This window comes from Theropithecus gelada, chromosome 7b (genome assembly GCF_003255815.1).
Source record: "Theropithecus gelada isolate Dixy chromosome 7b, Tgel_1.0, whole genome shotgun sequence".
Lineage (NCBI taxonomy): Eukaryota > Metazoa > Chordata > Mammalia > Primates > Cercopithecidae > Theropithecus > Theropithecus gelada.
The window spans coordinates 49,645,568-49,717,656 of NC_037675.1; the positions used below are offsets into that span (position 1 = coordinate 49,645,568).

Sequence of the window (72,089 nt, forward strand, 5' to 3'; positions counted from 1 at the left end):
TTTGCAAAGCTGGTCCCCTGTCCAATGAGAGCCATGATGGGACTACTAAGTGGGGGCGCTCCATCGGCTGGCATCAGGGGATCTGTTAGGGTTAGCAAAGAAACCTTTCTGCTGTAGTTGTTCTGATAATGCTTATCAGGAACTGGTCTCTGCTTAATTACAGCAAAGACAACCTTGTGGCAGTTAGTAATACAGGGGTACATAACCAACCCCTCACCCTGCTGGCCATTCAATTATATTTGTGGTGCATCTCATTTCAGCCACAGGGAATCCATTTTGTCCTCCTGTTGCCTTACATTTTAACACACGAGTAAGAAAACTTGTAATGAAGAATAAAAACAATGGATTTAGAAAAGTCGTCATTTAGTCTAAATGAACATCATTCTTCAGAAATGCTATGAGTTCATGTTATAGAATCCCTTTTCTACAAAAGAGAAAAATCTTTCTTACTTTGTTGGAAAGCACAGTAGTGATTTCTGATGGAAAGAAGGGAGTCAAGACTGGAAGAGATAAAAGGGGGAGATTTGATATTTTCTTGAATTGAGTAATCTTTATGTGGTTGTGTTCAGTTTGTGAAAATTCATTATAGACATGATTTTCACACTTTTGAACAGGTGTATTATCCTAAAATAACAATTCATTTTAAAAGTCATGTATCTTAAAAAGATAAACGTAACTTCTAGAGCCGCACATGTCGAAAGGTCATCTACAGGCACAATCTGCTTAAATTGAATATTAACTTTGGAAACTAATTCTGATGCAGATATTTTCTCAAAAAGTAGTGGGTAATAATATTCATGAAATCAGTTTATCAGTATGCCATCCTTAAATGTCATCAAAAGTTTGCACAGTTACAGATTAATCAACTTAAGAAATGCAATTCTGTACTTAACTATTCAATATATGTGAACTTTTAGTGGAGTTTAATGCTATTGGAAAAGTTTATTGCAACATAAAATATTGTAACTAAACAAACCAAACACAAAGTAAATAAATAGTCATAGATTTACCTCATACAATAAATGATAAGCAACTCTGGCAAAAATATTCGGAGTATTCTCCATGGAAGTATTCTTTTGTTTCTATTTCCCCCACATACTACATAGTCACCTAACCTAAAATTTCCTACATTTCCAATAGCCAGAATTATGGCCCGAATGGTTTGTATACCAGGTTCTCAGAAAGAGAAGTGAGGAGAATATTTTTCCTACTTCTACTCAAGACCTAAAGGAGTTGGCTGCCCTGACTTGCTCATGCCTGAGAACTCTTTGTTTTATGCATAGTGTCTGTCCTTGAAAAGTGAGGGTAATTTCACTTTGCATCTGGGAAGATTGGCCATAGAAGGAGAGTTATTACTAGCAATCTTTCAGGTTTAATCATGTGTAAAACTAAAAACCCTATTCACTCCATATGCATTTATACATTTATAGAAGAGTCCATGGCAGAAGCTGGAAGCACAAAGTAGAGGTCTACTAAAACAATTTTTAAAAATCAAATTAATATATGTAAAATAATAGGAAAATTGCTGAATTGTATGAGATGCCTATAAAGTAGACATAAATCATTACTTTTTCAAGCAAAACCAAAATACATGCTTTTCTACCTATGACCCATAAATTCCACTGGTATGTTCTTTTCCTATATGCTTTCCACGTTTACCAGAAATTATGTATTAGAGTGTTTATAGAAAAAATTATTGTAAAATAAAACATAATTGTAAAAAACTCATATTTTCAACAAAAGTAAAATGCATAAATTAATAACAACTTCACCAGTACAATATTTCATAATGCTAAAAAGGAATTAATTGTTACTACTTGCAAAAATATGAATATTTATAATACTAAATTATAGGACAAAAGACCAGATCTGCTTAAACTCCACATTAAGCACCCTATTAATGTCCACCTATTTAATGAGTCCACTCTATTAATGAGTCATTAAAATGTACCAAGTTGCAATCACTATAAAAACCATAACTTGGTAGCTTCTAGCTATGGCTCGTTTGTAATCTATATCCATCTTGAATTTGTAGTCTATGTTATACTTTCCCTTTGCCATGACTCTTTCGAAATTTCACTCATGTTTAGTGAGCCCTTCAGGTTACCTCAATTGCCGCCTGATGTCAACACATGCCTTCGTATCTGGAGTGAGGCATCAATTCCAACAAAGAACACTGCTGCCCAAGTCAGGGGCAATATAATCACCCTTGGAGAGGCAGAGATTTGATTTCCTTGGCCTTGTTCAGCTGTGGTAGCTACATTTTGTCTTTCACTGCTATTACAGTTACAGAAACACCAAAAGACCCCTCAGTGAATTCTCCATGTTTCAGATGTACTTTTCCCTGCTTCTTCTAAGAAGCAGTAACCCTACCTCCTCTTAATCATGAGAATCCTGTACTTTCTCCAGTATAGTAACTCCTTTCTGGCCTGTTCATCTGAAAGAGATATTCAAAACACACCAAGCCTCAGGCTTTGATGTACTGTGCTCTCCGATGACAGTGTTGCTCTGCTGGGAACTAGGACCTTCAACCAGCAAAGCTTCAGCTTGTAGAGAAGCAGAGCAAAATTTCTAACAGTGGGTCACTAAGAGTTAAAGAAACCAATCTCAATTCTATTATTTGGTTCCCAGACCATTCCTTCTACATATAAAGGACACAGCAGCATATATTGGCTGTTGTTTTCATAAATATATAGTTGTGTCTCAACTTACGATAGGGTGTGTTTTAAGATATGTTCCATTTACAATGGGTTTATCTAGACATAATCCCATCATAGAGAATCATACAGAATGCATATTACTTTCACACCATCATAAAGCTGAAAAATCATTAAGTTGAAACATCCTAAGTCGGTGATTCTGGCTAGCCAGTCATGTAATAACAACCTGGAGGACAGCATTCACAGTGTCGCCCACCAAGGTGGTGCCTTACTTAAATGGCAGTCCTTGGCTAGATATTTCCAGGTAATTCGGCATTTGGTAGAAACAGTGGCTTATTTAGACATGTGTCCATTATTGCATATACTTTACTATAAAATGATTCTTTTTGTCTGAGGCAATAATATGTGAAATTTCATGTCAATATATCAGTTATTCTCTAAGCTCTTAGTGGTAACTGCAGAAACATTTGGGGCTGGGAAAGAAATTTGTATCTGGAGTGAGGCATCAATTCCAACAAAGAACACTGCTGCCCAAGTCAGGGTGAAAGAGGTCCAATATAATCAATTTGTCCCTAATGGTAACTTATTCTCCTTCGGGGCCCAGTGCTAATGAAACATTATACATAGCAGTCACTAGATCAGCCTCAGTGAGGGGAAGCACATACTCTTGACTTCATCTTTACCAACATTGCCACTTCCTTCATGAGTCCATTGTACAATGCTATAGCTAGGCACAGGGGCTGGCTAGTATACACTATAAAAGCCATTTGTTCTCCAGGTTGTGGAATTGTCCTTCTGCATTGGATTCTCTCTGCTGGTCCATCTACATGTCTCTACTTCTACGCCAGAACCCATTTTCTATGATCTTTTAGTTTTGTTCTGTATCCTCTAGATTCTGACTAGCCAGTCATTTGCCACTACATAGTAGCTCACATATATCCTTATATCAAGCTATGTCTACTTTATGTAAAATAGGCTTCAGTTTTTCCCTTGAGGCTGTAAGTTTGAGTTATGAAAGGAAAGATCATTGAAACATAGGTAATGGGGCTCTGAACCACTTGCCAATGTAATTTTCTGGACACTCTAAGACTGGGCATCTAATTTTTAAAGTATCATTTTTTGTCATAGAATGTATTGTTGATGCTTCTGCCCAAAATTATGACTTAGTGGATCTGGCAAAGCTCAATTGGTGATGAGTAGTTCTGTTCACGTGGTCACTTAATGTTTAATTGCCAAACTTTCTATCTCAATTAGTAATCAGTAATATGTCAGGAAGTGATTTTCAAATAGCATGCAGTTTCTCCTTGAACAATTCTTCACCTTTTTTCTAGAACCCAAGAGCTCTGAGTTGTTACTCTACAATTAAGTTTGCCAGAGACTGAACATGAAATTCTTATCAAACATGGGCATATTTTTTATTTTTGTAGAATCAAATGCGATCTTGCACCACAACTTAGACCTATTGGAGAAACTTCAATTTATTTGGGTCTTACTCAAAATTCTCAAATTCCTAATTTACCTGACGTATTCATGGGAAAAACACTCCCGATTGTAGTATATGTCCTTCAAAATCTACAGAAATCTGCCAACTTCTCTGCCTGTTAGTTGTCAGTGGTACAAAATGCAATAATTTGATCTTAACCTTAGTAAGACTAGTTTTGAAGACCCTCTCATAGTTTTCATATGATAGCCACTATTGTAGACAGGGTCAACCGGAAGTCCCTAAACTACTCTGTTCAGTCAAGATAGAAAATAAAATGCTAGATACATATTGCAAAAAATATTTTCAAAGAGCTCATATTCTGTTCAGCCAAGATAGAAAATAAAATGCCAGATACATATTGCAAAAAATATTTTCAAAGAGCTAATATTGTATCAAAGTTTTAAAGGGCCATACCAATAATATTAGCATCAGTCCTGGGTTTCTTGCTGGGACATTTAAAATTCTTAAACCTTAAGTAAAGTATCGGGTTAATATTAGTCATAATTCTACTTCTGGTCCTATATTAAAACGTATACAAACTAAAATGCAAACAAGAAAAAATTTGACAAAAAGGGACATAAACAAATATTTATTCTGCAAATACATTCATTAATTTATCTCAGTATTTTATATAACACAAAAAGTTTTCAAATTGGGATTAAAGTTTTAAAATGGCATATGTGTTTTAGTTTATATAAAATATTGTACAGGGAAACTTAAAAAGCAGAATACATAGTTGCATATACAGTCTACTATAAAATACTGAAAATTCATAAATAGAGAGTAATGTCTGGAAGGACAAGTGTCAAATGGGAATAGGGCTATTTTTAAGTAGTTTATGTTATGATGCATTCTGTCTTCTTTAAGGTATTAGCTTTTTTTTCTATCCTGGTCATAAAATCTTTCTAGAAAAAAATTAAAGACATACTAATAAAATATAAACTAACTCTTGCAGTAATGTAATAAATTTATTTTACTTTATTTTATTTTATTTTTTGAGATGGGGTCTCGCTTTGTTGCCCAGGCTGGAGTGCAGTGGCGCAATCTCGGCTCACTGCAAACTCTGCCTCCCGGGTTCCCACCATTCTCCTGCCTCAGCCTCCAGAGTAGCTGGGACTACAGGCGCCCACCACCACACCCAGCTAATTTTTTTGTATTTTCAGTAGAGACGGGGTTTCACTGTGCTAACCAGGATAGTCTCGATCTCCTGACATCATGATCTGCCCGTCTTGGCCTCCCAAAGTGTTGGGATTATAGGCGTGAGTCACCGCGCCCGGCCCATATAATAAATTTTAAGGAGTCAAGCCTAGAATATTTTTGTTACAATATATCATACACAAAAAATGTTTAAAGTGTGTCTTTAATTAAATTTTATTTATTAAGCATATGTTAAGTCTTAAGTGTATATTAAGAAACAAAGTAAAATATTATATATAGAAATATACACATATTAATATAGGCAATGTTACATACTTTATATATACATCAGGTATATATTAATTCAAGAATATTTTAAGACATGGGGGAAAACAGATCTAACATCCCTTTAAATATAGCAAAAGAATTATTTCCTTCTGCTGATTAACAAAAGAGTCTAACATTTGATTTTATTAAAACCCGATTTCTATGCAGTGACTATCTATTAATTTTGTTATTCTTATACACCTTAATCTAGGGAACATTTTCTCTTTTTATCCTATTTGATAGAAAAGTTCAGCAATTATTTGATGACCTCTGGTAGTGAGCCCGAAGGGATATAAGTCTGTCAGAAGAATGTATAGATAATGTAGTACTATTTACTTGTTTATTTTAAAAACTTTCAGTGAAAATTCAATAGAGCATCAAGTTTATCAGTGATTGAATTAAATGCTAAGAACTTTCAGATAGCACACTCATTATCTTTAGAAAAGTCCAGTATGAAATATCATTAGATTATCCACCATATAAAGCTGAAAACCCAATACCCAGCCTTCCCCTAGTAATGCAGAGAAGCAATTATTCCCAAGTGCTAATGAGGGTTAGAATTTAGTGCTTTTAATTTGCTTATACAAGGAGTTTACTCTTTTGACTGTCCTCTCAGTAGTATTAGGTACGTGACAGTAATTTTAAAAGATAAAGTGAATATCTTATTAAAGTTAACATAGTGTTATAACTGTTAAATCAACTTTGAAAAGTGGCCAGATGGCAGGATTTTCTTAAAGTGATAAATAACTGAAGAATATGCACCATTATAAAAATGAATAGAAGTGAAGTCATGTATGACAAGAGAAATCAGGTTGGTTATGAAGATTCAAGGTCACGTGTGCTTGTATTTAACAAAGCTGTGGCTACTTTCAACGAAGTCAGTAGCCAGATGCATAAAAGTTCAAGTAAAACAACTTTAAAGACAGTAGGTTTAAATAGGCTCAGACTGAGATGTAGCAATGGTTCCCAGCAAGGTTGCTGGAAAATTGCAGATTTTCTCAGGTCATGCTTAATACTAAAGGAACTATAAAAATAATAGAAAGGAGGTAGAGTCCTGGATAAGGGAGGTTATCTCCCTTTATCTGGAAAAATTCCCCTAAGTATTAGGATTTGTCAAAAATTGTTCACTTCCACAAAATGCTAAAGGCTGTTTGAACCTGGTGTGAGACTCAGATGATTTTCTCTCCTGAGCTATGGAGAAGGCCAAGGCAAAACTTAGTATTGTGATAGTAATAAAGAAGTAGGAAAGAGATCAAAATATATAAATTAAACTAACCAAGGTCAATAATTCAGTTGCTCTTGCTCTTTCCTTACTTTTCTGCAGGAAACCCTTTGAAAATAGATAGATCACGATGCAGGGAAAACATCTTATTTATATTATTTTCCCTATCAACTTAACATCATTTAGAGTTTCAACCAGGGGTCAGCAATTGTTTTCTATAAGTGTGATATATATTTTAGATTTAGTAGGCCAAATAGTCTCTGCTAAATCTGTACTCAAGCCTGCACATGCATCACAAAAGCTGCTGTAACATATATAAAGGAATGAGCATGGCTTCGTTCTAACAAAGCTTGCTGTACAAAAATAGGTGAAAGGCTAGATTTAACCTAGGGGCCATAATTTGCAAATGCTTGGCTTAGACTGTGGAGACTGTATTAGTTAAGCATAGACAATACAATAAAGAGATTCCAAAATACAGTAACTTATGCAAGATATAAATCCACTTATCTTCAACATAACTGTCCAGAATTAAAACAGTTCAGGGCTGGTCGGGAGGCCTTGCCATCCTCAAATCTGAGTCATTCCTAGCCCCTCTCTTCATCAGATCAGGATTTGGTTCCTCTTGGTACAGTGATGGATAAACTAATAGATTCAGTGACTTTGTACATGACATATAATAGGGGAGAAGAAATAGGGTAACTATAGAAACAAATGGAGAAGCAAAATAAAAACAAACAAAACACAGTCTAAAAAGCTCTCCCTTTTAGAAAAATGATGGCTTTGAAACAGTTTTCATTGGTGGATAACATGCAGAGCAGATCCATGGGGTGCTTTAGCCATGGACATGAAGTTGAATTCCTTGTTGAGACATTGGTTCTGCTCTCTGGGGAGGAACTTTCTTGCTCATTGTCTTCTATAATCCTGGACTTTTTATTAGTCTGTTCTCATGCTGTTATAAATAATTGACCTAGATTGGGTAATTTATAATGGAAAGAGGTTTGACTGACTCACAGTTTCAAAGGGCTCGGGAGGCCTCAGAAAACTTACAATCATGGCAGAAGGGGAAGCAAACACGTTCTTCTTCAGATGGTGGCTGGAAGGAGAAGTGCTCGCCAAGGGGGAAAAGCCCCATATAAAACCACCAGATCTCCAGAGATCTCACTCACCATCACAAGAACAGCATGGGATAACTGCCCTGATGGTTAAATTACCTCCCACTGGGTCACCCCCAGGACATGTGGGGGTTATAGGAACTACAATTCAAGATGAGATTTGAGTGGGGACACAGCCAAACCATATCAATTTTCAATCCTTCTAAATAAATCTTCCTTTTCCATTAGTTTAAATAGTCCCATGTGAGTTGTACATGATAAGTATGATCTCTTTGGCCACACTGCACACATTTCACAATTTATTTTTGTAGGTTTTGGGTCTGAGATTACTTTAGGGGTGGGACCATGTGTTGTTGCTGTTGTTGCTGCTGTTTTTAAATATACAAAGCTACTGGTATCATCACGAATGCAGTTCTTTTGAAAACTCAGAAACTTTTTAGTCTATTTGATTTCAATCACTTCCATGGGAATGTAACTACAGCTCAAGATTTATATTGGACATAGGTTTAAGTCCGTTTTGTAAAAACCACTGAATTGCTAGGTCTATTTTTACAGCCCATAGCCTCTACCTTAAAAACAGTGTTATGATGCTGTTAGAGATTGCTATTGCTGTTTTATGATCTCTCAAGCAACCAGCTGGTTTATACTATGTTCTCTTAATATAAATAAAACTGAAAACTGTATTAGTAGTCATCCAGGGATATAGGTACTATAGATAATGTTGAAAATACAGAGAAAAGAACTAGCTTTCTCTATATTTGCTTGTGATGTTTGTAGCAGGAACAATAATGTTATTCTGTTCCAAATGGCATCTTAAGATAACATTCTAATTTTTCAACAAAATCCTCTGAAAGCACTTTAATGAGTTAGGAATTGGTGCAAAGTTTAAATAATTCAACCTTTTCTTTAAACTCAGAGAAAGACCTGTATTTACCTACCTGTAATATACCCCCAAAATTGATTGAAATCATAAACCACATACATAAATGTAGCATGAAATAAACCTATGCTCAAGTTGTGTACATGTGAATATTGATATCTATCAAAATCATACCAATATTTATAACTAATTTTGTTAAGCATTTTCTACATGCCAAATTCTACAGTAAGTAATTAGAAGGCAATTCAAAGGCAATTTGGAAGTTCAAACTCACACAACTAAAAAGAGACAGAGCTGAGACTTAAATTTGTAACATTTGAGAAAAAAATATTCAGTTAACTAGGTCAAGGTACAAACAATCTCAATGCATAGAAGGCTTTTATTCTTAAAATAGTTTACCAAGGTTAGTTATTTCTTTATGCAGATCTGATGATGACAGATTTATTAATACAGCTGACACAGTTGGAATGATTTTTTAAATAACATTGATGTAGTTTGAAGGTCTGATATTTCAAGGTAGGCTCCAGACTAAGTTCATTCATCTAGTTGCCAGGAAAATTGAAAATGAAAGTAAATATCTGGGCCGGGCGCGGTGGCTCAAGCCTGTAATCCCAGCACTTTGGGAGGCCGAGACGGGCGGATCACGAGGTGAGGAGATCGAGACCATCCTGGCTGACACGGTGAAACCCCGTCTCTACTAAAAAATACAAAAAACTAGCCGGCCGAGGTGGCGGGCGCCTGTAGTCCCCGCTACTCGGGAGGCTGAGGCAGGAGAATGGCGTAAACCCGGGAGGCGGAGCTTGCAGTGAGCCGAGATCCGGCCACTGCACTCCAGCCTGGGCGGCAGAGCGAGACTCCGTCTCAAAAAAAAAAAAAAAAAAAAAAAAAGTAAATATCTGGAAGACTGAGAGAAAGAATAATCCACCCCTGGATTTAAGATTTGTTAAAATGATTTTTTACCCTGCTTCAATAAATAATCTGTTTCTCTTTCACATTCTTCTTTCTCTGAATCTTTTAACTTAGAGAGAGGATCTTGGTATAGCTGTGAAAAATGGGGATATTGAAAAAATATTCTGTGGCTTAAAGGTAAAATGGTGAGATCCATTTCAACTGTAACCTCAGCTGTATAAAGGGAAAAGCTGGATTTTTTCTCAAATTTTGGAGGAGCCTTGACAATATAAATTTTATTTTTTCAAATAAAACAACTATATTCTAATGAATACTTCCTTGATACTGAGCAGGCTTCAAATATCTTGTCTCCATTCCAGATTTATCACTTTGTGTTATTAGAATAACCTCATTTCAGTTATTCAGATTTGGTTGTTTTCACATTTAAAACTTTATTCTCAATTCAATTCAAAGTATGATTTCCCCTCCCTATCTTGAGGCAGGCTACCGCCCTGGCCATGGCTTTCTGAAATGGGGACAAATCTGGCTTGACACTAGGACACTTTCCCCTGTCTCTTTTTTATGCATGGGATCCAAGGTAGGGTAAAAGTTTCAGGGAGAGAGGCTAGGGAAAACCAAGGTCTCCTGGTAAGCCGGTAAAGGCTTAACTCTGGTTTAGTCTCTTCTGATTGATCTTTACCCCTTTTCTTAGGTGGTGGTCTTCACATGGGTATACGTTTGGTGTATACCACCAAGTTGGGCATGCCTCTGTTTATGTCAGTAGCTTCACAAAGCCCCTTCTTCCCTAACCACTGCTCTTAGATGTGGAGCTATGGGAAGAGCTGAATTTTTATTCACTCCTACTTTGGACCCCATATTACAAGGTGAATGGCTCACCGTTTTCATCCCTGGAACACCAAACCACTTCCCTTTCTAGTACTACTACACAGACTGCTTCAGCAATCTTTTCTTGTGCAGACCTCCTTACATCAGAGTGGATATCACTCTTAAGTTCAAACATATACTATCCTTTTGCCCACAGCATGGGTGAATTAATCAGGGTATAAAATCCCATAATATCAAGCTCCCTGAAAAGCCACAGGAACAATTTTTATCACCCTCTTCTCTTATCTGTACCTCAGAGGAATAAGCAGTTTCCGAGGCTCAGCAAGGATCAAGCTGGAGAACAAGATACCAGTCACTTTCTACAAGTACCCTTAGTGTTTGCAAGTGATATTTGGGGTTGTGGACGGGGGTGGGGGGAACTTGGTTTTAGGCCCCTTGTCCATGGACCCTACACTCTCTAAGAAAGTATAACTTTCTCAGCCATCTTCTTACATGAGCTTGAGTCAGGAGGCAGGAGCAAAGATGGCTGAGTTGTTAAGCCTGTCAATTAACCCCAAGGAAATCTGGCTGGTCCGACTTGCTGTGGAGTTTTCACCTTATACTTTTGGGTACTTTGTAATTTTGTGCTGAACTTTGGGCCATGGTATCAATTGTAGGACAACAGGAAAAAATCCCACTTGATATTCTAGAAGACCTTGTTAGTCACTTTGACAGAGAATCCTGATATGATTCACTCACTCTACTAGCTATCACAGCTGACCAGTGGAAATAAATATTTATTCTCTCATACTAATACCAAGAAAGCCAAATCCTCTTGTCTCCCTCACAGAACATGCAGAACTCCTTTTGATAGGAGAGAGTACAGACGTCTGCTCTTATCTGCTCTTCAAATGCAACTAGTGGAAGGCGGGGGTGGCAGTGCAAGTCATTTTAATGAGGACAAAAGGAAAGTGCAATTCCATGGACAGCTGAGAGAGACTGAGTTCTTAAAATCAAGCCATTAAATGTCAAAACTGGAAGGACCTTTAGAAACTATGCAAATCGAGTCTTATTTTGCATTGGAGAAAAACACAATCCAGAGTGGAAGAAGGAAATGTTTAAGGCCTCTCAGTTCTTTGGGAAAGATGGGAACAAGAAACCAGACTGCCTGACAACAAGTGATTTACACAGAAGTTCTAAAGTTTTATTCAAGCTGTTCTTTGCAACCACTGTCACCTGTGATCTTGGAGCTACTCCTGTACCATTTGAAAAATGAGATCCTGTTTTGAAATGATTTCCACACAGAAAACAATAGTAGTCAAACAAATATAAAAGTACAAAGAGGTAGGAACATGCACACTTCACTGGAATAACATACTCATGGTTATAAGAAAAATATTAAATTTTTGGCATTAATATTAGATACCACTCAGTTATGATAATTCCATTCAGTATCTCTACCAGGATGAAAGAAGAGTCTGGGTCCATCACCTGCCTTTACTGGTTTCCTGAGGGGTCATCATAGAATCATTCATGCATATGCCAGATGGAAAACAGTGTGAGACTTTTTTTTTTCTTGGATTTAAGTCTCCAGTACTACTCATTCTCATTAAGCATCCATAGTAAAGATATTAAAAGGATTGTAATGGAAGAAAACAGCTGCCTAATTGAAATACTACCCAACTCCAGAAAAGCTTCAAATTATTTAGATGAGTAAAGGGGAACTTATGATCTTTGTAAAATGAAGTCATATAGTAATTTTCTTAAAGTATAAATTTGAAATTATCCTATTAAATGTTAGATCTGCTTTTCCTTCCTATCCTTCACATTGTTCCCGTAAGCAATAAACCTCACCCAGAATTAGTATCAACATATATTTAAGGACTTGGAAATAATAATAATTTAGTCATATGTCCTGTCATGACAAATGCCTAGCTTTAAGATGGCCCCTTTTATATGGGTCGTACTCTGCTTAAAATAATAAAAAAAAAAACTGCGTTCTAATGAGCTGACATTTCTATCGCCCTGAAGAGGTTCTGTAATTAGGCATCTAAAAACAGTGGTGCAGTTATGCAGCTGTAGTTATTTTTAATTGCTCTTTCCCTAATGAGGAAGCACTATGGATTAACTTGCTACATTTGTAGCATAAGAGAGAAATATCTTGATAAAAATAATGCCCTTGAATATTTGCCTCTCTCTCCAAATAAGTAAATTTTTCCCCTTTTCATTTTGTTAAGCAAAAGTAGTCTGTAGCCTTCACTTGGCTACTAAATAAAATTTAACTTTCCACTCAAGATAAAAACTGCTTATCTTTCACAAATTAAGAAAATATCACCAAAACTGCACAGACTGAAGTACTCTTTTAGTGACTTCCAATTAATATTGAGAATCCCCAAAAGTTGTATTTCAACTTCTAACATTTTTCTAACCAGGTCTCCTCTTCAAGCTATCAGGTCTCTGAGGCTCCCTCCAATGTCTTCTTTGAGAATGCCTAACTGAATTCCAAGAAAGAAGGCTCTCAATTCCCCTAAGACCACTGCAAGCATAACTGCTGTGGTGGTGGTAGATTTTGTGCAAATATAGGAGAATGGGTCTTTTTCAGATTTTGTCACCTGAAGTCTGGAAGTATTATTCCTGTGCAAACATTCATTTTCAAGATATGTTTCATCTCCCTCCTTGTAGATGCTGATACCCATGGGATGCATATGAGCCAGACATGTTCTGTGCACACCTCTTTGTATTGATAGACATACACACACACACACACACACACACATAACTCTATCTCTGTATCATTCTCTGTCTCTATATATGCATATAAGTATTTGATATATATGTATACACACATATGCATATGTCTATATAATGGCTGAGATGTTATCCTCTCAGATATATGTGTGTATGTTTGTTTGTATATATATACACATACATATATACACACAGCTATACACATATATATCTATACATATATATCTCAAATACACACACACACACACACACACACACACACACGTACATATACTATTTTTTTTTAACACAGATTAGTCTTTATTGGCCTCTAGGGCCCTGGTCCAGCCCTGTTGTGGGCCACAAGGAAATCCAGGCTGGGGAGCAGCCTATAGTTTCACAAAAGTCCATGTTCTCTGGGGAAATAAAAGTCCTCAGTGGTGGGGGTGGGGGATGCCCATCTCTGCTAGAACTTCTTGTTCTTGCTCAGGTGATGATGGCGCCCCATGTTTTGTTTTCACAGCAGCTGCCAGTACTACCCACCCTTGGGGTCCAACTCCTCCAGCATTTTGGGGGCCCAGGTTCACCTGGAACAGCCATTTGGGGTACTCGACATCCGATTTCAGAGGCACATCCTGCCCCTCCCTGTAGATGCAGATGCCCATGGCCAGACAGGGTCTATGTACACGTCGGGCTCCTTGAGGACCTGGATGGCCGCACCACCTTTTCCCACTTTGACTCCCTTCACTTCTGGTTTCTTGGCATAATCCCAGACAAAGAGTCTTCCAGGAGTGGGGAAATATAGGAGCTCCCGGGCTTCTCTCTCTCTCTATATATAAATAAATAAATATAAAGTATATATATATATAGTGTGTATATATATTATATATACTTATATATAATGTTACTTATATGTGTGTGTGCATGTGTGTATATATCTACACAAATATACATATATGTAGATATCTCTCTGAAATATTTATATATGCATATATATATGTGTATGTGTATATATAAGTACATACATACATATATAAGTGTGTGTGTGTGTGTATGTATATACTTATACTGCAAATCTTGGGACTTCTCAACTTCCATAATCACATGATCCAATTATTCATTTTTAAAAACACTCTTTTCCTCTCTCTCTCTACATACATATATATATATATATGTATTTGAGAGATAGATATACATATATGTGTATATTAAGTATATGTATCTATATACTTATATATTTAGAGATAAAGAGATAGACTGATAGAGTGCATTTTGAAAAATAAATAATTGGCTCATGTGATTATGGAGGCTCAGGAGTCCCAAGATCTGTAGTCCAAAGGCCGGAGAACAAGGAGAACTGATGGTATAAGTTCCAGTCTGAGTCTGAAGACAACAGAAAATGTCCCAGCTTGAGATTATCAGGCAGAGAAAGGGCATTCTGTCTTGCTCATTTATTTGTTCTATTCAGGCCTTCAACAAATTGGATAAGGCCCACCCACACTGGAGAGGGCAACCTGCTTTACTTACTCCACCAATTAAAATGTTAATCTTACCAAGAAAAATTCTCACAGACATACACAGAATAATGTGTAAACAAATATCTAGGCACCCTGAAGTCTAGTCAAGTTGACATAAAATTAATCATCACATTTTCCTTTAATTTAGGGCCCTTTGCTTCTTATATAATGGTAGCAGCTTTTTGGACCTCAACTTTTTACAACTGTATAAGAATAAGAAATTGTTTATTTTATTCTAGGCACAGAGAAAATCTTCATGATTTTCTTAAGAGGGGAAATCATTTTCTTTTCTTAAAATGCACACACTAGAAGGACACAGTTCTGCTTATAAATTACAACTGTTTAATCATGTCCCACAGAAGTATCTTGCCTCTAGAATACCAGACTTCCCAAGCTTAAATATTCATCTCCAAAAGATCAAAACATGGTTTTTCCAAAAGAAAAGGGACACATGCATAAAGGTCTAATCATGCCCCACCTATCTGAAGTAGATTTGAAATGTCAGTCTTTACCCCTTGGAGACTTCATATTATTGGACCCAGAATTCAGGTACCTGCTATAAGAGTTTCACTTTACCTGCAGTTCCTTCAAGAAGAAAGATCCCTCATGGTATGTTCTGCATGTGAAAACTTAGCCCTGAGACATAAACAGGGAAAAATTTATTTCACTCCTAAAACATTAATGCAGAGGTTCATGATATTATTCTCCTAAAATATCTTCTAATTATGATTAACATGTAAGTTACATTTTAATTTTGAAATCCATGGTATCCTGAAATACATACATAAATATTAAAAATTGAATGAAATACAGTAGAACTTGCTTTCCATTGGCCATATTTGCATCGTTTCCTAATAAATTCCAGAGACATAACTAGAAAACACTCTTTATTTCTATGCAGTCCGTTTCTTAGGCTATTCATTAATGTTTTATTGTCTTCTCTCTGTATTTTAATTTTAAATTAAGGAATGTTTCCTTAGCTAACTTTTCTTGCAAAATTTTTCTTACATGAACACAGGTAGTCATAAAACCAGGTCAATGCTGATTAAACCATAAAAACTTGTTTAAAATTCCACACAAAATATATTACACTTACCAAATTACTTTCCTAAACTTTGGAAAAATTTACACCAGAAAGTGATCCAACAAATCAATTACTTTAGGTTCTTTATTTTTGCAAACTAGAAAATTGTAGTATGGAGAGGCTAAGGAATATGCCCACTCTGCACAGAGATTGAAAACATGTAATTAAATCACAAAAGTTCTGATTTCCAGTATCATAGTCTTTCTCATGAAATACCCAATGTGAGTATCTAGATATAAATTTTCATAAGGTAAAAGTAGTATACTCAAATAAATGTGATGCAGACAGAACTGCAAGAGATAAAATCATCCTTTTGTTTATTTAGAGACAATTTAAATTCAAATATGGCTTAAGCATAACTAAAGTATTTTTAAAATATAATTTATATCAATATAGCAGTCATAATTAGAAAGTAAACTTTAATAATTACATATGTCATTATAAATTCATTCTTATAAAATAATTAAAAATTTGAAAAAAGTAAAATGGATTATTCAATGATAGATGTCCTTTATATAATTTTACACTTCAATTAAAAACTTTAATGCTTCAAATTGATATCAGTTTGATTTGCTACAATGAACTGTAAATTCACACATAGAGAAGGATGTGCTTTAGGGCATAAGAAATGAAGTCTTAGCTTGTTCTCAATAGCCACACATTTACAAATGAGATTGCTTCCCATCTATCTCAGGATTCCTGTGGAACAAAGTGAAGAAACCAAAGACAAATCAGTTGAAAGAAGAAAAATGAAAGGATGCTGCACTAATAGAATACATTTTTCAAAAAAATTATGGAAAACAGAAAGTTGATGGCAACCACTTAACAGACAAAGTGAAAGAAGAGGTATCCTAGTCTAGATTATGGTAGAAAGAGGCTGCAGAGGAAGTCAAGACTGGTTTGCCAAAAGAACGCCATGTATGAGGCACATCTACATGCTCACTCCCATACCCTCATACGACCACACACCCCTACACACCACACTTTAAAGAACACCTGTACTTGTAACTCTATTTATTCTTATTTCTGAGCATGTAATCCTATTCATTCTTATTTCTATCTTTAAAAACTTCATTATTTGTGTCTAGTCTTTCGTAGCCATTACTTTCCAATTTTAAGTTTCCTATTTTGATTCATCTTTCAGAATTCTAATAACATACATGAAACATTTGATTCAGAAAACAACTTTTGTTTTCTGAATACTTGTCTATCTGAAAATATCTTTTTATTCGTTGCCTTCACACATGAACTATATCACGGCTTCCACACCAACTGAAGCTTTGTAAGTATTAGAGTTTACTCCATTTTCTTCGTGCATTTAAATCATAAAGCAGCCTTCAACAATCTTCACTTTTATTCTTTCACAGGAAACTTATTTTGTTTGCTGCCTTTGCTTATTTGTTCACTTTGTGTGCTTGAGAGATTATTAATTATATCAAATAATAATATTATATAATTAATAATATCTCTATATCTCTATATATTCTATTATCAGAACTATTCGGACAAAATTTACTTATAACATTGTATGCTGGTTTTAGACATGGCTCTTGGTTTTCTTGGAAAAGGAAATATTTGCTCTATCATGTCTTTACTTACTTCTTCTGTTTTGTTCTCTGTTCCACAGACACTGAATATTTTACATTTTAAAATACAACGCATGTCCTGATACAAAATTTAACTTCTTCATAAATTCCACGTTTCTAAACTTTTTTTTACTTTTCTGGATATGTTTATCAAATCAATCCTTTGCTCAACTTTTATTTTCTGCTATGTAAACCAGTAAATTTATTTTACCATAATGTAAGATATATTAATCTTGATATTTCATATATTCATATTATGTTTTCCTTTTGGTAAAAACACTGTTCTCTTATATCTTATTCAGATCTAGAGGTTATATTTTTTGCTACTATTGTTTCTTACACTTTCCTGATATCAGTAGACTAGGAAAAAACAAGGAAAGTTTGTTCTTGAAAAGAATCATTGAAAATTATCTAATAAAAAGAAATCTTCTTTTCCAAATAGAGACATCATTTAAAGGCCCTAATAGAGAGCCAACAAGTTGGGTGTAAGAGGGGAAAGAGTGTACAGTAGGGTAAGGAAAAGTGATCGATGGAAAGTTCTAGTATTTTGCTTACTGTAGCAATCGTCATGAGAGTCAACTTCCATATGCAGAAATAGAAGAATATATGTAATGGGATTTTGGATGGGTTCAAAGTCTTCCTTCTTCATTCCCTCCCGATAACACACTTACCTTGTAGTTCAGAGAACTTTATCATACCTGATGTAGAAGGCTTCATTGATAGCTTAAGATTCCTTTAAATTCATTCCTTTTTCCTATAATTTTCTTTCCCAACCTAGGGAATTCATGTAAGTCATAGTAGAAAATTGAGAAAAGAGATAATAAGTACTTTTCTCATGTTATAATTTTATCTAGAATGTACTTCTTTTAAGATAAATAGTAAGTTAGTATATTTGTGGGGGAGGGGGACACACAAAATCTGTGCTAGCGATTCAAGTATAGGTATCTCAAAATATTGTAGGGCAATTTACATGACAATAGCAAAGTTTGTGTTAACCTTTCTTTATACATGGGCTATTTATTATCATCACTGTGTGAGCCCAATGAGCAATCAGCTTCTGTGATGGCAGGGTGCCTATGAGATGACTCGTTTGTAAATATTGCAAACAATTGTTAGAACACTGTCAAAGTCACATAGGCCCTTCTTGCCAGTCAAGTTTATAAATATCCCTGACATTCTGGAGAATGAGCCTCGTGAACATATTATCATGGAATGTTGACAGAAAATCCAGATTGCTATCCAAACTGTGTGGAATACAAATGAAAGCTTTGATATCTAGTTGTGCCGGAAAGGAAAAGAGCATGTTGTCTAATGCATATCAATGAATCAAAAGACTGAAAACATAAAACAATTTGAACCGGTTTAGTGCAGAATCAGATTGTAGCAACACAAAATGCATGAGACAACCATGTTTAATTAGAAAATTAATGTCATGAATTTGAGGCTGGAGGCAATAAACATTTTACTTGAGAATTCTTGGATCCCATTGCTGATATGTGGCTGGCCTGGCAATTCATATTCATTTGGGCATATGAATTTATATTCTCAATATTTACTACTGTCACTGATTATTTTCTATTTATATTAAAATATACATTTGGCTAAACTTAGTGGTATTCCATTTGTAAAGATGTACTGCAAATATACTAATTCTAATACATAATGTGTTTATATATCAAAATACAATGGTGTACTTGTGACTTTGTGAAGGCATTACTCACTTAGAGAAGTTAAGAAAGTGTATCATTTGATCATTAATCATCCCCATTGTTTCTTCTTTATCCTTATCATGTTAAAGTTTCTACCTCTTTCTCATCTAGCAGTGCAGGTATAAGGAGGAAGAAGAAAAGTGATGTTTTTAAAACTAGCATTGATAATATCTTACCTCAGTTGGTCATCTAAGTGCCAGACCATAGACCAAAAGCTATATAGTGACCACCATCTTTAATCTTCAAAAAATTCTATAAATTTTGAAAACAAGTTAACTTTAGAAAAACATCAAGTAATTAGCCCCAAATGCAGACTTTACACTTTTAGCCACTTTGCTATCCTAATGGATAGACTTTCCACATTGAGGGAGTCACTTGAACTGTATAATCACAACTGCGTATTGCCTAAGGTTAAATCAGTTTGTCCATTTATTTAACATGTATTTATTAAACTCTATCCATGTGCCAGACCTCTGCTAGATCCAGTAGATCCAGTGAACTAGACAGAAGAGTAGCTACCTTCTTGGAGCTTAAAGGCCAATATATTGAATTCAAAATTATTCATTTTTTAAATCTTTTGGCCAATTTATTCAAAAATATATTAATGAGAAATCTATCATGTTTCAAGTACTATGCTAGGGAAGTAACATATAAGTAAAAAATCGCTTTTAGGTTGGGCACAGTGGCTCATGCCTGTAATCCCAGCACCCTGGGAACCAAGGTGGGCAGATCACCCGGGGTCAGGAGTTTGTGACCAGTCTGGTGAAACCCTGTCGCTACTGAAAATACAAAAATTAGATGAGTATGGTGGCGTGCACCTGTAATCCCAGCTACGCAGGAGGCTGAGGCAGGAGGACTGCTTGAACCCGGGAGGCTGAGGTTGATGTGAGCTGAGATTGCTGTAAGCTGAGATCGTGACACCACACTCCAGAGCCTGGATGACAGAGCCAGAATCCATCTTAAAAAAAAGAAAAGAAAAGAAAAGAAAAAGAAAAAGAAAAAAAGAAAAAGAAAAGGAAGGAAGGAAAGAAGGAAGGAAGGAAGGAAGTCTCTTTTGCTCAAGAATTTCAAAATCCTATGATGCAGATAGGAGAGCAAACTGACCATTATTAAACAGTGCAATGGAGCTTAGTTAGAAAGATGTAAAGGCTATTAGAGAGAGTCCTTACAGGGCTCAGAGAAGGATGCACACACACACACACACACACACACAAAGATAACAGAGCTAAGGCTTGAACGTTGACTAGGAATTAGTCACACAAATCTGGGAGACATGAGAATTGGTAGAACATGCTAAGACAGAATAAATACTATTTCCAGATACATAGAGACTAAGGGCATGAAGGATGGTCAGAATGTTACGATTTGAAGTAGGACATGTGAGGGAGAAAGGTTCAAGTCTTGAATAGATTTTGTACTACAATAAGGCATTTGTCATAAAAATGACAAGGAGAATGAATTTATATTATTAACGGGACAGATATGATCAGTTCTGTATCATTGAAATCATTGAGGAGATTGGATTACATGCAAAGGATGAGGTGTGTTTTGCAGGCAGACTGGAGTTCTAGAGACAGGGATGGGATCTATTACAATCAGATCAAGTTAAAGAGAACTAAGATTTAAAGACACTTGCATTGTTATGTCTGTTATGCTATTTAGACCTAGAACAGACATAGATGAACACAGTCTGACATGGAAATAAATCAAGCAAATGTTAAAATTGCATCTGGCAATGCTGATTACATTTATCCAGTTGAATATATGTTGCCCTATTGTTCTTTGTTTTAAAAAAGAAAACTATGAGATCAATTATTTATTTTATTACATGGCTTGAATGTAATAAATAGTATTTACCAATCTCTTCTGGCACTGAAAAAAAGTATTTTGAATCATTCTACAAGATGTGTATGTACCTTTATAATCCTTAAAGCTTTGTGTTGAGTTAAAATAGGAGGGGATGATTTGTAGGTTACTTTGAAATATCACATCTTATTTGAAAAGATTTATGAAATATCACATATTTACCATAGTTTTATGAAATCATCCCATTATTCTGCTGCATTTAGCAATGCTCTTTCTATGACTTCTTTATTCAAAACTAAGAACTCCTGATTAGGAACTAATTGTTCTTGCAAATATCAGATATGTATGTGATCAAATCTCTGGTTCATCATTATTTGAGGGTTCACCCTATGAGAACCCTGGAGTAAAAAAGATAGGCAAAGTCTTTCCTTCATGGAGCTCAAATGTGGAGTTGAACGTGCAGGAAATCAGAAAATAAAATGAGTAAATAAGAAAAGAAGCTCTTGGAGGACAAGTGCCATCTAGAAGAGAAAGTTTCTGTTAGAGAGTGGCTAGGTTTGGGGACATTTTAGATAGGTTGTGCAGGAAGCCTCCCTGGAGTAAGTGCTGTTGAAGGTGAGAAGTGACTGACAGGCAGCTGGCCATACGTGGATCTGAAGAACATTCCAGACAGAGGAGAGAATGGCCTTGGCCCTTTTGATGGGCAAAATGTCAATGTGACTGGATCAGAGAAAGCAAGAAAACATAGACGGGAAGTGGAGGGAGGAAAGAGGTGCTCCGGGAGAAGAGACACAGAAAAAGTTCACAACTGACCTTCTGGGCTGGTTTCATTCTAATTAAAATGGAAAACCATTAGTAAGGGAAAAGATGATTAAATCTGTTCATATCTATTTTGCTGGATGTACATATTAGTCTTACAAGGACAGACTTCCGATTTTGACTAGTATGGAATAGTGGACAAACTCCAAAAGAGCTAAATCACTGTCATGACCAAAGTGTATTTACTGTCGTCTGCAGTTTGGGCAGCTCAGAAATTAGATAGATAGGAAGTAAGATCTGCCAAACTTATTATTACCCCCAGTTTCAATTAAATGTATTGATTGTGAATGTGCACACACTCATGTGTGTGTACACATATGTATATCTCAAGTCATTTTAAAGATAGCAATATTTTTATTCTTAATTATCTTATCCCTGAAACAAATCAAAATCTATTACTCATATCTATCTTAACTCAGTTCATAAGTTCAAGACAGTACAAAAGATCTCCATCTATGGAAAAGGAAAGAAAATTATTTTTACTTCCAGTTCATTTTCTTGCCTGCAGCTAGGCTTGTCACCTGTCGAAGAACAATATCCTGTTACTTTTAAAAGCCAGAGGAACTCAAATGAGAAGCAGGCTTCACAAATTCCAGTCAGGTCATTTCCATGCTGAGGGTGGCTCTCGTTCCTTCTCCCAGGACACCCTCCTACACATATGATTTTAGGTTTGACACATATCATACAACTGCAGCTATGCTTTAGGCAGCAAACCCTCAGAAAAAAATGGAAGGACATCAAAAACATTATCTTTTCTACCATGAAGGGTGCAGCTGGCCAATTATGTTACTCTTTATAACATCTACTATGGATAGGAGAAGACAGAACTCTCAGGGCTCAGGTAGAATAGCTTTCCTTCCATATTCTTACCTGCAGCTTTGCCTTAGAGTTGCTCTTTTTCTCAGTTTTTTCATGGACAAAAGAGCAGAGAGTATGCTGGCCTGAATATATATGGGTCTTCTTGTTAAAAAAGATTAAAGGGTGTTGATACCTTTCTGACTGAAAAAGGTTGTTGATATCCTTCCACTGTATGCTCAATCAGGAAATGACAATAATCATCAAATTAAACATGTCCTAATTATCTCTGCAATTATAAGGTGACAATTTAACATTTATCCTTGTGACTCTAAGCTGCGTAGTAATTGATCCATTTTCTGTAGTCCTAATTCAGCAACTCTAAAAATGCTAAGCATACTGTCATAAAAAATGAGCTCTGCAAACATAGTTTATCTATTATTTTCCCCCATATTTGAAAACAATACAAAATACAAGCAGTTTACTGTGATTATTACTATTGTTATTATTAATGTGTTAATTTTTATTTCCTTTAAATAAAATTTGAAGTATGAAACATTTTTTAATTTATTTATCTAGCAAGTCCTACTAGTCAATTTCAATAGGATAAACCAAATGGAAAATGTATGAAAAGACCTGCTGATTTGACATTATACTTTTTCAATAAACAGAGAATTATTTCCAGAATAATTCTTATAACTATATGTATTGATATTTTCTTATTTATATTATTGGTGAGTTTGGTAAATATAATTATGTTTTTTCTTATAAATTACAAGACAGTGCAAATTCCCCAATATGAACCTCTTAAGCAGAGCTAGGGCAAGGAACCCATAAGAGGTTATTTTGAAGACTCCACTTAGAATCCTAAATTTCTAAGAGCAAGTCTTAGCACAATGAGTTTGAGGATGTGCTTAGTATTAATATTACTCTACATCAAATAAGTAATAATTTATTATTTCCCTGGAAACTAAGTAATGGGACCTATGGAATAAAAATGTTTTTTTTTTTCTTTTTGTATTGTATTTCATTGTTTAACATAAGAATAATACTTTTGGGAAAATGAAACTATAATTTTGATGTATAAGAATTAGAATAATTATTGCATTTGGTCAAAGTTCTTTTTAAGTTTAATGAGATTGAGATTATTTTTACTTTTCTATTGAAATAATGAAAATAAAATTTACTAGTCTGGAAAGTTAGGGTCAATATGGCCTGGTGAAAAATTAAGCCATGGTTGTCAGGTCTACTCAGTGAAGTTGCCTTGGTCAAGGAGGAGATGTTCCTAAATAAAGAGACACGAAATGCTACTAAAATGCTTCTGAAATGCACAAGGATAAGGGGGATGAGCAAAGAACAGAAGGTCTCACTAATGGAAGCAGTGGTGTTCGGGTAATCACTATGCTTGACATAGCCACTCCTCATTGTCTGGATAGTAGGATTCCCTTCATGTCAATAATATTATAAGACAAAAATCCTAATATAAGTGAAATAAAGAATAACGAGTGGTGACACAATAACAATTATTGTGGTGGTTTCATCCAAGAAAAAGATCTGATTTTATAGGAATGTGTGCAGCAAACAGAAGTTGAGATTGTAAAAATATGTTAGGTTATAGACAAAATTGGTAATTGATAGAAACTTTTTAAAAAAAAAATTTACTGGTTTAGTTCTTCTTCTTGCCAATTAATCAATTTTTCCAAATCTGTATTGCTTCACCTCCTTTAGTGTCAGGATGTCTGTTGGAGGGATCTTCAACTGGCAAAAGAGAAGACTAGTAGCCTGTAAGTGGGCTGGGAATTCTAGTAATTATAGTGGCTTGGATCTTAGATTAATTCTCTGCTTTTTTCTATGGTCAGAGAAGGTCAAGCCCATCTCTTTGTAGTAGATCTATGAATCACTAAGTTGAAACTCAGAGTTCTTATGAAAAGAAACCTAAGAATATATTCACATACTTTATTAAAAGTTGTTGAACACAGTGCCTCATGCCTGTAATCCCAGCAATTTGGGGGTCTGAGGCAGGCGGATCACGAGGCCAGTAGATCATAGACCACCTTGGCTAACACGGTGAAACCCCATCTCTTTTTGTATTTTGTAAAAAATACAAAAAAGTAGCTGGGCGTGGTGGTGGGCACCTGTAGACCCAGCTACTCGGGAGGCTGAGGCAGGAGAATGGTGTAAACTCAGGAGGGGGAGCCGAGATCTCACCACTGCACTCCAGCCTGGGCGACAAAGTGAGACTCTGTCTCAAAATAAATAAATAAATAAATAAATAAATAAATAAATAAATAGTTGTTGAACAATAAAGAATACTTACAAAAAAATGGGAATTTGAGAGCTATTTCATGTATTACTACATTTTTATGTTCATGGAATACTTAGAAATATCTATTTTTCATTTAAGAATACAACGATGTTTTGCCACAGGTCTTAGAAAGAAAATGCTTCACTAAGCCTTGTAATCAAGGTAAGATATTTTATTGAGGATTACACACATTATTTTAAATAATCTTCATTTACCTTGCTTCTGATAGGATATTCAAGAAACAGCCAAGAAAATTATTTGCCTGAGGTCACACACATCAATAGAAATTATGGAGTAAATCCCATGTTTTCATACTCAAAAGTCAATCAGAACCACGGAATCATATTCTTTCCCAAATCATTTCTTTTTACTATGAAGTAATAAATGTATTCCTTACTTCATACATGAGTTCAATTCTTGATGAGGTTAATTTTCTTCACTGTGTTAAATCTCTGTAAATGATCCAAAGTCACTGCTCTCTGACAACACTTTAGTAGTTTATATCAGTGATCACAGTCCAGTTCCTAGTATTAATGCGACTACATTATAAAAGCTGTCAGGAAAATTGATATTAATAAGAGCCTTTGCTGGACAACTCAGGACAAAAGCCAAGTGTAAAATTCTGTGGACAATGAACTCCGTCCCAACTTCCAAGGGCCATGCCTTCCTAACATAATTAAAATGTACCAGCAGAAAGGTTTCATCATGACCACATATTGTACCTTTGGAAAACCAAAAAATTCAAATCTATAGTGTCAGGGCTTTTCATTGCTCATGATACTGCTGCATTCAGTACAAGTATTCTTTAGCATACATTTGGTCAAGCTATTTGAACTTAATCAGCTGCAGGAACAAAGAATAATTAAGACTACTTTGAAATATAGGTAGTTTGTTATGCAAACATGTGCAAACATGACCTCTTATACCCACCTCATAGGCATGCGCAGTATAAAACCCCAAGAAGTAAGTCCAAGCTTGCTTCCCCTTACACAAATATTAAGGAAACAAATTTCTAGGCACAGAAATATAAATCCTGTACAGCCTACTGTTTTCACAGCTATCAAAATAGATTATTAGTCATTCTCCTGCAGGGGCTGAAGTGTATTTCTGGACTCCCAAATGGAATTTGAGAAATAAATTGTCTTGGAGGTATGTAAGAAAAATTGCCTCTGTGACAACCTAACCACCATTGTTTCCCAAGAAGATGATTTTCACGTTCTAGAATCATTTTAAAATAAAATTGAAGAGAATAATTTCCTCATAACGCATGGGCTACCTACATTTGTTCTGCCTCCCAATATTTTAACATGTTAACAACCTGTTGTTTCATTAGTTATTTATTTCTCATTTATTTATAACCATACTGTATATTCATAACATTATTTCTATTTGGACGCTGAGCCATAAACTTATGGGTGGACAGACAAGTGGGTATTTGGGGTGGGAATATTAAGAGACCTTGGCCATTGTAAAGTTGTTAGCGCTCTCAAATTTTTATTTTCATCAGAGTTTGTCATTGAAAAAAATGAAGACAGTTCACACGAAATTTTCTTACTATTTTCCAGTATAACTTGGGTTAATTCAATACAAACTCATATAAAAATATTGATGTTTTCAGTAATGCTTTAACTGTAACTGGATTGGCCATTAATGAAATTATTTTTAGGTGAGATCTGCAAAAATTTTTCGTTATCTGTGTTTTAACACATTTTGTGAAAAACTGTTCTATGAGATTCCAAATTTTGCCTTTTAAATCCTTTTAAATGATACTCTAGTTTCTCTAATCTGGTATTCTGGATGAAATAAACAATCTATATTAGACTAATTTCATTAGATAAACATTCCCTCAAAATTATTATCTAGTTTTGTGGTTATTCTTGTATATCCTGATGTTCCTTTATTCTGAATTTGAAGAGTTATATTAATTTAGGTTAAGAATTAATTATTTCAACTCCTCTTTTAAAAATTGTTTACTCTCAGGAATAGTCATATAAGAATTTCCATCAGTGTGTTCAACAGATTTCTTTCTTCCTAGACCTAATAGGTAGAATATAAAAGCAAGAGAGACCCTAAAATGAAGGGAAACAATGAAGAAAGTAGAGATAGGATTTCTGAAGTGCTGATAATACATCTACATCTATATAAATACATATTTAACCTGTACAAATAAAGTTTAGAGAAATTCAGTGAATCTTCACTCTTTAAAATTACAGAAAAAAAAAAAATGGTTTCATTACAACTTTCTTAGAGGCTTTTAAAGTTGACTAAAATGTCTGTCTCTGATTCTCCCAACCTTTCTCTAATTCTTTGACCATGAGATTGAATATGCACCTTCCCTAATCTTACTTTCTAATCTAAACATAACAACAAGTAAACATTGCATTTAAAAACATCCCAGCCATTCAGTATGAATAAGTTTGGTTACTAGAAACATTACAGGATGATGAATACAAAGACACATTCCTGGAGTGATGAATTGCCTCCTGTAAGGACAAGTACAAATGATGAGTGTCTTTAAATTTGGAAGTAAGTCAGCTTTCTTTCTTTTATTTGCTAGATTCAATCTGTGTCAAAGTGACTCAAGTTTAGTTTCCACTTAAATAACATTTCAGAAAACAAATCACATTAACTTGATGAGATTTCTTGTTATAACATACTACTGTTTTTCAAAATTACAAATTGTCTGTCTTGACACTAAGGTATCCACAATGATTAACTCGGCTGTTTACTCAATTATTTCCTTCTAAAATTAGAAACTTCAAAGTGTTTTTATATTTAAATGACTAGCACTCCAGTAATACTGCTGATCAATCATTTCATGTTAATGATTAAAAGCCATAAATGTTCCTCTATTCGCCTTAGCTACTCTAAATAGGGTGTCAAACACAGCAAGCTCTATTTATTGTCACAGCATTTTAACATGAGCCACCAAGTGTGAGACAGCATAGATTAAATACTGGTCAAGGAGTTTATATTCTTCACTCAATAACTGATTTCAATGGTTGTGGGAAAAGACTTTTCCATAATTAAAATGTATTAGTTAATAAGCCATGCTACTTGGGCATTTGTTTTCTTCTAGAAATAAGTTTTGTATTTTAAAAAGCTGTGTCTTCAGGAATTTCTGTACAGCAGTGAGAAGATGATAATTTCCTAAATGTTTCCAACAGGCACTTAATTATTCACAGAGAATAATGTTGTGGAGAGTTAGTATGCCTCATTGTAGGAGCCATAATTTAGGTATTATACAAGTTAATTTAGTTTAATTACGTTTCAAAATCATTAATTCGACTCAGAAATGATCATGGTTGTTTGTTTAAATGATACAAAATAACAATTTATGCTTGAAGAATACATTTCTCAGTAAGTTACTTTGTTATAATAACAGTGTCTCAGGTCTTCATTTTATAGAATTCACTTCTGAGCCATTTCCTGGTGTTAAGATGGAAAAAAAAAAGTAAGATGTATTTAAATTTTTCATCAAATGGCTATTCTTTCTCAATTATATTTCCTTCTTTCTCTTCTACCATATTTATGCTTGAATACACACACTTCAGTCATCTTAGGCCTTCTATATGCATATTATCTCCCTAGGTGATTTCATTTCATAGTTTAAATGATATTTAATAGTTTCATATAGTTTAAATATTGATATTTAAGCCACTGCTCACTTTAGAATACCTATATTCAACTGACAACTCAATATGAGATTTTTGACTTCGTCCATCAACTTTTTTCAACTTTTAAGTTGAGGGGTGCATGTGCAGGTTTGTTATATAGGTAAACTTGTGTCATGGGGGCTTATTGTACAGATTATTTCATCACCCAGACATTAAGTCTAGTACCTATTAGTTATTTTTTCTGATCCTCTTTCTCCTCCCACCCTGAAACCTCTGATAGGCCCCAGTGTGTGTTGTTCCTCTCTATGTGTCCATGTGTTCTCATCATTTAGCTCCCACTTATGAGGGAAAACATATAGTATTGGTTTTTTATTTCTGTATTATTTTGCTAAGGATAATGGCCTCCAGCTTCATGCATGTCCCTGCAAAGGACATGATCTCATTCATTTTTATGGCTGCATAGTATTTTATTGTGTATATGTGTGACAGTAGATGGCTAGTTGGGCATGAGCAGGGGAGGAGAGGGCTCCCCACATCCCCACCAGGAATGTCAGGCAACCATCAGGTGACCGTCAGGTGGTTGCTAATTGTCTCTCTAAAATAATAACTGTTCACAGCCTGCACCAGGAAAAGGCTATCTCCCAATAGATAGAAAAAACCTAAAACTGGTGATCAGCATCTTCTCAACAAGGTCTTGGGAGTTGGGCAAGTGGGCTCAAGCATGCTCAAGCATGCACACTAAAAGGCAGAATGGCAGAGTTTAACTGGTATTTGACCTTCCTCTAGGAATGCTGGACTGGTAAGGGAAGAACGCCTCAAGTGAGCATGCGTACAACTCCACTAATCACACGTGCATGCGGCCCCTCCCAAGTGCTAACAGGCCACTGTATATGTGGACAGCCCAACTCAAGGGAATAATCAGGAGAGAAGGGATTCAAGACCGTGGAAATATGCCAATGTATAAAACCTCAAGTCAAAGGTCAAACACAGTACAGTTGATCTCTCAGGTTGCCTACTTGGCCCTCTTCCAAGTTTATTTCCTTTCATTCTTGCCCTAAATCTTTTCAATAACTTTCACTCCTGCTCTAAAACTTGCCTTGGTCTCTCCTTTATCCTTCTGCCCCTCAGTCAAATTCTTTCTTCTGAGGAGGCAAGAACTGAGGCTGCTGCAGACCCATACGCATTAACTGCTGGTAACATATTTTGGTGCCCCATGGCTCGGATATATTCCACTGCTAACAAACTTACCACATTTTCTTTATACAATCTGTCATTGATGAGCATTTAGGTTGATTCCATGTCTTTGAAATTGTGAATAGTGCTGCAATGAACATACAAATGCATGTGTCTTTATAACAGAACAACTTATATTTTCGGGCATACATACCCAGTAATGGGATTGCTGGGTCAAACGGTATTTCTGACTTTAGGTCTCTGAGGAATCACCACATTGTCTTTTACAATCATTGAATTAATTTACACTCTTACCAACATTGCATAAGCATTCCTCTTTCTCCACAATCTCTCCAGCACCTATCATTTTTTGACCTTTTTATAATAGCCATTCTAACTGATGTGAGATGGTATCTCACTGTTTTCGATTTGCATTTCTCTAATGATCAGTGATGTTGAGCTTTTTTGCATATAATCATTGGCTGCAATATGTCTTCTTTTGAAAAGTGTCTGTTCATGTCCTTTGCCCAATTTTTAATGGGGTTGATTTTTTTCTTGCAAAACTTGGTTCAGTTCCTGATAGATGCTGGATATAAGAGCTTTGTTAGGTTCACAGTTAGCAAAAATTCTCTCCCATTCTGTAGGTTGTCTGTTTACTCTGTTAGTTTCTTTTGCTGTGTCAAACCTCTTTAGTTTAATTACATCTCGTTTGTCAATTTTTGCTCTTGTTGCAATTGCTTTCGGCATCTTTGTCATGAAACCTTTGACTGTGCCTATGTCCTGAATGGTATTATCTATGCTGTCTTCCAGGGTTTTTGTAGTTTTGGGTTTTACATTTAAGTCTTTACTCCATCTTGAGTTAATTTTTATATATGGTGTAAGGAAGGTGTCCGATTTCAATATTCTTCATATGGCTAGTCAGTTCCCCCAGCACCATTTATTAAATAGGAAATCCTTCCCCCATTGCTTGTTTTTATCAGGTCTGTTGAAGATCAAATAGTTGTAGGTGTGTGGTCTTATTGTTGGGTTCTCTATTCTGTTCCATTGATACACGTGTCTGTTTTTATACCAGTACCATGAGGTTTTGGTTACTGTAGACCCATCATATAGTTTGAAGACAGGTAGCATGATGCTTTCAGCTTTATTATTTTTGCTTAGGATTGCCTTCATTGTTCTGGCTCTTTTTTGTTTCCATATGGATTTTTAAATAGTTTTTCTAGTTCTGTGAAGAACTTCAGTGGTAGTTTAACAGGAATAATATTGAATCTTTACATTGTTGAGGGTAGTATAGCCATTTTAACGATACTGATTCTTACTATCCATGAGCATGGAATGCTTTTCCATTTGTTTGTGTCATCTCTGATGTCTTTGAGCAGTGGTTCATAGTTATCCTTGTGGAGATCCTTCATCTCCCTGGTTAGCTGTATTCCTGTATTTTATTCTTTCTGTGGCAATTGTGAATGGAAGTCTATTTCTGATTTGGCTCTCAGCTTGACTGTTGTTGATGTACAGGAATGCTAGTAATTTTTGCATATTAATTTTGTGTCCTACAAATTTGCTGAAGTATAAGGATATTTTGGAATGAGACTATCAAGTTTTCTAAATATAGTATCATGTCATCTGCAAACAGGGGTAGTTTGACTTCCTCTCTTCCTATTTGGATGCCTTTATTTCTTTCTGTTGCCTGATTGCCCTGGACATGACTTCCAATACTCTGATGTATAGGAGCGGTAAGAGAGAGAATTCTTGTCTTGTGGCAGTTTTCAAGCGGAATGCTTCCAACTTTTGTCCATTCAATACAATGTTGGCTGTGAGTTTATCATACATAGCTCTTATTATTTTTAGATATGTTCCTTCAATTTCTAATTTATTAAGAGTTTTTAACACGAATGGATATTGAATTTTATTGAAATCTTTTTCTTCATCTATGGAGATAATCATATAGGTTTTGTCTTTAGTTCTGTTTATGTGGTGGATCACATTTATTGATTTGTGTATGTTGAACCAGGCTTGCATCACAGGGATAAAGCCTATTTGATTGTCATGAATAAGCTTTTTGATTTGTTGCTGTATTTGATTTGCTAGTATTTTGGTGAGAATTTTTGCATTGATGTTCATCAAGTATATTGGCCTGAAGTTTTCTTTTTTTTTTGTCCCATCTCTGCCAGTTTTTGGTATCAGGATATTGCTGGCCTTGTAAAATGAGTTAGGGAGGAATCCCTTCTCCTCAATTTTTTGGAATAGTTTCAGTAGGGATGGTACCTGCTCTCTTTGTACTTCTGACAAAATTTAGCTGTGAATTCATCTGGTCCTGGGCCTTTATTTGGTTGGTAGGCTATTTATTCTGCCTCAATTTCAGAGCTCATTATTGGTCTGTTCAGGGATTCATTTTCTTTCTGATTCAGTCTTGGGAGGGTGTATGTGTCCAGGAATTTAACCATTCCTGTAGATTTTCCTATGTATGTGCATAGAAGTGTTCATAATCTTCTCTGATGATTGTTTATATTTTTGTGGGGTCAGTGTTAATATCCACCTTGTTTCTGTGTTTATTTGAATCTTCTTTCCTTCTGTATTAGTCTGGCCAGCAGTCTATCCATTTTATTAATTTTTTCAAAAACAACAAGCTCCTGGATTTACCGATCTTTTGAATGAGTTTTTTTGTGTGTTTCAATCTCCTTCAGTTCACCTCTGATTTTTGTTATTTTCTGTCTTCTGCTAGGTTTGGGATTTGTTTGCTCTTGCTTCTCTAGTTTTATTAGTTGTAATATTAGGTTATTTACTTGACATCTTTCTGACTTTTTGATGTGGGCATTTATGCTATAAACTTTCCTCTTAACATTGCCTTAACTGTGTCTCGAAGATTCTGGTATGTTGTAATTTTGTTCCTATTAGTTTAAAAAAACTTCTTGATTTATGCCTTAATTTTATTATTGACCTAAATAATAGGTATTTACGAGCAGATTATTCAATTTCCATTCAATTGTATAGTTTTGGGTGAATTTCTTAGTCTTAATCAGTAATTTGATTGTGCTATGGTCTGAAAGACTGTTATGATTTCAGTTCTTTTGCATTTGCTGAGGAGTGTTTTACTCCCAATTACATGATTGTTGTTAGAATATGTGCCATGTAGCAACGAGAAGGTATATTTTGTTGTTTTTGGGTGGAGAGTTATTTTAATATTTATCAGGTCCTTTTGATCCAGTGTTGAGTTCAGGTCCTGAATATCTTTATCAATTTTCTGCCTCAAAGATATGTCTAATATTGTCAGTGAGGTGTTAAAGTCTCCTACCATTATTGTGTGGGAGTCTAAGTATCTTTGAAGATCTCTAAGAACTTGCTTTATGAATCTGAATGTTCCTGTGTTGGGTGCATATATATTTAGGATAGTTAGATCTTCTTGTTGAATTGAACCTTTAACCATTATGTAATGGCCTTCTTTGTCTTTTTTGACATTTGTTGGTTTAAATCTGTTTTGTCAGAAACTAGGATTGCAACCCTGTTTTCTGTTTTCCATTCTCCTGGTAGATTTTTCTCTGTCCCTTTATCTTGAGCCTATGTGTGTCACTGCATGTGAGATGGGTCTCTTGAAGATAGCATACCAAAGGATTTTAGGACTTTATCCCACTTGCCAGTCTGTGTCTTTTAATTGGGGCATTTAGCACATTTATATTTAAGGTTAGTATTGTTGTGTGAAGATTTGATCCTGTCATCAGAATGCTAACTGGCTATTTTGCAGACTTACGTATTTACTTTATAATGTCACTGGTCTGTGCACTTCAATGTGTTTTGTAATGACTAGTAATGGTGTCGGTGTTTCCTTTTTATATTTAGTGCTTCCTTCAGGAGCCCTTGTAAGGCAGGTCTGTGGTAACAAATTTCTCAACACTTGTTTGTCTAAAAAGCATCCAATTTCTCCTCAGCTTATGAACTTCTGGGTTGGAATTTCTTTTCTTAAAAATGTTGAATATTGACCCCCAGTCTCTTCTAGCTTGTAGGGTGTCAGCTGAGAGGTCCACTCTTAGCCTGATGAGCTTCCCTTTGTGTGTGACCTGGTCTTTCTCTCTAGCTGTCTTTAACATTTTTTTTTCTTTCATTTTGACCTTGGGGAATCTGATAATTACATGTCTTTGGGATGATCTTCTTGTGAAGCATCCACAGGGATTCTCTGCATTTCCTGAATTGAATGTTGGCCTCTGCAGCTAGGTTGGGGAAATTCTCTTGGATGACATCCTGAAATATGTTTTCTGAGTTGGTTACATTCTCCCTATCTCTTTGAAGTGCAGCAATCAGTTGTAGATTCAGTCTGTTTGCATAATCCCATGCTTCTAAGAGGTTTTGCTCATTCATTCTCATTTGTTTTTCTCTATTCTTGTCTGCCTATCTTATGTCAGAAAGTCATTCTTCAAGCTCAGACATTCTTTCCTCTGCTTGGGCTATTCTGCTATTAATATTTGTAATTGCATTATGAAATTCTTGTGTGTTTCAGCTCTGTCAGTTCAGTTACTTTTCTCGATACTATTTTGTCTGTCAGCTTGTTCAATTCTTATCTTGATTTTTAGCTTCCTTGCATTGGGTTAGAATGTATTTCTGTAGTTCAATTAACTTTGTACCTATCCATTCTGAATTCTACTTCAGAGCCAGAAAAATATGGAATACTTCACAAATACTTCAGCATTGCATAGGCGCCATGATAATCTTTTCTGTGTCATTCCAATTTTTGTATATGTCCTACCAAAGTAAGCACTGTCCTTCAATTTTTAGGAGTTCTTTAAATAGTAAGGATATCAACCCTGTGTCTGTGGTATAGCCTATGAATATTATCTCCTAGTTGTCAACAGTATTTTGCCTTGTTTATGATTCACTTTGCAATGTGTTTGTTCAGGGAATCAGATTTATAGCTCTTTCTTTCATTTCCTTTGGATTTGACTCAGAGTTCTACATCATTGTTAAAGAGTAATTTGCCTAAGTTTCTTCTAGTATTTGCAAGGTTTTCTTTTTACTTTTAGATACCTAAGTTATTTGGAGTTTACTCTTTTATATGGTATGAGGTATGGGCCAAATTTTATTTATATGGCTACGGTTTTTCAGCATCATTTATTTAAAAATCCATCTTGCCCCAGTGGTTTAAGATGCCGTTTTATCATATACTGAATTACTCTGTGTGCTGGGGTTAATTTCTGTACTTTCTCTTGCCATCTTTGCCTGTACATCACTACTTTAATTTTACGGGTAGTGTATCACATGTTTTAGTGTTAGAGCAGAGCTACTTTCCTATCATAAACATATTTTCCAAAATTTCCTGGCTATTCTTGCATGTTTATTTTTTCATATGAACTTTAGTGTCGCAATTTGATTCACTCCCTACAATAGTCTGTTGGCATTTGTATTCTTATCACATTCACTTTATATATTAATATATGGATAATTGTTACCTTTTAAATATTGTGTTGTTGTTTTGTTTAATTCTATTTCTGTACCCTTTAGTGTTGTCCTAACATTTTTTCTGTATAAGATTTGCACATTTCTCATTAATTTTTTCTAAATATTTAATATTTATTATTGCCATTATAACTAAAGTTTTCCTACCAATATGTCATCGGTTTATTATTTCTGAGTAAAAAACAATTGATTTTTGAGAATTAATTTTATATTCTGCTACTTGACTGAATTATTTTATGATTTGACTTAGATTTAACATTGATTGCTGCTATCATTGTTTTATGGTGCCACTCCTATGCAAAATAGAGACTAGCTGACTTTTTATTTACTCCTTCTTGGACCACTAATTAATTTATCCTGCCTATTTGCATTGGATAATAGTACCAATACAATAATAGTTGGCATAGTGGGCATCTTTTTCTTGTCCCTGATCTAAGTTATAATACCTGGAGTGTTTATTAAAGAGAACACTGGAGGTACTAAGTAAGATAAAGTAATTAATTTCATCCCATCTTTCCCATTGAAAGAAACTACAAAACCTGGACAGAATGAAAAAAGAAGCTATTTGGTGATAATTATATGCAAACAAACAAGCAAACACATAACCAAACCTAAATCTAAACCCTATACCTTATATACAAATTAACTCAAAATGTAACACAAGTCTAAATGTAAACACAGAAAAATTATCTGTGACCTAGGATTAATCAAAGTGTTATTCATGAAACCAAAAGCATGATCCATAAGCACCTCCTCCCCTCAGTCATTATTGCAAAATATAGGGGGTTTTATTTGTTTTGTTGTTTGGGGAAGGATTATGAGTCCTCTCTTGTCCCATAGAATCCAAATAAGGTCTTCTTTTTCTTCTTTTCTCCTTCATCATCCTATTGCCAAAAGGTGTTTCTGCCTTCTTGTTTGTCTCTTTTTCTTCCCCAGAAGCTATGTCTTTTTAAATTTCCGTTTAAATGTATTCTATCCCTTTATATGGCATGATCCATTGTAAGTTATAATTGCCCCTTTAAATACTGCCTCCCCTTTAAATCATATATGTATATTTTAAACTCCTTCCCTTGTAGTTAACGTCACAATCTGCTTGGATGACATTTATGCAGTATTTTAGATTTAGAATGGATTGAATATTTTTAGTGTCCATTGCAAATCATCTTTAGGCTCCTTTGGCTAATCTCTCTGTTATAGCTTTCCCACAGTTTTTCTTATCCCATCTTTGCTTGCCACAAAGCCTTGTGTCTGTGCAAGAGCATTGTGGCAGCCTGAGAGATCTGCACTGGGATTTGGTGGGATATTTTTCTCTTTTTACTTACAGGTATTTACAATTTCAGCATTGTATTCAAATTATGCTTTAGGCATACATTTGCAAAATTTAACTTTCACTTTTGATCTTTTAAGAATAAAAAGAGAACTTTCCTATTTTTTTGATTTGGAAAGGAAAATTTTGGATATTATATGGCAACCATTGTCCTTAGTTATCCAGAAGGATTGCTGAATTCAATTTCCTCATATTGGGTTAAGTATTTGCATTTATATTCCTAGCAGATATTATCCTCTAATTTTATTTTCTAATAATGTGTTCATTAGATTATGATGTCAAATTTTTCCTGATTTTATAAAATGTCTCCATTACAAAGTTAGTGTAAGATAGGCACATCATCATTTTGAAAACTTTGCTATTACAGAAAGTAAGAAAATGCTGCTAAAATAATAATAATAAGAAAACACATGGGGGCATATTACGAGGTCATAGGAGGCAGTTGTAAGTGACACTTAACAGGCAAATCCTGGAAAACTTAAACATCAAAGTAGGAATCCAAGAGTATGTAACAATCATAAATAAGTAAGCAGGTAAATGAATGGGGGAAGAGTGCTTCTTAAAGTACAATATCCATTGCCAGTTGGTAAATGGTAAGTAATTGCAGAAGATGGAAAAATACAATTTTGTAACAATTATAGTGAAGACTGGTTAGGCAAAGAAGTGATGAATGGTTGCTATAGCTAGGAAGATTTTCTTTAATGAGATACAGGATATTTGCATGGTGTCCAAGTGCCTTCCTACAGATTCCTTATTAGTTGCAATGAAAAATAGTAATACTAAGAAAAGTAACACAACAACTTGACTGAGTGTAAAAACTAACATCAGCAGTGTGAGGCAGATTGACATCCTATGCCTTTCCATGTGAGACCCTTGACCCTTTGAAGGACACAGCATTATTTAGGTAATTTTTAAAACCTGGAATGAAACACCTGAATCTAATCCTGAGAAACATCAGACAAACTCAAAGTGAGGGTAGATCCATTTACAAAACGAAAAGCAGATCATGCCAGGCCCGAAGCAGCATATTTATAATATGTTTCTAAAACATCCTGTCATAAAAAGAGCAAGGAAGCTACACAAGACCACTGGCTCTTTTCAAAAGTTTTCAGGAGTCAACATATCTCATTCCAGCAAAGACAGAACAATTTCATCATCATTAAGGAAAATAATTGTAACAGGTTGAAACAGACCAAATATGATTAAATATATATGTGCTCGTAACAGTTTGAAAGTAATTGCCCATCACTAGTGAATACTAATAAAGCAATATGTTATTTTAAAAACAGGCAATTTAAAAGAAAAAAAATCAAGAATTATTTTATTTTCCTATAAAGACTACCATTGTAAAACCCAAAAGTTAATGGAAAATATTTATTCCCACAGGTATACTCTACTAATAAATCAAGAAAGAATGTAAGCATTTGCATGTTTCATAAGCTTGGCAAAATTAATGGATACAGGAATTGGGCATGAAAGGCTGCTAATAAAAAATGTGAGACAATCAGGTATTCGTGTGCTTGTGTGTGGAAGAAAACACACCCATCACCTATAAAGTAGTTTTGCCAAACATTTTAATCTGCTTATCATGCGTATAAATCTGGCAGATAAATGTTTAAAAATGCATCCTTGGGACTCAACACCAAAATCCAGATAGTGGGAAACTCTGTGGGACACATAACCTATTTTTTTTTCAACAAATAAACTGAAAGAAGGGAGAAAACAGGATGAGAGCAGACCTTATAGATCTAAAGAGACTTAAGAGCCACATCAAACAGTAGCAATGCGTGGATCATAGTTGAGTTCTTTTCAAAGAAACAATGTGTACAGAATATTCCTTTAAGTTTGATTTTATGATATTTAAAAGAAAATTGAGCCAGACATGATGAAGTGTGCCTTGTCCCAGCTGCTGGGGAGGCTGAGGATGGAGGTTCGCTTGAGCCCAGGAGTTCTAGAGCACACTGGGCAACATAGTGAGACTCCATCTTTTGTAAAAAAAGAATACTATTTATGATAATTGTATGAACATTGAGGATATTAAGCTAAGTGAGAGAAGCCAGTCACAGAAGTACAAATACTGCATGATTTCTATATGAGGTATATAAAATAGTCAAACTCGTAGAAACAAAGAGTACAATTGTGGTTGCCTGGGGTTGGGCAGAGTGGAAATGAGGGGTTTCTGTTCAACTAGTATAATGTTTAAGTTATGCAAATTGATTAAGTTTTGGAGATTTGCTATACAACATTGTAGTTGACAATAATGTGTTCTACACATAACACATTTGTAAAGAAGGTTAAAAAAAAAAGTTACCTGTAATCCTGTTTGTGTGTGTATGTGTGTGCGTATACACTTAACAGAAATATATAAATATGTTTACATCAACACTATTTATAATTTCCAAAAACTGTATGCAGCTGACATGTCCATTTACAGCAGACTGAGTTGGGATTAGAGTGAAGTAAGTGAAGCACTTGTTTCAGGAGAAAAAATTAAGTGGCTATAAAAAGACTAATAATGAAGATACATAAATTTAGTACAACATTTTAAAAATCAATATTAATGCAAAAAAAAGCAGGATCCCTATTATTGTTTCCTTTAGCCTCAGATTCCAATGTGGCTCCACATGGAACTGATAATAGAATTTACAAATAATGATACAAAATGGAATGCTACACAGCAATGAGAATAAATGAACAATGAACTATAACTACACACAATAATGGAGACTCCCATAGACAAAATGTTCAGTAAAACAAACCAAATGCAAAAGTGTATGCACTGTTGGTTTCATTTACATCAAATTCAAAAACAGGCAAAGCTAATCTAGGCAGAAGTCAGAACAATGGTTTCCCTTGAAAGGGGGCAAGAGAAAATTTCTGTGACTCTAGGAATATTCAATTTCTTGATCTGTATCTTACATAAGTTTTGTACTTTAGGATAATTCACCAAACTGTTCATTTATTATTTTTGCACTTTTTATATGTGCTATAATTTAATTTTTTAAATAAAAAATGATAATTGGAAATTTTAACACTAGCTATGTAATTGATGATATTAAGAGACTGTCAAATTTTAGGTGTAATATGGTGAAGTGGTTTTGTAAAAATAAAGCTATAAAAGAAACCATATATTTTACAGATAATTACTAAAGTACTTATAGATAAAATGGTATTAAACATAGAATTTGCCTCAAAATAACATGGGAACTGGAAAAGTAGGAGAGGGACTAAAGGAAGTAAGATTGACCATGGGTTCTTATTTGTTGAAGCTTACTTTTGTGTGTATGGATTATTTTTTATAGATTTCCATATGCTTTGGTACATGCCTACACTTTGTATAATAAAACATTAAAAAAAAACCTCCTATAATCGTGACCAATACAATATTGTGTTAGACTATGGAAAGAAGAAGTATGTTAGGACCTAGGTGTGCACTTTGCTCACAGAAAGTGATCAATGGATATATGTGGAATGAAAGAACACATTGATATTAAAACTAGAGAAAATTAGAATTAAAAATTATATGTAAACTATCTTCCTAAATCTCATTCCCTAGCCAAGTCTAGCCATTAAAAATCAAACTTTATAAGATGCCATTATAGTCTTAGTTTTGCTTAAATATGATATACCAATGAATTCAATATAAAATTTGTTTCACCAAAAGGCAGCTTATTTTTGGGCAGTCACATATTTTTAACACAATTTTTAATCATTCTTATAATTTTAACACAATTTATTGTCACCTTTTAACACAATCATAATCTTTAATAGAGAAAGTCATATGACTTATACTTTCTACTCTTGCCTTCTACAAATATTATTTTCACCATCAAATAACTTTGATAAGAAAAGAGGACTGTTTACCATTTCCTTTGATGTCTTGTTAAAAACAGTATTTCGAAGGTAAACACTGCACTTATCTCTCTATAAAATATTTTAACAAAGGTCCATATTTTATGTCAACTGTTTTCTATCTCTCAAAAAATATTTTATGTCATTAATAGCAATCATGTTACAATAAGGTAACATTCAGTTAGATGTGGAGTTTATCAAGAAATCTTCAAGAAAAAAAGTATCTTTAATAACGTGAAGTGTGATTTCCTAAAAGTGAGTGAGGCTTGCGTTCCTAAATCTGAGAGTTGTGCTTTATCACAAAAGAATGGCAGCCAGGATTTTACAGATTTGATTTGGAAAGATATTATGCCTAATTGTGATGGGTCAGCGTAGACATTGCTGGTTTGACTGATGGTTCCATTCCATGCAAAACTCATATAGTGACCATGAACACTCCCTATAGATAGCATTATTTTGCAAGGCTCATTTAAATTTTTGCTTATTTTGTCCAAAAAGTGTCACTTCAGAAATCTGCCTTTTTTTGTTTCTTGACAAGAATAGAAAGATTATAGCCTCATTAGCACCTAATTTCTTACAAGTTCAATTTTAATTCCTCAGTATTACTATTATTTGTAGTGATAGATGTAGTCATTTCATTAATTGCCTCTGGAAGCATCAAACAGAGACATTTGAATCAGACTTTGTTTTCCAGCATCAGGTTCATAGAAACTGCTTTAAGGTTTCTGAAAGTATTGACTTTTGCATTAACAAGATTGATAGATCAGCCAACCATGATAGTTCTATCCAAAAACTGTGCATATATATTTTGGAAAAGGGAATATACTTTAAGCCTCCTGATCATGACAGTTAATTATTTTATTTCCTGGTATTTAGATAAGATCATCTACTTTTTAGATAAGATTATATAGTGTATATATATATGTTAGCTGCTGCTCCACCTACCTAGGCAACATCTCTTAGAAGGTTAGTAAGACTTAGCTGTCCGGTACCAAAAAGAAAGCAAGAAAGCAAGAAGCAAGCAAGCAAGCAAACAAGAAAGAAAAAAACAGCTTCATGTGTCATATGGAATCAGTGTGGTCCTCTCCTTAAGACATGTGAGAGTAAAAACTTTGAGCTCTGAAAATAGGTTCTACCATGACTTACCACTACATTTTTGCCTGGGATACTTCTAGATCTTTAGGTTCTCCCATTGTGATTCTTATCAGTCCAAGATGTTCCTGATTTTCCATCAAATCTCCAATCTGTGTTTCATGTGCATAACTCATAATGACACTTGTGGATTCCCCTTTTAACTGAGTTATCTGTTTTTCTTCAAGGACCTCATTTTAGCTTTGAGTATGCCCTACCTAAGCTTTGCTAATTGACCTCACGCTCCCTGTTGTATGGCCTATATTCCACTGCTACGCTCTCTCTTGTAGGTCTCTCACCAAACCCACACTGTCCATTGTATGTGATATGTATGCGTCCAACGCACTCCTAGGCATACGATTTTAATCCATAAAGAACTCCAGTGTTGTCTTTGCTAGTACCAACATTTCAGAGCGATGGCTATACAGGAAGGGGAGCATAGATTATAAAAAGTATTCACCTAAATCTTCTAGCTAAATTTCAAATGTTTGGTAGAGTGATATATTTGTATCTTGATGTACATGTAGATAATGTTGTTTATTAAAATATTTTCACCTTATAATTGATAACATTGGTAATTTATGGAATCTTTATTCACCCACCTCTCCTTGTATTACTTAAGCTGCACGTTTTATGGCTTGACACAAAATTACTCCAAGGCACCTGTACATAGAATTAGGATATTTTGAGAAAAGAGACTGTGTCCTTTTCACACCTAGCTTTGTTCATTAATTTAACAAATAGGTAATGTGTCCTTATGATGGGCCAGACACTGTGCTGGATACTAGAAATCTCTATACTTAAAAATGTAGCCTTCAGGAATTCTGTGTTCAACAAACACAACAATTTTTGAGTTCCTTATTAATATCTCACTATGATATCAGATTCATTAACCATAAAGGGCTCTCTATGAAAGCTTTGGGTTGAAAATAATGTCAATAATAAAATTTGAACTTATAAAAATTATCTATGCCTATTTGAATGTGGACTCCTGAAAATTTTCTTTACAAACAGTGGTGAAATATCATATCCAAAATTTAAAAAAACTCTTTGCACTCTTCTTTTACTCTTTCAACATTCTGAAATTGTTTGTAAATATTAAAAAAGAAAAATACAATTATTCAGACTGCTGATTGTGTAGACACAGTAGACTATGTTGTCCTCTGAGCCTTCTAGTTTACAAGAACAGATTCAAAGCACAAATGCTGCAACAACAAATATAAATAAGAAAGTTGTAACTTTCTGTTGTTTTCCTTTATAAAAGAAATACACACTAAGTGTGTAAAACTTTTAAAATGCAGAAAACCATGGAGAATAAAATTACATTTCATTCTTATAATAATTTTTAACCTTATGGCTACCATATGCTATTGTTTCTGCTCAAGTTGTTGGACATGCACATGTGAGTAAGTCAGATAAGTTCCCTGTTTTCATCAAAATTATTTTGCATGTGGCTGGGAGATGAGTAAGAAACAAGTAAACTATTAAATCAAATTTGATGACTGCTATGAATAAAATTTTAGAAGGATAAATAGTATCAATACTATTGCTAAGTTGCATGGCTTTAAACATTTGAGACTGGTTTCAGATGTGCTGTGGTTTCTATCTGACTCTTTGGTCCACTCTATATGGAAACTGTTAACACAAGTGATAAACCCACTTATTCTGAATACACAACCGTTGTTTGGTTATGATCTCTCTAACAAGGTTCACACATCAAAGCAAAACTCATTTCAAAGCCTTTTTGAATTAAATTAAATATTTGAGGCACTACAAAAAAATGCACTCCTAAAAATAATCTATGCTTACTGACTTCCTTTCATCAAATGCCATGTTCTGACAAAAAGGTAATCAAGGTTATTCTTGCATGACTTCTCCTTTTAATATTCATGCCATCTTATTGGTTATGGCTCTGCCAGACTCTGACTGCTTCTCTTCTATCATTTTGCATTCTATTAGTTGAAACAGAATTTTATACAGGTAAACATTAACACTGATATAAAAGATAAGCCAGACTTTAGAATAAGGATACCATTAAATAATTTAATGCGTATATATTTTACACAAGACATTGCATTAGGTTACAAAGCAAAGAATGACGGAAAATAATCATAAGTTCATTTTAATATGGTTTCAAACAGATGTTAAGCTATGTTCTAATAAATCATATTGTTTTGTTTGCATAATTACAACCTAAGGCCTTTGTTTCAGCTGTTGGATAATTTCCCTTACCTCAGTGTCATTTTGTTAATGACCAGGGACTATCACATAAACTCCAGTACTCTATAGAGGCTTACTATGAGTCAGAATCAAAGAACCTTTCAGATGAAATTTCCAGTTGCTGATGGAAAACACCACCAATGGAAAAGATGTGTCTCCTACTGATGGGACATTAATTACCTTTATATTTAATAAGCATTTCATATAAACCATTATTTTTCATTATATTTATACATTTTAGGAATTCAAAAGGACCATCACTATGAATACAGTAGACTTTGCTTATCTGTGTGAAATATTTTCCAAAACCCCTAGTGGATGCCTGAAACCATGGATGGTGATGAACCCCATGGTTACCACCCCATAGATACCGTGTTTTTTTCCTATACTTGCCTATGATAAAGTTTAATTTATAAATTAGGCACAGCAGCAATTTATATTGGGCAAATATTCGTCTTCTCTTTGGTAGATCTGAATTGGCAGCATCACTATTCTTGTGCTTTGAGGACATCAGTAAGTAAAATAAGGATGGCTTGAACATAAACACTGCCATAACATGACAGTCAGTTGGACAACCTAGATAGCTATTAAGTGACTCACAGGTGGGGGACATCTACAGCATGCATGCACCAGACAAAGAGATGATTCATGCCACAGGCGGGACAAAGAATATCACACTACTCAAAATGGCTTGGAATTCAAAACTTATGACTTGTTTGTTTCTGGAATTTTCCATTGAATATTTCAGATTGCAGTTGATCACAGGTAACTGCAACTACTGAAAATGAAACTACAGAGATGGAGGGAACTACTGTACTATTGTAAAAAAAAGCGTCTTTGATACTATCAAAAAACTATGTCAGAGATGGGGACACAATTCAGGGCCACGAAGTACAGGACATAAGCCAGAAAATATTTGTCATTCTGAATAGTAGGTGTATTATACTAAATCCACACCTATAAATATTCATATTATATATTAATGTGTATAAAATATTTATAGATATATACGTGTGTGTATTTATATATATAAAGTTATTAATTTCTGCCTTATTTATTTTATTACGTTATTTTATCGGAAAGTTTATATATCATATTTTTAAGTGAACAAATCTAAAAATCTGGTCAAGATTATGGTCATAGTTAGTTCCAAGCCAGACATACAATGCTAACCTTATAAAACTTCTACTCTGTTAAGTGTATTTTTATTGTACAGAAACTGAGTTTTAATTCCAGAAGATAGCTATGTCTTCAGTTTAAAATTTGTAACTAAAGACAAGTAGCAAGCACTACAATAGTTCAACTATAAATCTATTGAACTATGTCTCCAATTTGCCATTCATTGTTTAGACAGTTTGAGAAATTCAGTAATATCTAGTTGAATTTTCTTCTTTTGAAATGAAATAAAAATATATCAGGAATGTCAACATAGTAATAGCCTGACGGTTTTGAGTTGCACATGATTCTGGGTTAAATATTTGCATGTTGACCCTCAAAATTATTGCCAAAAACTGCTTAAAGATATTTAGATTAAACCTATGATAGGCTGGAAATTAAAAGGTATACCATGTTCTTGGTCTGAGGCAAATAATTAATGGCTTTACCTTTACAAATGTGTCAGCATGGAACTTGCCATAGCTGTAAATTAAAGGTGACATACGATGTGGACTTTGCATGCAAAATACCCTTCTGCCAATTAATACCTTACCAGTTAAGTGTCAGTAAATGCTAATTTTAAATGATTTTAGGGTCTTGTATATTCGTATTGATAAATGTGTCAAAGGGATGCAAGTCTTGATGATGGTACCAACTTCACTGCACTAGAAACAAAAGCTAGTAAAGAAAGCTTATAAAGCAGTGAGATAAAATATCAGCTTTGCCTCAGTAACCCATCAGGAATGGGTCTCTCATCTGAATATGAGTTATCTAAGGGCTTGTGATCCATGCCACAGCCTTCACTCTTATTTACTTATTTGATGTTTGCTGTGTTGTAAATTTTTAAAATTAAAAGAAGGATCAATATGTGGGAAGAAAAGAAAAAAATATTTCTCCCTGGTTGCTGTTTTGTTGTTGCATCTGTTCTTTTACTTTATTTTTTTTGCTTATAGAATAAAGGGGAATTATTAATTTTTTCTGCACTCCACTGACATTTCTGGGAAGTTATCTGCAGATGATGATGGATGAAAATATTTATCATCATAGATAGCATTATTTTAAATATGTACCTAAAACTAGTGGAAAGTTTATCTTTATCTTAATAATCAGAGCTTTTTTGTTATGACTGTATCAATTATTAATTATATAAAACCATTTACTTATTTTATAATATGATTTTTACCCATAGACATTTTATGACATTCTATTAAATATGAAGTAGTTGGTATAAATTTAAAAACCCAAATAATGAATTTAATTGCTGAATATTTAAAATGTAAAACTAAATTAGAATTGGGCTATCAGGATGTATATTGCTTTCCTACATCACTACCTGAAAGGCTACACATATTTTACAATATTTTTAGCACAAAAATCTTTACTTGAATATGATCCATTCTCTATTTGCTTCCCTTTCCAAATTAAAGCCAAAGTGATGATTTACAAACTCAGAAATAATCATGCCACTCCCCTATTTAAAATCATTGAATGGCTTTGAAAGTTGTTAGCATACCGGTCAAAAGTTTTGCCAGATAGATGAAGGTCCTCCAGTATCTCTCTACTTTCACGTTGTTTTACTCCACCCCTTTGTATCCCAGCTACATTGGCCTTTCAGTTGAATTGCCACAGTCTTTTCTCACTCAGGAAACCACTGGCCCTGTTCTATCTGTCTAGGCCCTCCCGTTCACTAGCCCCAGTGGCATCCTCTGCGAATCATATCTCACTCCTTTTCTGATTTTAGATGTTAGTTCCTAAAGAAGCTCTTGCTCATTCTGCTGTCTACACATACCCTCTTTTATCTAAATTAAATCCCTCTGATGTATGCTTTTGTAATTTTCTCTTGGCCCATAATACAATGATTTTAATTAAATATTTATTTGTATTTTTACTTGCACTTCCACCTCCAGTATCTACAATAGTGTTATACATAGTCAGTATTAAATAAATGTGTTGGAAAATGTGTTGATTATTTAAATAAGTGGATTGAAATTGTTCAAAGTAATCTCCTATAAGCTCTGTTAAAGTTGAAAAAGTTTTTATAATAGCTGTCTTTTTCCAATCTGTTTTATTTTTACTCATCTAACTTGCTTTTATAAAGGTTCTTTATTCCATTGAAAATTGCATTTGATATGTTTAATGAAGATTAACTGAAGTGCTTTGATTCAGAGGAGAAGCAGTCATAGACTTTAATGTAAAAGATACAAAAAGAAATGACTAGCCCTTCATCCTACGCCACCTTGATTTCTACATGTTGTCAATTAAATATTTTCAGTTAATGCTTGTATGGGTACAAGTATTTGTGCTCTAGACTGATAATTCTCAAGTTGAAATATGTGTTGCCTTAGGAATCCCTCTTCCCCACTCAACCTAAGGTTAACTTTGCTTATTGATGAAAATCAATATTACTACAGCTGTAATATCACTTTCACCCTTGCTGCCACAGCTGCTGTTTGTTCTACTGCCTTAAAGTTTTCAAAGCATAGCAAATGGTAGCTACCCAGAAAATTGACTGAACTATTTAGGGGAGTAAGCATTTAACTGAGGTTTTCTTCTTCACTGAAATATATAAATTAAAGCAACATTTTAAAAAGCATAATTTCCAAAAAATAATCAGACAGTTGTCAAGGAAATTTTATGCCGAAATATATTCTTAGTGATTTTTCCATTTGCAGGTATCACCATACTACTTTCCTCCAAAAGAAAGGAGACTTGAATCTATTTCGATTCTGTAAAAATGCTCATTTTCTCTATGATACAATGACAATTATTTCTTACCATTGATGAATATAATTTAGATGACAATGCTTTAATAAGGTTTCTATCCCTTGATACCATCCATTTTTGCTAATGTCCTTAGCCCATGAGATTTTTAGAGTTTTCACCAACCTCTCATCTGTCAGTGATACATGATGAGATTTATATGTAAAAATTCCATTAATATTAATGAGATTAGCTCTCATAAATCTGATGTTATTGCTGATAGAGTAGATTCTGGAAACAGTAAAATTCTTTACATTAATTAGAGAGCAAATCGGGTTACTTTGTCAAGTATATAAATACATAAAATAAGTAGTGAAGTAATTTAATATGACTAATTAGTCAAAGTCATGAAAAATTCTAATAATTATGATAATAAAGAATTTCAAATAATTGCCATTTTTGTTCTAACAACTCTCTTTTTCTTCCAAGCAAACTGCCATATAGCTCACTTTTCAATAGAGAATCAGTATGGCCTGCCTGGATGTTGTGCAGAGGACTGATTATTGCTGAAGAGTCTATTTGCAGGTTACTGCAAATAGATACAGATGCTATTGCAACTACCATCTCCTGCTCAATCCTACTCAACTTTGGAGATCATTTTTCTAAGACAATCCCTTGAATTGTAGGCATGCTTTTCCTGAGAAAATTTGCTCTTACTGCTTCCAGTTGTCATGGGGCTACTATAAGCCTAGCAGTCATAGGTACAACAATTTCCCTGCTGTTTTTTTCTTCATATGAAATCTTCCTTGGCTACTTGGCATCATCAATTCTGAGTTTCACATCTATATGTATTCTTGTTTGATGTTGATTTTTTCTCTTTGCATAATTCAGATGATTTTCTCTGGGAAGATAATGAATATGTATCTGACCAACAACTGTAATGGCTGACATTTATTTATCATTGCTTATTTACTATTTTTCAACAAACATTTATTGAGCATCTATTATGTATCAGCAAGTGCCAGAGATGTAAAGATAAAGAAATTTCTCTCTGCCTTAAAGGAATTACAGACTAGCAAGGAACATAGACATGCAAAGTAGCAGTGTACATATATATATACAGTACTAATTATGCACAACACATTGTAGAAACACAGAAAAGAGTAATTCCATGAACTTTTGATGCAGACAACATAAACAATCTGGAGAAAGTGGCAATAGCTGAAAAACGAATCCTTATATATTCCTGTGTTCTTATTAACTGGGTTTTAGGGAAGTAAAGATTTTAATATCCAGCTATGGTAATTAAAGTGGATAAGAAATTAAAAGTTGGTATTTTTCTTTTAACTATATAATGCAACATTTTGATCATTAACTTTGCATGGATAAGAGAAGTTGGACAGATGGAACACAGCAAAGTGGTAGAAAATTACTAGGTCTTCTTAAGAAAATATTAAAGACTAGAGGATGGATCTGGTGAGTTAGGTAGAGATCACATTCCTTTATAGTCCTCTAAATGGTATTTAAATGTTCAGGATTATCCCCACTCCAAATCCCCAACTGTCTCCCACACTGCCTTTCTGTTAGTCTTTTGATAATTGTATCTCCAAGCATGACATCTAAAACCTTCACCTCATTCCCTACAACAAAACTCAAGCAATTTGCAAGGCCTACCATGTCTTCAAACTGCAATCTCTGCCAGTGCGTTCAGGCTTCACCACCCTCTAATTCCAGCTCACCTTTTGCACTTTATCCAAGCTGAATCACTTAGTTCTCTGAACCAGCCATTCTTTTTCATGCTGACATTTGTGCAATGACAGCTGCTTTCCCCAACTCAGTTCCTTGTTTTGCTTGTGAATGCGCATTCTGCCCATTTTGCCATCTAAAGCAAGGCCAAAGCCCAGTATGTGATGTGTTAGTTTCCTTTTGCTGATGTAACAAGTTACAACAAACCAAGTGGCTTAAAATAACAAAAATTATCATCTTACACTTCTGGAAGTTACAACTCTGAAATGGGTCTTGGGCTAAATCAAGGTCTTGGCCAAACTGCATTCCATCTGAAGGCCCTAGGAGATAGATCTGTTTTGCCATGTAAGGTAACACATTTACAAGTTTCGATGGGAAGGAACATTATTTTACATATCACAGTCAGCTTCTCTGTAAAGATTTATATCATCCCTGTCCCCTCAACCAGGGTTAAATTTTCCCATTTCGTGTACATTAGCTTGTGCTGCCATAACAAAATACCATAGATTGGGAGGCTGTAACAGTAGAAATTAATATTCTTACAGTTCTGGAGGCTAGAAGTCTAACATCAGGGTGCCTGTGCAGTCAGTTCTGGTGAGGGACCTGTTACAGGTTTGCAGACAGCTACCTTTTTGCTATGTTCTCACATGGTGGAGAGTGAGCTCTGGTACCTCTTTCTCTTCCTATTAGGGCAAGTTCTGTTGAGTTCTATTGAGTGAGAATTCAACCCTTTTGACCTCATTTAACCTTACTCATCACCTTAAAGACCCTATCTCCAACATAGTCACATGAAGTGTTACAGCTTCAACACGTGAAATTTAGGGAGACACCATTCAATCTAGAAGCACTGTTTCCCCATAATCGTGGACATATGAATCTTCCCTATACCATCATGAGCTGTTTTCATGTCTCCCTTAATTAGATTCTGAGATTATTAAAAATAAAGTACATGCCTTTTCAATTCTGTAAGTCTAGTGCCTCAAAAATAACAAATGTTTGTCTAACCAAACATTTCTGGTTGGATGTGCAAAAATCATCTCAGCTATCCTGTAAGAAGATAAAGTTAACCACATGTGAAATTAATTGTAACAGGAGAAATTGCCAACATGGACTATAGAGCAGGCCATGGTCTACAAGAGACATGGTAGTTGAAAGACCTCCAGTAGTCCATGTACTTCATTAAAATATACTTCAGCCCGCTGGCCTCAAACATCTCTACTATTTCTACACATCTCTTCAATTTGTCAAAATAACCAATGACAAAATAATGGAGAACTCTGACATAAAAGAGCAAGAGAAAAAGTCATATAATCCCAAATGAGTAACCTTTTAATTTACCTTATGAATTACAGTACTTCCATTTATCAGAAATCATTTGGAATTATAAATCTTCACATCTTGACCTCAATTATGCTTTCCCCTCTAAGTGCATTTAGAACTTTAGGATGTATGACAAATTCAACATCAAATATATTTCAGTGCCTTAATAAACAAAGTAATGAGCACTTTCAAGAATACATTAATGTGTTTTTTACTTGATTTTACTAACCAATGTATAAATAGAAATAAATGTATAGTACTAAATTGCTATTAGTAATAATTACTTCTTATGTATATCTGCTAGTAACCAGAAAGTGTTTTATATCTCTTATTAACCTCTTTTAATTGACTAAATTTAAATCAGAATTAGAATTAGAAATAAGATTTTCTTTTTTTTGTCCTATTCAGAAATAGAACTAGAAATAGTCATATAATTGGCTAGATTTTACATGAGAGATTTATAGAATACCATAGTCTTCTTTATTTGGGGTGTTCTATTGGGTTGTTTAAGAAAGTCACGAATTTTATTCTCTCAAGTATATATATACACACACATACACACACATATATACACATATATATCACATATGTATATAAGTGTGTATATGTGAATATATGTGTGTGTGTATATATATTTACATACATATATATGTGTGTGTGTGTGTATATATATATATATATATATGTTGTGTTTTTTTTTTTTTCCCTTGAGATGGAGTCTTGCTTTGTCACCCAGGCTGGAGTGCAGTGCACCCTCCGCCTCGCCTCCCAGGTTCAAGCGATTCTCTTGCCTCAACCTCCCAAGTAGCTGGGATTACACCTACTTAGCCACCAAACCCAGCCAATTTTTTTTTTGTATTTTTAATACAGACAGGGTTTCACCATGTTGGCCAGACTGGTCTTGAACTCCTGACCTCATGATCCCCCTGCCTCAGCCTCCCAAAGTGCTGGAATTACAGGCATAAGCCACCATGCCCGGCCCACTATCATATTTAATACAAGTTTAAATTTAGATTAATATGAACATGTGACACAACACAACTTATGACACAATTATAGTGGTAGTTATAAGTACATTTGGGAAGTTGCATGTACAAAACATATTGCTTGTCTTAATAATGTGTGTTAAGTATTATTGTCTCATAGAAGCTATAGTTTAATAAATGTTTAAGTTGCCAAAGTATTTTAAGAAGAGATTTTGTTTGTTTGTATTATGAAACAGACATTCATTCAAAGAAGGACAAAAAAGGTCAAAAAAGTAATAGAACAGCATTTCATACGAAACACTAGGAAGACACTTGTGTAAGCTTTATGGACACTGTGGAAACGGTAGAACAGAATTCTATTTGACTTAGTTATCTGTACTTCTTAAAATTAGGATTTTTGAAAGAATGTTGTTGACTCTGGGCAGGCTAGATATGGCACTCTCTGGCTAGTCATCTGGAGAAAGGGCCATAGGTTGCAAATAAGGCTGCTTAAGCCCAAACCTGCAGTAGAGACCAGGGGTAGGTTGGGGAATCCCAGGGGGCAAGTCAGTAGGAAGGAGATATTGATACAAGTATGATGTACAGAACACTGGCCAGAAACCTATAATTCCCTGGAAATGACCATAAATCCCAACTGCTTCATCACTTCTGAAGAATGTACTTGTGGGTATTTATTGATTACATTATATCTAAATGTGGATTTTCCAGATGATAGTACAGTTTATACATAGGGATATGATAGCTTAGGGAATGTGTTAATTATGGAACTTCAGAAATGGCTTCTACAATGTGAGTCCAATAATAGGTGACACTATTACCCCTGTTAAATAGGGTGTACTCAGTGCTTGGCAAGGGTCTGAGACTCAGGTTCTAGTGATGATTTGACTCATCCCCAGTTTCCCATTTCCCCATCCTAAAATATCCCAAATTACATGATTTCTGATCCAACTAAGTTGTGGCAGGAAACTTAACTTTCATTCTTCTTAAAGATGAATTATAATCAAATGATTGCTTCAGGTCACTGAAAACAAGCAGCAAGAATGCCTTTTAATAAAATTATAAAATAATTCTGCTCTTCCCTATTTTCTTCCAGGTGGTTCCACTGAATTTGAAGTTGTCTTTTTCTTTTTCCTTTTTTTTTTTTTATTTTTCGAGACAGAGTCTCTCTCTGTCACCCAGACCCAGGCTGGAGTGCAGTGCGCCATCTCCACTCACTGCAACCTCTGGCTCCTGGGTTCAAGTGATTCTCCTGCCTCAGCCTCCTGTGTAGTGGGACTACAGACCCATGTCACCAGGCCCAGCTAATTTTTGTATTTTTAGTAGAGACAGGGTTTCATCATGTTGGCCAGGCTGGTCTCGAACTCCTGGCCTCAGGTGATCTGCCTGCTTTGGCCTCCCAAGTGCTGGGATTACAGGTGTGAGCCACTGAAGTTATCTTTTTCTTATAGCACATTAACAAAGGCCTTTCGAAATAGGGGAAAAAAATCAGTGTTCTAGTATTTTATAACCATAACTTGGGTGACAGACCCTCACTGGACATGTGGTCTGAGCCAGTAAAATGCCAGAGATATGTTAACTGCTTCACTGTTACATAACAGGGCCTTGATAACTCCTGCCCTGATGTGCAATTATTCTCAATTTTCCCTACACTACCCAGGCTCACAGAGTTCCACATTTTTATTTTCAACAATTGCGACGTCATGGTGTGGCTTATGTGTTTCCATGTGTATTAAGACCTGTAGTCTTAGAGAAACCCAACCTGAACCAAATTAAATGGAAAGAGAAATCCTATAGAAATTAATCTACAAAACCTCTGACAAACTTCCTGCTTTCTCATAAAACTTTCAAACCCATCAGGAAACTTATTTTATTTCTACACTCCATCCTAACCTGCTGCCTCTTTTACCTTGGAATTATACCTCTTTTGCCCTAATCCAGTATGATTTTATTGCTTCTGGGCTTTCTGTATAGGTGTTATATTGAAAATTTTCTTCCTCTTAATCTCAGAAATGTGTTTCATTCATTTCCCATGTAAAAGCCTGACAGCCTGTTACTTTCCCGAATTCCATGATTTTCCTCTTTCATGTTTCACCACACCTTTCAATGGCACACAAAGTGCAGCTCTTTGAGTCTTTTCATGTCTGAAAATGTAATCAGCTCAGTCTTAACTTTTAGCTGGTTGATAGACAATAAGTGAGTTTGAAATATTTTTTTCCTATGATCTTGAAGACATTTCTACATTGCTTTCTACCTTCTTTTGCTGGTAATGGGAAATCTAGTCTCATTGTACAACGAGACTTTTTGATTTTTTTTCCCTTTTATGTAAGCTTTAAGAATCTTTGCTTTATCCTCTCTATTCTTCAGTGTCAGGACAAAAGGCTTGAATGAGTGTATGTATGTGTTTCATTTCTTGTGCAGGATACTTCAGGGATATTTCTGTGTGGAAATTCATAAATTTTAGTCCTGAAAAAAATTGTATCAATTTTTTTTTGATAAAAGGGAGATCCCTACTTTTCACCTTCTTGTTTTCCTAAAGCAACTCTGAATACTTTAGACTGATCTAAATTGACTTGAATTTTTCCTGTTTTTTGTCTTTGTCCATTTGTTTCATTTTTGTGAGATTTTTCTTAACTTTATTTCTATTTTTTAAAATAAATATCTGCTACCATCTTTTTCATTTTTAAGAGCTTTCTTGTTATTTGAATGTTTCTTTTTATTGCCTTCCGTTCTTATTTCACGGATGCAATCTCTTTTTTCGTAAGTATTAAATTCCTTCATTTCTGAGTTACTTCTGCTTCTTGAAATATCTCTGCCTTTATTTTCTCAGAGTCTATTTTTATGATTGTATGTTTTTACTTTTGTCTACAAGTTTACGTACTTTTTACAAATTATCTGTCAATCTTTGGCACTCATAAGCATACAGGAACCTCTGTGTATGGGTATGGCTTGAAAACACAACACTTTACTATAAAATCCCTGAATATCAGTTAATGTGTATACATCTTATCCTCTTTGGATTATTTTCATATTCCTCTAGAAGAACTGTCCCGTATCTTTCCTAGGAGTATAAGTCTAGCTCTCTACGTTCTTGAAAGAGAGTAGAAAAAAAGTCAGGTAGATGTTCACATGTATCTTTGCAGTACACCGCCCCTCCAGTCTTCTCAGTGTCTGTTGATGTATAACTTTGTTCTAAGTATCTAGTAGCTTCCTAGGATGGAGAGCTATAGTCCTTGAAATAAGATAAGTGGGGGTAACTGTGAGTCCAATATCCCTTGACGAGAATTTTTAACCAAAAGTCATTTTCAGTTTCTTATCTTCAATTCCTGAGAAATTAAGCATTCTTTAGCTTGGATTGCCTTGCATATAATTGACTTCTCACACTACAAGCTTAGGTTGTAACACTCTCAGCATCCTAAATCAGTTATTAATCTTTCATACACTTTCAGTTTTCCACAATTTGGCTCTCATGTCTAGTCTCCTTTATCTGATGTTGGTTTTTATTTCGTCTTTCTGTCCTAGCATACTTAGGCTTTTTTTTGTTCTATCCTCTTTTTAGTGTGACTTCTAGGGGAGAAATAAAAGCACATTTCCAGCCAGGTGCAGTGGCTCATGCCTGTAATCCCAGCACTTTGGGAGGCTGAGGCAGGTGGATCACAAGGTCAGGAGATTGAGACTATCCTGTCTAACACAGTGAAACCCTGTCCCTACTGAAAGTACAAAAAAAAAAAAAAAAAAATTAGCCGGGCGTGATGGTGGGCGCCTGTAGTCCCAGCTACTCGGGAGGCTGAGGCAGGAGAATGCCGTGAACCCGGGAGGTGGAGCTTGCAGTGAGCCCAGATTGTGCCACTGCACTCTAGCCCGGGTGACAGAGCGAAACCCCGTTTAAAAAAAAAAAAAAAAAAAAAAAAAGATAACACTTCCAATCTCTATTTTAAACTGATATCCATTTGACTTTTAAAACCATGTTCATATGGGCTGGGCTCGGTGACTCACGCCTGTGATCCTAGCACTTTGGGAGGCCGAGGTAGTCTGATCACTTGAGGTCATGAGTTTGACACCAGCCTGGGCAACACAGTGAAACTCCATCTCTACCAAAAAATACAACAAAATTAGCTGGGTATGGTGGTGTGTGACTGTAACCCCAACTACTTGAGAGGCTGAGGCATGAGAATCTCTTGAACCCAGGATTTGGAGGTTGCAATGAACCCTGTCACACCACTGCCCTTTAGCCTGGGTGACAGAGACCCTGCCTCAAAAAAAATTACAAAAAATGCACATGTTCATATATTAGTGTGATAAAAATAAATTGAAAAAGGAAAATTTCTTTCCTCAAATAATAATCTTAGTATAGCAAGTAATAAAATATTATGAGAGCAAATATGCCTATGATATGAAATGAAGAAGCCAAACTTTACAAAAATTTGGAGTTTTCTATATTGATTTTTTAACTGTTATGGCCTCACAATATAAAAATAACTCAATTGTTCTCCTCATATGGTAGGTAACGACAAAAACAAACCCTGCCAAATTTTAATATCAATTTTAAAGATTGAAGAAAACAAGCCATTCTCCCTTAGTCCATAGTTGAGTATATTTTATAATTATAGAACACAACTCTTTGCTTTTGCTTTCTGTTTATTAAATGTTCTTCTTTCACCCATCTTGTGAAAAACAGTACGTACACGCAAAATTCACTTTCAAAGTATCTAAAAGAGCACTTTTATTTTCAAAACTCTTTTTTCTGAAATTATTTACACAACCCCTCTTTTGTGATTCTGAATTAACTAAACCATATCAGAAAATCAATCTTACTGCTTAATAGTCACATTATACTAATTTTTGGTTAATTAACTTAGTCTTTTTGGATTTTAAGCACCCCTCCTTAGTAGGTTGAATGGCTGCTTCCAAAAAGAGAAGTCTATGTCCTATCACAGGAAGCTGTGGCTGTTACCTTGAGAGTAAGAAATGCTCTTGGATTTCTTTAGGTGGCCCCTAAATCCAATGACAAATATCCTTATAAGAGAAAGACTAAGGAAGAGTTTAGACAGCCAGAAGACATGGTCACCTAGAGGAAAAGGCAATGTGAAGATGGAGGCAGAGATTGGAAGAATGCTGCTACAAGCCAGTAATCCTGTAACCAAGAAGTGCCATTAGCCACTGGAAGCCAGGAGAGGCATAGAATGAATTCTTCCCCAGAGTTTCTAGAAGGAACCAACCCTCTTGATAGCTTGATTTCAGACTTCTGGCTTCCAGAACTGCGAATTTTAAGTCAACATGGAGACTTAAGACAACATTCTGCTGTTTTAAGTCAACATGGAGACTTATAAACTCCGATGTAATAAAAGGGCTTCCTCTGACTTCACTGTGAACACAGTTGGCTCTTGTGAATATTTTGAGGAAATGAAATTGTCAGCACAAGTGAGTGCAGAGGCTTGGTCATGAGTGTGCATAGAACAAGCAGAAGTGTGGCAAGTGCTCTGGGGCACAGTTGCAACTTGGAATGAAAATCTGTGTTTTATACATTTGCTGAAATAATCTTTAGCATTTACATGGATTTTTAGATTTAGTTTTAGGACTTAGTTATAGCAATTCTGTCACTAACTAGTTTTCTAGAGGTAAATTAATTCACTTTCCTTGAGCCTGTGTTCATACACTAAATGAGGGATTTCAAATCAGAAGAAACCATTTTTCTCTAAAATAATCTCATTGCAATTTCAGATAAATTTAAAACATAAAATCAATTAATTTTACCATAAAAGTGTCAAGTTGATTGATAAAAGTACATGTATAGAGTTTATTGGTTTTATTTAATTACTGTCATAGAGACTCATTAGTAAGTTATCTGCATTTTAATTGTCTGCTTTCGATCTATTCATTCTTTTTCATTTGTGAGGTACAATGATTCGAACACATGGATTTTGATGGTCCTGGCAAAATCAAGTGTTGATTTGACTCTTCCTACTCGGTGGTACAGTTGAACTATGTTCAGTACCATTGATTCCATGACCTATTTTACATATTCATTTCTAATATTAATTAACAACTTATGGACTAGGTGCAGTGGCTCATGCTTATAATTCCAGTGCTTTCAGGGGCTGAGGCAGGAGGACTAGGAGGATTGCTTTAATCCAGGAATTGGAGGCTGCAGTCAGGTATGATTGTGCCACTGCACTCCAGTCTGGGAGACAGAGTGACCAAAAAAAAAAAAAACAAACAAACAAAAACTCAAAATGTGTATTGTCCAAATTTAGATGGGTAATAGGTATAAAATGCACAGTGATATGTAACATTTAGTATGAAAAAGAAAAATAAACATTATCTCAAGAATTTTATATTGATTTTATGTTGAAATTATAGTATTTTATCTACATAACATTAAATAAAATATGACATTAAACTAATTTCATCCAGGTTTTAACATTTTTAAAAAATGTGCCTACAGAAAATATGAAATTAAATGCATTTGTATTCGTAGCTCACATTTGTAGGTTATGTTTTTTCTGTTGCACAGTGCTAGTTAATTTTGTACAATTAGTAAAGCTCCTGTAAGACTACAAACTAACTTACAAGAAAAGAAGTTACAAGAAAGGGAGGAGGACAACACTTATAGAACACATATTTTGTATAGACCTTTATCCTATTTCTTTTATATATGATCAATCTTCAGCATATCTTCTGTGAATTGTGTTATTATTATCCCCATTTTATTGTAAAGATTTCCAAAGTATAAGTGATTACTTGCCTTTTATATAGGGCAAGTTAACAGTAATATTACAAGCCAAAGTATTTTATCTGCTGCTTGCAAAGTTCTTAGATTTAAAAAAAACAAAAAACAAAAAAACAAAAAAAACAAAAAAACCTTAATTTCTAGAAAAAAAAGTCAGACATCATTATTTCAATATCCTTTTTTCCCTTTATAAAAGAGTAATAGAATGCCTAATTTTAGTTGAACCCAGCATTTCTCAACCCACTTTCAATTATGTATATCATATAATCTGGCCAAAGAGATGTGAACAGATGGAAATCTTCCTCAAAAGAAAGCCATTACATGTGTCCTTTGCATCTTCTTCTTCCCCTTTCTTTCCTTGAATCTGAGTATGCTGTCTGGAGTTGAAGCAACAATTCTGCCATATAAGACAGCCTTTAGGATCAAAACTCCTAAAACAAGATAAACATAATGAGATAGAATAACCTGAGTTCCCAGAGTTTTCATAGAGGAAAATTAACATGAAATCAATTGGGTAGTTTACCTCAAGACTTTTACATGTGAGAAAAACAAAAGCAGATATTATTCAAGCCACGGATATGTTTGGTCTTTTTTTTTTTTCCCCCCCTTTGGATAAACCAAGCCTCACCTGATACCAGTAGTAATGAAATAGCCTTTAAAATAATGTTTCTGAATAGGCTTCAAATTTTTAGATAAACAGTAACTGAAAAGCCTCAAGAATAATAATAACCTGGCAGCGAGAAATAGGAATATTTCAATCAAGGAATTTGGAGGGCTTTCTGGCTATGGTTAAGAATGAGAAGAAGTAGAAAAAGGGATCAAAGAACTCAACAAAATATAAATGACGAACATGAAGATATAACATGACATAGTTTCTTTTTAACTGTGCACAAAACTTCTCTCCCTTGTATTTCAGGGATACCTTTCACTCGTATAACTAGTGCCATGTGGCGCTCAGATCTCTTTCCCAGCACCACCTTGAGATCAGAGATGGCATAAACATGCCTTGAAGTAGTAAATAGAGGCTATAAACAGGAACATGATCAGTACTTGAAACTTTCTCTATTACCCTAAAGTCATCAGAATGAGAAAATTAGCAGATAGAAATTCCTATGTCTGCTCTGTCTCAATCACGAAACCATAAACAATGCACAAGATATGCCAGAGAAGACTCGCGTTATACACCACTGTTAACCAAGAGTATAGAGCTGGAAACCAATTCAAAAATGCCAACAATGACAGATGCTGCCAAATGCAAAGTGAACAGCTAGAACCAAATGGGAAAGCTATTTATTTTATTTTGCTACATGCTCAAGGCTTGATTTCCATTTTCCCACTTTCAGATTGTCATTTTGCCTATGAAGTTTTTCATTAAACTTTCAGCTGACAGGCAAGTGATAGTCTTCAAACCTGGAATTAGTTCAGTAATAAGAATCCTCGCTTGAGGCTCTATCTGCATTTCGGAGGCAGAGTAGTGTCAAGGAAGAGGTCTGCCAGAGGGAATTTTTAGAGGTGGGAGCAGATTATAGATCAAGAACTCTCTCCTAGTACTTTTCCTCCACCCGAGCCCTTCCATTCCGTCTTAGTGCACTTATTTAAGCAGTCTTGCCCTCTTGGAATTCAGGCTGAGGTAAAACAGGCAAGCATTGAAACTGACACCAGGAACAGCATCACCTGACATGAGTTTGTTGAAATAACAAATCAGTTTTAAGACCCAATAGCTACATGTTTTAAAAGTTTATCAAATCTATTTATTGCACTGAATTTGTAGGTTACTTACAATGACCCTAAGTGGACGGACTGCATTATTTTTCTTCCTGTGATTTTGTTGTTACTAAGTGTGGTAATTCTACCATTTCATTTGTATACATTGTGTACTAAAAAAAAAAAAATTCCCTTTAATTTTTTTTTCTGGAAACTAAAAGCAGATAAAATGAAAATTTACTTGGATTATTTTTCTTCACCAAATAATGCATTTAGTGCTAACATGTTTAAGAAATGGAAATTTTGCTTTAAAAGAACAGAGTAAGAAAAATCCAAGCAAGGTGTGAACTTGTTATTTAGGGAAAACTAGGTTAAGGCTTTAAAACTAAGGAACAAACAAAATAAATGTAATCATTTAGAAGACATTCTATTTGTTTTCTCTTTATTATCTTAATTAATGTTATGAAGACAGTGCCTCTAGGCAGAAAGTGCCACTGAAACAATCCAGTCTGCTTAAGGATTTAAAATCATTGTCAAACTTCTGCATTCCTGGGATGTAGCTAAATTTCTCAGAGAACCCATGAATATTCTCAGATGAGTTTCAATATACGAAGTGACTCTAAACTAATGAAAATTGAATGGGGGCTGGAGTTTCTCCTCAAAGCCTAATGTTTAGAATTTTAATCTACCATACTCAGTCAGTCCTAATTAGAGGACTTCAGCATTATGCAGACATCTATCACCATGATATGACTCTGGGGAGGCATGTGTGTGTAATTAATCACCATGAATACCTGCCGTCCTCTTTTCCCTTGTGGAGATTAGAAGGCAGAGAGAGGGCTAGAGTCACCACATTTGCGTAAACAACTCTGAATCCTATTAGTTCAATTATCTTACTTTCTTAGAAGAGCCTTGTTTTAAAAAGTCACTAATGTCCATTTGTTCATTCTTTTGAATATATACTTTCATGGGCAATTTTATCTCCTCACCTGAAAGCAAGAGAGCTGCTTCATTGGGAGGAGGGGAAGAACTTTACTGTCTTATGAAGACTGTGTTTTTCCCTTTTAAAGGACAGAGTTCCTCCATGTGAATCCCCAGTGCCTATCCATGAAACACCTGGCTTTTCTTTGGAGATTTCCATCCAAAGTACTGAGAGAGTCTGACCTTTCTTAACTCATAGATAATGACAAGGCTGCCAAACATGTGTTGTCTCATAATTGTTTTTACAGATCTATGCCATGAGGTATGATTAAAGACAAGGAGAAAGATTATTAGAAGATAAAAGAAAGATAATGCCTTATTTATGGAAATCATTTAGAATTGTGTAGTACCTATGGTGTAAACCATAAATACAGTGAGAAAGTAAGCATTAATGAACTTTAAATGTTGAAGAATACTTTTCTGCTGGGCCATCAACAATTTGAAAGCAAGAGGCACCTTTTGCATACTAAATGCTGAGATTTTTATTCTGTAGGACGGTAGTGAGGAAAAGAATAGGAATTGTTCTAAAACAGCAAAGACTAATAGAATAAGGGGGGCCGTTCTCTTTAGTTCCCCAAGGGAATTGTATGCTCTGAGTTATCCCAAATGTGTGTCTCATTTGCAATTGCAACTTCAAAAATTTTTCCATCAAGCACATCAGAGTAGGCAGAAAGAACACAAGTCCCCAGTCCCAAGTCTCAAAAACCACTGGAAGTGTCAGTGAACCAGAACAATGACCAGACTGAAGCAAATACTGGCCTTGGAACAAAATTGGCTTTCATGGTAATTATTGTTTAGAGATAAAGCAATGTACCTTAAAGATATAATATTTTAAGTTTTTATGCCTTTAGTTCAAAGACAAATCAAGGGGTTCTGATAGCTCTGAGGAGCAGCTGGAGAAAGTGTGTATCTGAGAACAGAAACAAAAAGACCTCTAATTAAAAAGCCCCACAGTGAATGTAGCCAGAGGAAATGTAAATCAGAAATTGTTCAAAGTTAAAAGTGAGGGTAGCAGAAACAGAATACTGGGAATATGAGCTGTGCATTAGATTTTTGACTTAAATAAACAGAGAGAGAATTCAATGAGTCTTCCCATGCAAAGAAAGGCAAACACAAAATTTTAGAAAAGAATTTAAAATTCAGACAGAGATTAGGGCCGGTCTTATGCTCCAACCTATCTGAAGCAAGGTTAATTCCTGAATTTCTTACTTAGGGTACAGATGTTACCAAGACTCTAGACATTGTAATTTTGGCCATTTAGGATCCAACAGACAAATTTAAGAAGAAAAAAAAAAGCAGTCCAGCTCATATAATCTTGAAAAATTTTATTTAATTCTAGGTTCTGACAATTATTAGGGAAGCAGATTGTGACTCATTCAAAGTTTGTCTCAGACAGGACAATATTTGAGAAGATTGTATCAATTTTTATAGATTTTAAATATTTTATTCTATTTTCTTTAATCAGCTCCTCTTATTTCAGTCTTTCCACAACTCATATTACATAATGATCAGGAACAAATACGGTAAGAAAATTGGTATTTCGGGGAGACTTTATCTTCTTCTTTTTTGGCTTATAATATTCCTGAAATTGCCCCAGATATTCAGGGGTGCTGATTCTCTTCCTACCAAATGACCTATCAAATATTTCATTATAGATTTTTTTTCTAATAACCAATGATACAAGATCCCAGTTCCTAACCAAGTGAAAGAAGAAAATGCAGTTTGATTTATGAGACATAGCAAAAGATCAAAAGAGAACTACTATGTTAAGAAGAAAAGAAACAAACAAAAACCCCAAAATTATTTATTAAACTCAGTTAAATAAATTAGTCATCATGCCTTTTTGTCAAAGCTCCAAATGAAGGGGACCCATCTTTGCATAGTTAAAAACCTTAACCCAGATGAAAATTATATTATGATTGATGGTAAAGCTATTTGTTAATATAGTCACCATTTGGACAAGACTGTCTCTGATTTGCATATTTCCAAATGATTTATTTTACAGTAGGTTGTCTTTTTCCTTATCTGTCTTGCACTAGAGAACAGGCAAAAAGTAACATTTGCCTCACATTAGTGCTCTAAATGAGGATGTACTCCTTCACATCAGGTCAGTAAGTTACATCAAGCAATGAGCACATTAGTTCTAGCACCCTGGGTTTATATCTCTTATAATAATTTGAATAGAATACTTTCAGTTTACATTAGCAAGAAAAGGTTGCAGATTATACCAGAAGTTTGCTTTTTAAAACATGATTAATCTGAATTCGGGTATATGTCAAGTATCTAGCAGAAGAGGGGATAATCAAATTTGTGCAAGCCATTAAAATGAAGACATGTGCCAAATTTTGTGGTCTATCTTTTAAAGCAATTTCTCATGTGAATTTCCAGAAAAGAATAGCAGGACTTAATTCCAAAAGGTGTGCTTTATGGGAAAAAAAATGTAACAAAGAAACAAAGGAATTAAGTGATTATGAGAAATAATATGTCCTCAGAGTGGAAAAAACATTAGATGGAAATTCTGTTAAAAAGTACCTGATAAAATATTATAGAATTATTAATTTTTACTTTGAAACAACAAAAGGCTAGAATTGACTCTCTTTTTTGTAGAAAATCAGTCCATTTATTATTTCTAAGTAAAGGCAGTAAAAGAAAAAGAAAATGGAAATAGCAAGAATGATATCAGCAGTGCTAAGGTAGCATTTTGCGAAGTGAGGCAGAGGAAAGACAGTGCCTGACTGCCTGCCCCTTAAAGACAAAAGTATTAAAAAGGAGAATGAATTAGCATACCTGAAAGCAGTGTATTTATTTATTTTTTTGTGGAGTTCTGCTGTTTTAGGTTACCCTTTCTTTTTGTTTGTTTGTTTGTTTTGAAATGGAGTCTCGCTCTTTTGCCCAGGCTGGAGTGCAGTGGCACAGTCTTCTCTTACTGCAAGCTTTGCCTCCCAGGTTCAAGTGATTCTCCTGCCTTAGCCTCCTGAATAGCTGGGATTACAGGTGCACGCCACCACGCCCTGCTAATTTTTGCATTTTTAGTAGAGACAAGGTTTCACCATGTTGGTCAGGCTGGTTGCGAACTCCTGACCTCGTGATCCACCTGCCTTGGCCTCCCAAAGTGCTGGGATTACAGGCGTAAGCCACCATGCCCAGCCTTGGGTGTTACCCTTTCATCCAACAGTGCTGATTCATCGGCTTGAAGAAATGATTAAATTCAATGTCAGGTATAGTGTCATGCTCTTTGTGGGAGCTCAGTAAACCTTAATCAAGGGAGGTGATGAGAATTCACAAAGCACAAAGATAGTATTACCTAAACACATGTAAAACACGATAGAAATTGTAGTAGGTCTGGCATTTAAAATATGTGCTAAAATATTTAATAAAATACTTGACTGGCTTTCTTACTTTGACGACCTTGTTTCTAGGGCAGGTTGACTCCTTTGACAAGTGGATAATTCTTTCTATCTTGAATTTCTAATAATCGTACCTTGTAAATATTTCTTAAGAAAAAAATAAATCAGAAGAAACTAAAGTATCAATAGTTGTCTATCTTATTTATTGCTAAATATGTTTAACACATTTCTTATTAATAAGATGATATTAGTAACTCTCAGTACAAAAATTGTCATTATTGGATATAAAACTTTAACATTTCCACAGTTACACATTTCATTAATTCAGTAAATAAATAGTGGTACTTACTATGAGCCAGTTTATCAAAAAAAACAATGAACGCCACTCCTGTTAATTATTCAAGTTATTGTTACTTACCCGGTGACAAAGTTTGCACACAAATGTACACAATGACTATGGTAGTGAAGTGGGGAAGAGGGGTGGGGGAGGCACAGCTCCCATAGGAGAATGGAAAGAAAGAAAAATAACATTCAGACATGTTTTGGGTATTTTTCTATACTTCATTTCACTTACTTTTCAGCCTTCACATTTTTTTTCCTAACTGAAAACCTTTGGCTTGAAATTACGTAATTCTCTTAGCTGTTAAGTTATGTAGCTAGTATTTGAAGTTATGTCTATTTTACTTCCGATTTTATATTTTTAACCATATTGCCTCAGGATCTAGGGGAAATACTCCTGCTATCATATTCCTACTGAGCAGTGGTATATGATTCCTAGCTATAAGACAGACTAATGGTTCCAAGAACCCACAACACCACTTAGAACTAATGGCTCACTTTGTTCTCTGATGCAATGATTACAAATCCTATTATTTGCCATTGTTCATTCTGGGAAATATTTATCATTTCTAGAACCAAGTTCCTGAGTTGATGAATAATTGCCTGAACTCTAATTTGCTTACTATCTTGAACATGCCCTAATCTGATTTTATCTGTCATCTTTCATCCCCTTAGTGACCGCCCAGACTACAATGCAGTGCCCTTGGTAGTAGCTCTGAATCAGATAATATATGGAATTAAAAATGCATGTATCATCCATCTTTTTCTTCTCTGCACCTCCTGATGTTAACTAAAATTTCACTCTCTGTAAAGGTTAATGCTTTGCCTGCATCCCTCAAATCTAGGTAGCGGCAAGATATACAACACTTTCAAAAGCTTTATTTTAAACACTTCACTTTCCTACCACCATTTCTTATTGGTTCAATTGATGTGTTCTACTGTATCTATTTTCTTTATTCATCAGAACACTTTTGAGTGCACTTCCATCTTCTTTCAATTTGGATTTATTTACCTATCGTTAATTTTATTGACTCCATTGAACACATTCACGATTCTTTTGCCCACTTAACCTCAATCATTCTTGAACACAGGGTATTCCATCTCTGCATATGCCATCAAGCTGTTGGTTGTAGCTGGGAGAAAATATCACAAGCCTAACAATCAGTTTCAGTATTAATTCACAATTACAAACACAAATAAACAAAGCACACTTACCAAGGAACTCTACAATTATTTTTCTCTTTCTTTTGTTTTGAAACGGAGTCTCACTCCGTCACCCAGGCTAGAGTGCAGTGGCGCAATCTCGGCTCACTGCAACTTCCCCCTCCTAGGTTCAAGCAAGTCTCGTGATTCAGCCACCTGAGTAGCTGGTACTACAGGCAAGAGCCACCATGCCCTGCCAATTTTTTGTATTTTTAGTAGAGATAGGGTTTCACTATGTTGGTCAGGCTGGTCTTGAACTCCTGACCTCAAATAATCCACCCTTTTCTACTATAGTTCCATTAGTATATTTTCCTTTACCTTCCAAGTTCTTACCACCTCCTTTCCCTAGCACCCTTGACTCTTAGATAAGGAATTCACTTCGTATTTCATTGAGAAAATAGAATCTAACACAGAACAAAAACTACTTTATCCACGAATACGTTAATAATCCAATAAAAATTTGTATTCCTCGGGTATCTATTATCCTCTTAATCTTATCAAAGCCCTCTCTTGTCTTCACTTCTGAATATTCATTTGACTTTACTCAAAATTTTACTCATTATTCATCACTTTCTACTGAATCATCAAATTATCTTGATCTACTGGATTATAAATATTAGCTGACCTAGTGCCTCCTACCAGAATAATTATAACTCTATTTTCTAAAACCAAAACAAAACAAAAATAAGTTCTTCCTACTTGATGCCACAACTCCTCCTGTGAGGGACATTTTCTAGTCCTCTCCATAGAAAAATATTCAAAGTATCTTTTACAATTTAATTTGTTGTCTCATCTTCTGTTTACTTGTCTACCAAAATTATATTTTGGCTACTACAGTTGCTCTGAAAAATCAGCTATCCTTTGTGTATAACAAAGAGTCTGTGTCTACTACCAACAATCACAAAATGATGGCAGTCTAAATTGTTTTTTTGTAAGTAGGTTAAAATGTCAGACCCTTCACAGCTCTTGACAGTTATCGGTATTTATCTGTCTGAGTCTATGGACTAAGCAATGCTTTTTGTTTCCCATATCTATCTCCAGTTAACTCTTGTCATATCATTATGACATTTTTTGCATTGTATAGACCAAATCACATTAAAAGGAAATTCCGTTGTACTGTGTAAAATATCTACCACTCTTTATTTTGTTTGTTTATCTATTTATTCACTCATTATGGAGACGTCTGTAATTGAATGAGTCACATGGTGGACTTCTTATTTTAGGCCTTCAGATTAGCAAATAGAGTCTTATTTGCCCACAAATACATATTCCTTTATGTATAACTCCTTATATAGATGAACTACATGCTGTGGCATACATAATTAATTGAATAAAATATATATTGGAACTAATTGAATTTAAACAAAAAAAATGCTGTAAGTATATGCATTCAAATAAATATTTTCTGTTGTGGAATGTAAGTGCTACAGAGGAAGGTACATTGGAATGACCGAAGTGACCACCCTAAAAATTCAAAATATATGATTGTCCTAAGAGTTAGCTGGGAAATTTACATACAATAAACTTAACCATATATGGGAGTGAACAATTAGATCCTGCATGTGTAGGAGGATCCAGAACTCAAATCACAGTAATCTTAAAAGAGTTAAATTAGGGAAGCCAGATTTACACTTAATAAATCAAGATTTGATCAAGCATATGTCATGCCAAGCTTAGAGACTGAGACTCATTTATTATTTGCAACACACACAAAATATTTACCCAATGCTTACTGTGTCAAGCATTGTAATGAGCAAAACAGGTAAGATCCTTGACTTTCTGGAGCTCACAGTTCAACAGACACTGACTAAATAATCACTTAAATTGATTCACAAACACAATTTTGACAAAAGCTATGAAGACAACACTCCAGTGTTATAAAAGAAGCATAATTTAGTATCACTTTAAGGAAGACCTCCATAGGACATATTAGATACGAGGGTTGGACATAAGTAGAAAACAAGCATAGCAGTGAGGATGGTTTTGGAGAAGGGACTTTTGGCTATATAGAACCCAGCATTTGGGCTCTTTTAGTAAGGTTTCCCAAAGTGAAGGATAATACATGTGGCTAGCTAGCTAAAAGATACTTCTTAATATCCAGTAATTTCCTTTTTGATGACTGAAGTACTTGCCTTCAGTAAGGAAAAACAAATTCATATTTCCCGTTTGTTGTTTAGTTTACGAAATGTTATTTGGATTATAATTTGACTTTATAAGTTACTAAGGTTTAGGAAAAAAAGCACTAACCCACATTCTTATTGCATTGCATTTTTATTATACATTAGCATATTCACATTTAGGTTTTTTGAGTGATCTGGATGAGATTAGTTAATGTGTGTTTCACTCTGAGGTATACAGATATTTAAAATATGCCCTCCAGATGAGTCTATTATATTTGTCTTTACTAGATTCTTAACAGAGGTGAATTCATTAAGGTAAATTCTATCTTGTAGGGCGCAGGGACCAAGTTGAGTGGACAGAAAGATCTTCTCAGATTGCACTCTCTTTTCTTAGATATGAAAAATTTATTTCTTAAGGACTGATCTATAAATAGCAATAGAACATTGAGCTATTCATACCTGCTCAGTGGTCAGAAGTAAAAAGGTAACTGAATCAAAGTTATATTAGATAATATAAGTCCCTATTTGATATTCAATATTACTTGTTTACTCTCCCTAATGGAGATATTATGTATCTAGTTACAGCATTATGAAATGAATATAAATTAGAAAATAAGTAGAAAAATAGATCCTGTAGTTATTTTTAATGTTTACAAATGACAATTATCAAATATAATAGATTAATGGCATACTAAGCAATATGAAAATAAAATTATTTTAGAAATTAATAATGATAGTAAATATAAGGACAAACCAAACATAATTGTAATAAATAAGTATGAAGATGAATATATAGATAAGAATACCTTCAGCAAATGTTCTAATGCCTTTGCCTGTTGACTCTTGTGAAGACATTTAGACTGAACTTTCCTTTGATGCTGCTAGATTAGAATATGTGTGTATATATGTGTTTGTGTAAGTTAGCTACATATTAATATGTCCAATCTTGCACTATTCATAGCACTATATTCTCAAACTGGTATCTCTCAATGACAAAAATCAATCATTAAAAATGGAAATTAGCTGGCTGGGCATGGTGGCTCAGGCCTGTAATCCCAGCACTTTGGGAGGACAAGGTGGGTGGATCATAAGGTCAAGAGATTGAGACCCTCCTGGCCAACATGGTGAAACCCTGTCTCTACAAAAATACAAAAGTTAGCTCTGTGTGGTAGTGCGCACCTGTAGTCCCAGCTACTAGGGAGGCTGAGGCAGGAGAATCACTTGAACCTGGGAGGTAGAGGTTGCAGTGAGCTGAGATCATGCCATTGCACTCCAGCCTGAGCAACAGTGTGAGACTCTGTCTCAAAGAAAAAAAAAAAGAAAAAAAAAAAGGAAATTAGCTAAGCCACAAATTGGCAACCAATGAATTTATCTCAAATAAAATCGTTAAAATCCGTAAAGCTCTTTAGATTATGGATGTTGGAGGGTTTTTCTGATAAAGCCAAATGTGATCATGATGCAAGATATTTCCTTGACCCCTTCACAGGACTTGCAACAGGGGTGCCTCATTTACTCAGCCCTGTGCAAACCCTTGCAGGAGGGAGCACACAGGTGAGTGAGTGCAAGAACCAGAGTGAGCAAGTGAGGGATCTGGCCAGCTGCTTTTGGGCACCAACAGGAGCAAACTTCTTGTGGGTCTCGTGGCAGCATCCAGGTGGAGGTCCCTGCAACTCCCAAAGTCGCAGGGAGCATGTTACAATGCTCTTTTAGCTCTGCATCTATAGATGGGTTAAGTGTTAACAGCTCAGGGGCCCTTTGCCTTGCTCATGGGGTGGCTGCCTTCTGCCAGTGAGGGCAAAGAGCCAGTGTGACAGCCTTCTTTGGGTACCTGCACCCAGTACATCCGGAATTCTTGTCTGGTGCCCAAGAGGAATGGGGTAATGTGCACAAATTGAAGGATGGTGAATGTAGAGAATTTTATTGAGTGATTAAAGGGGCTCCAGAGGCAAGCTGGAAATGGAATGGGAAGGGAAGGTCACTCTTCCCTGAAATCAAGATGCCTCTCTCTGCCTCTTTTCTGAAGTCAAGTTGCCTCTCTCCAGCTGCCATCTGGGAAGTCAAAGTCACCTCTCTCCAATGCCCAGCTGTTTCATCTTTCTGTCAGCTGACTCTAGGGTCTTTATAGGCACAGGAGGCAGGGCAAGGTGGGCCATAGGAACTTTAGGAAAAGGCAACATTCAAGCAGGAAAACAGGAATAGTTCTCACTTTGGGTCACGGGTTTCAGGCTTTTCAGCTTGAACGTGAGGTTTCACCAGAGACCCACCCTGTTTGCCTGGAATTTCTCTGTCTCCTGCCTCTATCATTGTATCAGTAGTTATCCTTGCTTACTAGAATAAATATTATTAATAAGGTTATTAACTGGAAAATTAAATCAAAGTTATTTAGCATTCATATAAATGCCCCCATGAAAAAGGAATGATTACTTAAACTTAAGTATTATTTTGCTGTTAAAGATACAAACATTTTGGCCAGGTGCAGTGGCTCACGCCGGTAATCCTAGCACTTTGGGAGGCCAAGGCGGGCAGATCACCTGAGGTCCGGAGTTCTAGACCAGCCTGACCAACAGGGGGAAACCCCATCTCTACTAAAAATACAAAACTAGCTGGGCGTGGAGGCCCATGCCTGTAATCCCAGCTACTTGGGGGGCTGAGGCACGAGAATCGCTTGAATCTGGGAGGTGGAGGGTGCGGTGAGCTGAGATCACGCCATTGCACTCCAGCCTGAGCAACAAGAACAAAAATAAAAAAAGTAAAACTCCATCTCAAAAATTAAAAAAAAAAAAAGATACAAACTCTTTATCCATAAAATTCTAAAATGATGTTAAATATTCCATACAATTATTGTACACAATTCAATGTGAACTTATCTAATGGAAGTTAGTCAGATATAAAAATATCCTATAAGAAATACCTTAAATATACAAATAAAAATTCCTATAAGCTATGCGAAAAAAATGCTTCTCTTTATGTTTACACATTTAATACACAGGACTACAATGTTAAAAATTGATTATTTCTATCATACAATGTTTTTAGATAGTATGGCTATTTGGGAAGATTATTGATTATCCTGGTGAATCAAAAGCAACATCATTTCCTCAAATTTATAAAAATGGCTTTGTGCTTATTTTCCCCCCACCCCGTTTATGATATCCAAGTTCACACATTTAGTCCTTTTATGATGTAATTTATTGGATGAATCTCCTATATTATAATTTGGATAGAGATTTTCCTTGTAATTACATCAAAGTTTGCACTGTACTCAAAACCAAGTAAAAATTATCTCTGGCATGAAACATGAAGCTGTTGATATACTGGCATGACTAAGACTTTCACCCAGAGAAAACAAAGTAATAGAATATTTGCACTGAATTTTGAATACTACCCCGATAAAGGCAAACAATCACTTACTCCCTGTTATTAGTCACAGTTATTTTTGTTGCAAATGACAACACAGCTCAATCTAGCCTCAACACAAAAATAACTTATTGACTCAAAGGATGGCACTATCTTCAGACATGGCTGGCTCCAGGAATTCAAAGAGTTGCAAGAATTCTTTATCTTTCTATCCGCATTTCGATTCAGATTCACTCTCATATAGATGCTGTCCAATACAGCAGCAAGTTTTCCAGGCAACTACCAACTTACATTTTCCTTGGAGACTGACATACAAGAAAAATAAAAGTATATATTTTGCCAAATATTTTCAGTGCAAGACCCAGCACAGATTCTTATTAACCCAGTTTGGATCAAACACTGATTTATTGACTAATTACTTGTCTATGAATGGAGAACTCTGACTGGTCAGATATGTATGTGCACACGATTGCCATTGGGCCTTGGAAAATGTGTTGAGTCACACCAGAACCAGACAATGATCAAAATAATGGTAAATAGATCTCTGAAGAATAGGATACCGAACAGACCAGAAATAAATACACCTGATCTTCCTGAGCCTGAATCTTCACATTAACTATTTTAAGAAAAAAATAGGTTACAGGATTTTATAAATTTATATTAAAACATATATTTAAATATAACTTCAGAAGTTTCTTCTGCATTTAGTCATACCAGGTAAGGTAAATCATATTTCTCAAAATGTTTAATTCATTTTAATTAA

At 34.9% G+C, this 72,089-nt stretch overlaps 1 non-coding gene across 1 annotated transcript; it reads right to left on the reverse strand.

The window, feature by feature from the left end:
• Positions 1-34,313: 34,313 nt before the first annotated feature.
• LOC112629515 lies at positions 34,314-34,416 on the reverse strand. Its single transcript, XR_003120622.1, has one exon. It is a non-coding gene; the product is annotated as a U6 spliceosomal RNA (small nuclear RNA).
• Between the last annotated feature and the right edge of the window lie 37,673 nt (positions 34,417-72,089).